Source organism: Micromys minutus (assembly GCF_963924665.1).
Source record: "Micromys minutus genome assembly, chromosome: 6".
Taxonomy (NCBI): domain Eukaryota; kingdom Metazoa; phylum Chordata; class Mammalia; order Rodentia; family Muridae; genus Micromys; species Micromys minutus.
This window is the reverse complement of record NC_137975.1, coordinates 24,808,356-24,862,508: the sequence shown is the minus strand read 5'-3', so window position 1 is coordinate 24,862,508 and position 54,153 is coordinate 24,808,356. Positions and strand designations below refer to the sequence as shown.

Here is a 54,153-nt window from a genome sequence, read left to right as displayed (position 1 = left end):
AATGATTGGGGCGTTTGTTTTGCTTTTTAATTACAGAATCTTAGTTAATCCAAGGCCTGGAATTAGCTTGGGACCAGCTTGGGTTCAGTGGTTAAGAGTGCATACTGCTCTAAGAGTGGACCGGAGTTCAGTCCCACACACCTCCTGTGAGCTGCGACTGCTAGTAAGTCTAGCACTAGGCTGACTTACTACGCACCTGTGCTCATAGGTACATACAGAAAGCTACGTATACATATGCATAATTTAAAACAATGAAAAAATTCATTATCTCAGCTGGAGAGACGGCCCAGTAGTTAAGGGCCCTGGTTGCTCTTCCTGAGGACCTTGGTTTGTATTCCCGGCACCTACATGGCAGCACGTGACTGTAACTCTAGTCCAAGAGAATCTAATGCCCTTTTCTGGCTTTTGCAGGCGCCAAGCTCGAGGTGTACAGACATACGTTCCCCCACATACATACAAATAAATTTGAAAATTATACCTCTCTTACAGCGCCTTCGATGTTTATGTTAAATAGGAAGGTCAAGAACTGCCGACTCGCATTCAGTTAGTAGACTCGGTGAGGGGGCCATGACAGTTATTTTCCACACTGAAATAACAAGATTGAATTGCTATGCAGCAGCTAACACAGAAACCAGTTCTGAACAGGCCCATGACCTTAAATGTGAAAAGCATTTGTTTGTTTGTTTAATGTATGAGTGCTCTGCTGCTTGAACACCAGCATGCCTGAAGAGGCCACCAAATCCCTTTACAGATGGCCCTGAGCCACCATGTGTTAATCATTGAGCCATCTCTCCAGTCCCACAAATTTTCTATAATTACCAACCCCCTCCAATAAAACAACCAACCAAACAAAACAAAACAAACAAAAAAAAAAGACCCAATGGCACATGCCTTTAATCCCAGCACCCAGGAAATAGGCAGTTCGATCTCTGTTAGTTCAAGGCCAGATTGGTGTACAAAGTGAGTTCCAAAATTTTTTTTTTTTAGATAAAATAAAACGAAAGCACAGACAACACACAGGCTGAAGAATGACCCCATGAGCAGGTAGCCAACTGCAAGCCAAGGAAAGAAAAATCAGAAAGAAAGGAACCTGTGACCCCCGATCTTGTGGCCCAAGCCTCCAGAACCGATGAGAAAGTAATTGCAGGTGTGTAAGCCCCCAGTAGTATCTTGTTATGGTCTCCCTGGAAAACAAACACAGGTGCTACATAACAATTCTACCTGTGTACACTAATAGAAGTGTATAGCAATGAAAATAAGCCAATCATAATTATACATTTACTGTCACTGAGCTTGAGAGTGATGACTAAGAAGGTAAGCTGTGGGGCTGGAGAGATGCCTCAGTGGTGAGGAGCACTCCCTGCTCTTGAAGATGACCTGAGTTCAATTCCCAGCACCATATCAAATACGACTTTAGCTCACAACTGCCTATGACTCTGACCCAAGGAGGCAGATGCCATACACAGTGCATACTCTTACCTGTGTGGGAACATTCACACACACACACACACACACACACACACACACACACACTCATACTAGAACACTTAGTGCTCAATGCAACTTCCAAAAATGTAAACTATGTGCCCTGGCACTTCAGAGCAGGGGCAAAAGGACCTTTGTGTCTTTGGGGCCGGCCTGGTCTACATAAGTGCATTCACAGTGCATAGCTCAGGCTGATCCAGGACCACGCAGTAAAATAGCAGCACCTGACTATAATTTGCTTCATACTCTAGCAGAAGCTAACTTATTCCAGCTGCAGATAATTTCTGCAATTTTGTGGCATTTGGAATTCTGAGAGCTTTTTAGAGGATACATAAATGATAGGGCTCTGAGAGGTAGGTGGGTTATTGTTGATTGTTTAAGGCAGTAATGGTCAAAGAAAAAAACAAAAGGAAAGAAATTATTTTTAGGGATTTTCCTAATTCCTTTCTCCCCTCTATCATTGTTTTGTTCCTATCTAGTGTTTGGGGGTCAAAGTGTGTGTGTGTGTGTGTGTGTGTGTGTGTGTGAAAGGTGGCAAAAAGAACCCACAAAGTAGCAAAGACCTGCTACAATAACCTAACTAAGCAAAAAGTTTGAATTTTTTTTTTTAGTATAGAATAGAGATTATTTGGGATCATGGGAAGGGGAGATGGTAAGGGGGAAGAGGCAGAGAAAGGAGAGAAAGAGGGAGAGATAGAGAAAGGCCAACCAGGAACATGTGGAGAGAAGGGGGAAAGGGGAGAGAGGGAGAAAGGGGTCAGAGAAAGAAAGGGGTCAGAGAGCAGTTCAAACCATTTTAAAGGGATGTTTACGAAATTAGTCCCTAAGGTTGGTCAAACAGGATGGTTCAGTGTGTAAAGGCACTTGTTGCTAAACCGAAGGACCTGAGTTTGACTCCTGGGACCCACATTGTGGGAAGAAAAAATCAGCTCTGATCTCCACACACATACTTGCCTCTTATACACAAATAAAATTTTTACAAATCCTACATATGTAAAGAAATGCATTGTGCAGGTAAATACAAGATTCAGGAAAATGATTCTCTCTGAATTTGAACCTGGAGATGTTAGAGAGGACATTTCTTTGTGTAGTTAAGTATTATTTCATCAGAAGAATGGTAGGGAAAAATTATATTCATCTTCATATCCTTTCATATGAATGAGGGAGTTACCATTGTAGCTTTGTTTCAGAAAGGATATATTTCAGAAATATAATCTGCCAATTCTTTTAAAATTAAAAGGGTCATAAAGACATTTAATTTGTTAGTTTTTTTTAATATATATATATATGACTTGAGACACTGAAAGTTATAAAACTTGGTACTGTTCTGGTTTCAAGAAACAGATGAGAATTAGGTTTCCTGTTGATTTATGTCACAGTCTTCCTAAGGAAGGAAGTGGTGAACACCAAGGTCAGCTTTGAACTTTTAAGCCAATTTATTTTCCGTTAAGTTTATTTGATTGGTAGATATAGGAAACGGTACAGTTATAGTTTGCTTTTTGTTTTGTTTCGAGACAGAGTCTCTCTTGCCACGAAGATCAGGCTGGCCTGGAACTCAGAGATCCTCCTGGCTTCTGCCTCTGGACTGCTGGACCTGCCTGGCCTTAGTTTACTCCAGTATATCAATAAAGTCTCACAGAAAGCATAGAGAGGATGGAGATGTACCGCTGAAGCTAAACACTGCTGGGCAAGTTCATTGGCAGCTTAAGAACCATGCTAGGAGCCCATCAAGATGGTTCCATGGGTAAAGACATTGCAAAGAAGTCTAATGGTTTGAGTTTAACTTCTGGAACCTATGTGGTAGGAGAGAATAGACTTACCCACATTGTCTTCTGACCTTAACATGTGGAGTATGTCAATTATGATGGGTAAGGCTCCATGCCTTTTTGTTTGTTTTTTTCAAGACAGCGTCTTGAATGATCTTCCTGTTTTAGTCCTCCACATGCTGGTAATGCTCTATTTTCTCAGCCATGTTCTGTTTGGCATATTTATATTAACTAAGGCTTTGTTTTAAAACGTTATTATGGCTTGGCATAGTGGCACACACCTTTAATCTACCTGACTCATGAAGCAAAGGCGGGTGGAACTTTGTGAGTCTAGGCCAGCCTGGTCTACATAGTGAGTTCCAGCACAACCAGAACTATAAGACTCTGTCTTTTTTTTTTTTTTAACCATGTGAGAGAGGTTTATTGTAGGGAAGGGGGTGACAGAGACAAGCTGGGGGGGGGGGAAGAGGAAGAAGAAGGGATGATTGGGTCTTGAAAAAACAAAATTATTTATGTATAGGTGTTTTGTGTTTGGTTTTGGGACACGAGACTGAGGTACATATTTTACATATCAAAGCGACCTGGTGTTAAGGTTCTCTTGGTTTCCCTCAGTCTCTACCTGGCATTCCCTGTCCTACTTCCCCCTGAGGCTCTTCCCTATACAATCCAGACAATTGTCTTCTCTCTCTCTCTCTCTCTCTCTCTCTCTCTCTCTCACACACACACACACACACACACACACACACCAGTAAACTTGATGGAAAGCCTTTTCTCAAGGAGCCTCTTTTTTTTTTTTTTTAATTTTTATTTATATGAGTACACTGTAGCCTTCTTCATACACACCAGAAGAGGTACCAGATCTCATCACAGATGGTTGTGAGCCACCATGTGGGTGCTGGGGTGCTGGGAATTGAACTCAGGACCTCTGGAAGAGCAGTCGGTGCTCCTAACAGCTGAGCCATCTCTCCAGCCCGCCTGTTTTTAATATAATCTAATCTGGTTTGGATTAGCTCATTTCACCGTCAGCAGAGAAATAACTATCATTTTTGCCTGTGTTTATGTCTGGGTATCACTTGTGTGCCCTTGGAGACTAGAAGAGAGTGCTGGATTACTTGGAATTGGAGTTACAGATAGGTGTGAGCCACCATGCAAATGCTAGGAATCAAATCTGGGTCCTCTGAAAGAGCAGCTAATGCTTATTGTCACTGAATTGCCTCCACAGCCTCCTTATTGAGGCTTCAGATGAAGACAAAATTATACTGATAAACATTTTGAAAAATAAAAAATGAAAAGGGCTAACCTTTTGGCCTGCAGCAAGGATGACAGCAGCTCATGCATAATTGAACTTACTACATTTTCTTTACCTGGACAATCAGACTCCTAGACCAGTTTCCGGGTCTTACTTTTTCTTTCTTCTTTTTTTTGAAGCCTTTAGATCAATGCTTCTCAATTTGTGGGTTGAGACCTGTTTGAGGGGGGTCAAATAACCCTTTCACAGGGGTCCCATGTCAGATATCCTGCATATCAACTATTTGCATTATGATTCATAACAGTAGCAAAATTAGTTATGAGGTAGCAATGAAATAATTTTATAGTTGGGACTCACCACAGTATAAGGAACTGTCTTAAAGGGTCACAGCTTTAGAAAGGCTGAGAACCACTGCTCTAGATTGCTCATTTTTGAAATATCAGAATTGCACAAGGGGATTATAAATCCAAGATCCCAGGAGACAGTAGCAAGGAATCTAAGTATGCCAGATACTTTTAAAAGATAGAAAGTAAATTCTTGTTGGGAAATTAATTATTTTGAGAGTGGATCTCAGGATTTAGCTCCTTGTGGGCCTGGAAGTTGCTATGTCAGTCATGGTGGCTCAGGCTTGTATTCCCGGAATTTGGCAGGCAGAGGACTGACTTTAATTCCAGACTAGCTTACATTATACCATACATTACAGGTCATCTGGACTGGAAAATGTGACCCTGTCTCCAGAACAGAAGAAAACCAAAGCAAATCAACCAAAACAAAAAGTAGGTGCAAAAAGAGAGAAGGGGGAGTACTTGACTTAGGATTTGCCTAAAAGTGCCTCTCCCCCTCTTCTGAGAAAACTGTGTTGGCTTCAAGCTCATGGCCAGCAACTGTAGAAAGAGAAGCACCTCTTCATCTCCTTCAAAGAACTCGGAATCTTCCAACGGGGAAAGGTTATAAGGAGGAGTCAGAAGCAGTGGCAAAAGCCTTTATGCCCAGCAGTTGGGATGCAGAAACGGCAGATTTCTGAGTTTCCAAGCCAGCCTACTCTACATATCGGGTTTCAGGCCAGCCAGAGCTAGATAGTAAGACCTTGTCTAGAAAAAAACAAAACAAAACAAAACAAACAGGGTAACGTTTAGGTTGGAAATAATGAATTCGTAGGGTCCTCCAAAACGCCCGACTAAATAATTTGCCCAACCAATAAATTCATAGTAGGAACGTGCAATGTGTACACGGGATATCAAGCTTGCATTTTCTTTGCATCTGTTTCTGGGATCCACAGATTATCACAAACAAATTCTTGTCCAGAAAATAAGGACCAGGGTAGTTCATTGACATGTCAAAAAAGAAACAGTCAAAAAAGTACCAGGAAGGTTTAGCTTGTAGGAAAATGAGAGGACTAGGGATGGGATATGAAAATTGTCAAAGAACGGAAGTAGTAGAGGCACATCTTTAATCCTAGCAGTCTGAATGAAGGCAGAGGACAACCAGGGATAAACAGAGAGACCCTGTCTCAAAAAACAAATGGCACGTACAGAGGATGAAGAAAATCCCTATTCTTTTCCAAAACCTCTTTATGCAAGGCTTGGTGTGGCAGGCCTTACATCTCAGCACTCAGAAGGCAGCCTGGTTTACATGGTGAGTTCCAGGATAGCCAGAGCTACCCAGAGAACTCCTGTCTCAAAAGCAAAATAAAAAAGAAAACTATCTCTGGCGGACAGTCTATGACGGGAGGTTCTCTTCTCGGACTAGCATGTACTCTATGGTAGACTATTCAGCCTTTCTAGCTCTCTAGTCCTCCACGGTCCCCTCTATGGTTTCGCCGGCCTCCCCGGAAGCTCTTGCGAGCGCTGGGTTAGAGAGGCCGGAAGTCGGGCTGCCGTTGCTCGCAGTTTTAAAATGCTGTGCAGGCCTTAGGATCTATACAACTGCCACCCCTCCCCCAGCTAGGAGGGGGGGAGAGAGACTCATGGAGCGGCCGTAAGGTGTGGCGGTGGGGTCTGGTCCGCGGGGTGCGGGGCGGGGGGGTGAGCGGACGGAAGGCCCGGAGGCCTCAGAGCTGGGAACCGGGCGGGAGGAGCCTGGGGCACGGAGGGCGCCGTGGGCCGCGGGAGCGCGGAAGAAGCTGTGGGGGAAGGGTGGCGTTTTGACCCCGCGGTTGAGAAAAGTGGAGTGTGATGAAACGGAGGCTATAGTTACACCGGCTGAAAGAAAGTGAAAGGGTTGATGTTTATTTGCACCTCCCCTTTGAGGGGGCATTGAGGCACTCTGAAGGAAAGGAGTCTGAGAAAGGGGAGACCTGGAGAGTGACATTGACGAGACTAGATTTAAATAAGTTTTAGGGCTGCAGACTGTCCGCTTTAGTGTGTGAAAGATACTTGTTTTCGGTCTTCAGACGGACCTCGGATATTTTTTAAAAAATTTAATATCCTCCAAGAATATGAAGTAATAATAAAAATTTAATATTCTCAGCAAATATGAAATAATAATAATAATTATTATTTTGAGACAGAACAGGATCTCGCTGTGGCCAGCCCTGGCTAACCTGGAGCTTGCTGTATAGACCAGTCTGGCTTTGAACTCACAAATAGTCATCTGCCTCTGCCTCAAAAAAAGCCTGCTCCTCTACCTCACCGGGACCACGAATATGAACTTTATTAGCACACCTCCCAACGATTCTTGTACATCCCAGATTTTGACACCACTTTACTAAGCTACACCTGGATAAAACAATGCCTTTCTAGTCTTAAGAAAGGTCTTTGTGGATTAGGAAGCTCCACCTAATGACAGGCATGGAATGTTTAATAATACTAAGTGTCAGTTGCTGCATATCCAAGTTTAGTCTCCTTCATATATTTCTGCTAGGTTTCAAAGTATTGCTTACAGTATTTTTTCACTGTGCTGGTCAAGACCACAACACAACTACTGTTTGAAAACAGTGTGACTGTAAAGTTGATGACCGGTGTCCCTAAGCCTTCAGGCTTTGGAATGTTCTAGTCGCTGGGGTCTCAGCTTTCCTGACTTGAGCTCTACATATTCTCAGATTTAAACCACACAGGAATCATTTCAGGTATTACTATGCATCTTAAACTTTTGAGATAGCAGCAGCTTTCTCTAAGATATACTTTGTTTAGCTGGGTTCTCATTGGTTGTACTTTTAGGTTATTCTCTGGACAATCTGAAGCAGCCCCATATCCTGGTTCACCTTAAACCTTCAAGTATAAGGGTAAATACCACAGTCATTAATACACACTGAGGTGGTTTTAATAATGGATCATATGTTTGGATTATTGATCCCTAGCTGGTGGAACTATTTTGGGAAGGATTAAGAAATATGGTCTTAAAGAAAAAAAAATATGGTCTTGTTGAAGGAGGTGTGCTCTTGGGGGTGGTCTGCAGTGAGCTTTTGTTTTTTCTTTAGAAACAAAAATGTTATGTGAATATGTTTTTGTTTGATTTTTACTAGACTTTATTTTTGGGACAGAATCTAGTGATTCTGGGCTGGCCTTGAACTTAAAAGAGAACCAGTCTATCTTATCTCCCAAGTGCTGAGATTAAAGGCATGTGCTGTCCTTACTATATTTTTTTTTATGAGACAGGGTTTCATTCTGTAGTCCTGGCTGGCCCTGAACTCAGAGATCTGTCTGTCTCTACTACCCGAGTGCTGGGATCAAAAGTCTTCCATATTTTTATAACACTTTATTATATTTTTGTTTTGCATGTGCTTGTAGTGGTTAAGAGGGTGACTGGGAAATTAGTTCTTTCCTTCCTACTTCTGGGTCCTAGGGATTGTCAGGTTTGACTGAAAGACTAATTATTAGCTGACACATTTCCCTGGGGCTCTTTCTGGTAACAAGTCTGGTCTTTCAAACATGTATAAGGTCATTGCAGAAACCCATGCTTGGGAGGACTTGAGAAAAAAACCCTCACAGTCAGTGAGGTGACAGTGATAGTCTCCTCTGTGTTTCTTACCTCTTACTCTTTAGGTCTTGCCAAATCCCTACCTTCCCTGGGAATAAAGTGTAATACCCACCCAGATCTGAGTAGAGACAGTGACTGGTTGGGCTTTTTTTTTTTTTTTTTTTTTTTTTAATTTTAAAGGTAGGTTTGTTTGTTTATTTATTTATGTCAGTATATTTTGCCTAAATGCTTGTATGCCCTGTGTGTACCTAGTATCCTTAGAGGCCATAAGAGGTTGTTGGGTCCCCGGCACTGGATTTACAGAGGGCTGTTAGCTGCTGCCATGTAGGTGCTGGGAACCAAACCTAGGACCGCTCTAAGAACAGCAAATGTTCTAAACTGCTGAGCCATCTTTCTGACCTCTTGCATTTTAAAATTAATTTTATTTTGAGACAGACTCGATAAACAGTTCTGATGACCTGCTTCTGGTAGATCAAGTTAGGCTTGAGTTCACAGTTTCTCCTCCTACCTCTGCTTCTGGAGTGCTAGCAGTAAGGTTTTATGCACATCTCTGATGTGTTTTTTAAAAAATACCAAAGTCATATATATGCAAGAGGGATACTGAAAGTTTCTAGTACATGCAAACATTGGAAGTAAACGGTCGAGAAAAGATGTGCCTGGGAATAGTAACAAAAAGCAAGTTGGTATGATCGTATCAATATATGATTAAATATACTTTAAGATAGAATTCCTTAAGATGGAAGGATCCTTATATCATAACCACTGAAAAGACAGATGTCAAGCCAATACAGTAAAAGCATACAATCCTTAAAATGAATAATCAGGCTGAAACTACACTAGGGTAAGCAAACACATCTAGTAGCATCATAGTTGGAAATTTCATTGTATCTCTTGCTACAAGCAATAAGAGTGTGAAAGATAATCTTCAAAAGAGCCTGGCCTAAGGAATATGAATTTTACAAGGATTTTTTAGACACAAATGGTCTGGAGGTCTGAACTTCAGTCCTTGTGCAAGGGTTTCTCGCCCCTTTCTTCTTCAGGGAACTTACCAACAGATGGGAGTTTCTCTGTGTAGCCCAGGCTGTCCTCAAACTTAACAGGGATCTGTTTACCTCTGTCTCCTGATTAAAGGTGTGTGGCACTACCACCTGGCTCAGGAAACAATTTTATTTCACATAACTTATTTTTTTCTAGCTTATTTTATTGAACATACATTCTTTTCATAACTCAAAACCACCTGTCAAACACTGAATTTTCAATTTTTTGTTTCTAGTTTTTTATTTTATTCTATATATTTTATTTAATATTTTCTTGCTATCACAAGTAGACTTTTAAAAAAGATTTGTTTTTCTTGTGTGTGTATGGGAGTTTTGCCTGCATGTACTGTGTGTATGTGAGTATAAGCAGTGTGTACTGTGTATAAGCAGTGCTCACAGAGGCCAGAAGAGGACATCAGGTCCTCTGGAACTGGAGTTACAGATGGTTAGCTACTGTGTGGGTGCTGGCAACTGAGCTTAGGTCCTTTGCAAGAGCAGCAAGTGCTCTTAATTTTTGAACCATCTCTCCAGCTTCTCAAATGGGCTTTTTAGAAGTCTGGCTATCTAGATGGCTAAGTCCTTTCCTTCTTGTTCTTTTGGAAGTGAATTGCTATTCTTAGCCTCTTAACTCTTCCATATAAATTTTTAGCATTATGAGGTTCTATAAAAAAAATCCCAAAGCCAGGAGAGGTGATACATTCCTGAAATTTTAACCCATAGGAAGTGGAGGCAGGAGAATCTTAAGTTCCTGGTGGTCAAGCTGACTTTGTAGTCAGTTCAGAGATATAAGCTTCAGAGTTAGGATCCCTATCCCTCTGCCTGAAGACAGAAACAAATAAAAAACAAGTGAACAAGAAAAGAAAACATTTAGAAATTCTTGTTTTGTTTTTGAATAAAATTATATTGAAAGCAGATCAAGAACTGGAGATATGGCTGAGAGGTTTAGAGTGCTTACTGCTTTTAACCTTTGAGAGGACCAGAATTTAAGTCTGCAGCCATGTGGGATACCTCACAATTGCCTGCAACTCCAGGAGAGTGGACACTTAGTCTTCTGAAGAAATGCAGCTCTTATAAAGGACATTTACTTGGGGATTGGAGGGGAGCAGGAGAAGTAACTTCAGAGAGCTTCAGAGCCTGCCCCTTAGGTCTGGCCTTGGCCTTGACCCTGGCTTAGGAAACCTTAAAGCCCACTCCCACTGATACCTCTCTCCAACAAGGCTATCAGGGGTGGCATATGCCTTAAATTCCAGCACGTGGGAGTCAGAGTCAGGTGGAAAACCCTGTGTTAAAAAGAAGAAAAGGAGGAGAAAAATTGAGCAAAATCTAGGCTCTGTGAGTACAGTGCCTGATCTGAATTCAGTCCTAGGACCAATATGGTGGAAGAGGCGAACCACTCCACTAAGTTGTACTATGACTCCCATATGCACACTATGGCACAGATATTTCTCCTCAGCTCCATACATAAAATAAATGTAATAAAAATTAAAAGGTGGGCTGGAGAGATGGCTCAGTGGTTAAGACTGTTCTTCCAGAGGTTCTGAGTTCAGTTCTTAGCAAATACATGGTGGTTCACAACCATCTGAGGGATCCAATGCTCTCTTCTCGTGTGTCCAATGACATGTATATTGTACTCATATATAAAACAAATCTTAAAAGTTAACTAGAGATTTTGTAAGAGTCCATGATTCACTGAAGAATGATACTTTGGACTCAAATAGTTTGTAAATGCAAAGTGTTTTATTCTAAAGAAGTCCAGCATGCTGGGGTCTTCCCATTACCAAGATAGACCCCAATGTCTATCGCAGGCCCAACTTAAAGTACGTTAGGGGAATTCTTGGGTAGGTGACCACTTTCTTAAGCTGTTAGGTCCATCTCTACAGAAATTCTAGTAGCATTACTGGAGTGTGGGGCTGGAAACTATTGCTGACCCATTGTCCTTGCCTCAGAAGCTGTAAGTTGGGGCAGTTTCTGACTAGCTGCCTGAAGCTTTTTTTCAGTAACTGACTTGTCTGGGCTTGTCTGGACCTGTCCAGTTCTTAGAAACAGATTTAGGCTTAGTCTCCTTAACTTTCAATTTGAAGCCTGTCATGGAATCAGCCTTTTTCATCCCTCCCAGTATGAGAAGAATTAAGTGATTGCAGTGAAGCTGTTATCTTCCAATTACATACAATGTTCTTTTTCATTTTTGTTAAAGCAAGCTAGCCAATTATATATTTATTAGGACTCTACTTTGAAGAAGTGAACAAAACTGTATTTGGGATGATAAGATCCTCGGAGCTGAATTAGAGGCCATTGTGACCATCCCAGCCTTCATGGGTCCTGGGAATCAAACTCTGGTCCTATGCAGTAGCAGTGGTCACTCTTTGCTCATTTTGATACATTAAAAAGTTCTTGTATGTGATATTAGAAATTATTTTTAAGGACTTTTTTTTTTTTTTAATTTTGAGAGGGGCTTACTGTGAACTTTAGGCTGGCCTTGAACTCAAACAAGCCTCCTCCTAGGTGCTGAGATTGCTAGTGTGTCCTACCACGATTACCTGGCAAACTCTTGACACTCACTTTCCTGTGGTTTCTTGTCCAGGCATGTTGGACTGTGGTATTGGAAATTCCTGGATTTTCCAGCTGTGTGTGTCTACTAGCTCTTATCTTAATCACTACACTCTAGTGTCCTGTCTACCTGACAGCCAGTAGAAAGCGGTGATTTAAATTTGACTTGCTCCTAGGAACAATGTACTCATTAGCATCAGCATTGAAGGTGGAACATGTCCAAACCTGTCTCTCTTTCAGGACTCACCTGAGGGAGACATGGGTGGTTTAGTCTCTAGCTTTTGTGCTGGATTTGGTTATTGAGAATTTCAGTTCAGTGTATTTTCTGTTTATGCAGGTGTGTGTGTGTGTGTATGCATATGCGTATGTGTATATGCATGTGTATCAGATTTTTAAAAAATGTTGCTGGCAGTTTTGTCTTTCTTTTTTTGTTCTGTTTAGGAGACAGGCTCTCTATATAGGCCCTGAGTATCCTTGAATTTGCTGTGTAGAACAGGCTGTTCTTGAACTCATAAAGATCCATTTGCCTCTGCCTCCTGGGTGTTGGTATTCAAGGTGTGTGTCACTATGCCCAGCTTAGTCCTTGTTTTATTTTATGTGCATTGGTGTTTTGCCTGTATGTGTGAGGGTGTCAGATCCCTAGAACCTGGGATTACAGAGAATTATGAGCTGCAGTGTGGGTGCTGGGAATTGAATTTAGGTTCTCTAGAAGAATAGCCAGTACTCTTAACTGATGAACCATCTCTCTAGCCCCCAGCTTATTTCTTAGTAAATGCTAATGACAGAATGTTCCACTTTACAATTTTATATATGTTTTCCCCTTGTAGTTGCTCACTAACTTCGGAGTCTTCACTGCCAAAATGACATCACATTCCACCTCTGCCCATTGTTCAGCATCTGACAGTGCTTGCCGAATATCTTCGGAACAGATCAGTCAGGTAATCACTACCAGACATTTCCTTTTCTTTAAATATTTTAAACTGAATTGTATATAGCTGAGTTCACTGATTAGGGTTTGTTTAAAGCTGAAGTGGTGATATAGATCTTGTTACCCATCTGAAAGTTACAGACAGCTTGAAATGGTCAAGGTTGATCTCGGTTTTCACTGCTTATGCCCCTCTGCCTGCTAGTTCTTTTATTTTTATTTTTATTATTTATTTTATGCACATTGGTGTTCTGCCTGCTTGGATCCTGTGTGTGAGGGTGTCAGATTCCATGGAACTGAATGTGAGCTAGGAATTGAGCCCCAGTCCTTTGGAAGAACGGCCCATGCTCTTAACTGCTGAGCCGCCTCTCCTGTCCCCTCTGCTTGTTAATTCTTACATTTTGTTAGACTAGGCACGTTTTAGGTTGGATGTAGGCAGTAGAGAATTTGGGGCCAGGTTATCTAAGTTCTTTTTTTGTTCTCATCTGGTTGTAGTTAGTTGATTTTTTTTTTTTTTTTTCTTTTTGTGTGTGCAGTTTACTGTGGAACTATGAGAAAGAGACACAGACAGTCTGTTAATCCTAGCTGACCTGGAACTTCCTTTGTAGACCAGGCAGATGTGAACTTGCTTGATCCTCTTGCCTGGCTTCCAGGTGCTGGGATTCTAGGCATGTGCCACCAGGTCAGGCTAGTTTGTTTTCTTTCTCCCCCTATCCCCCCGAAATTTTTATTTTATTTTTTTGGAAATTCTCTGCATTTACATTTCAGATGTTATCCCTTTCCCACAATCTCATCCCTCCCATTTGTTTTTTTTTTAAAAAGACTGTCTTAAATGGTGAATATAGTAAATATATTCTTACAATTCCATAGCTTATCCTTAGGCATTTGTGGATGCAGACTTGACAGTCTCCTCTCAGATTTGGTGAGACAGACTTTTTTTAAAAATTATTTTTATTTTTATTTTATTTTTTAAAAATATTTATTTATTTAATGTGAGTACACTGTAGCTGTTTTCAGACACACCAGAAGAGGGCATCAGATCCCATTACAGATGGTTGTGAGCCACCATGTGGTTGCTGGGAATTGAACTCAGGATCTCTGGAAGAGCAGTCAGTGCTCTTAACCGCTGAGCCATCTCTCCAGCCCAGGACAGCATGTCTCCCCGTCGGGGAATCGAACCCTGGTCTCCCGCGTGACAGACTGGGATACTCACCACTATACTAACAAGGACAACTATTTTTATTTTTTAAGATTTATTTTTATTATATGTGTATGCATGTCTGTATGTTTTGTCTGCATGCATTGTCTGTGAATTACATGCATGTGGTACCCTTGGAAGCCAGAAGAGGGCATTGGATACCCTGGGATTGGAATTACAGATGATAGTGAGTCATTGCGTGGTTGCTGGAATTCAAACCCAGGTCCTATGGAAGAGCAACAAGTGCTATAACCATTGAGCTATCTCTCCAGCTCCAGAATTTTTCCTTTAATAGAGTTTTTAAACAATTATTTCTGTGTTTCAGAAACATTTCTTAATGTTTATTCCTTAATAAATATGTTGAAAGTAGGATTTGGAATTGATGAGGAAAAGATGCATTATAAATTAATTTTATAACATAATTTTGTGATAATCACGTCTCTGGAAATCACAAATTCATGTAGAATAAGGATTTAAATGTAAAAAGGCAAGGCATTGTAAGAAAATATAAGAAGTATTTCTGAAGCTTTAGAATGAAGGAGTTCTTAACGTTGAGGAAGCTCTAAAAGGAAACGATACAAACTTGATAATATACAATATAATGACAAAACTGTGCAATATGGACTTGGTATATGCAAGTCTTTATAATTCTAGCACTTAGCATGCAGAGGCAGGTAAAGTTCTGTGAGTTTGAGGCCAGCCTGAGCTACATAATAGAGACTCTGTCTTAACTAAAACAAAAATAAATAAATAACAAAATTGTATATGCTGGGCATGCTATAGGGGCCAGTTTATCGGAGAATAGTAGCTCACAGTCTGGGCCTCCTGAGTGTCTGGGAATGATAGAGTGATTGGTATAGAAATTAGTACAGCATGAGGTAAACTGTGGGGTTAGAAAAGCTCATCTATCTTGTTGATAGTGAGACAGGGAAAGGGAGGCATATCCCAGTGCCTGCTTCCTGTGTAACAGAATGAGGAGGGTTTCAAAGCTATTTTAAGAGTAGCTTTCCAGTTTATAATATACATATGATGTGTTACAAAGTTATGACGCTGCCAAGATCTCAGACTGGTTCCTCTAGAAGATGACATCACTTTTCCTAGTGTTTATTCTGTCCATGCAAATTTGTATCCAAGACATCCTGCTTTCTGTCAGAGATAGGGTTAATTTAAACTGGTCCCATTCCTTAACTTTGTTTCTGTCTTTTTGCCTATCTATGCTTGGGATTGAATTTAGACCTCATGCATGCTAGGCAGGTGCTCTACCACAGAGCTATATCCCCAGCCACCCAATTTTTTTTTTGTAACAATAAGTTTCCCTATATAGAAGAATCTTTATTACTCAGAAATGTAGGCAGTTGCTGTAGAGCTTTCTCATCTAGAGGCAGCTTAGTTGCTGTTGGAATTAGGCATGTGCCCAGGATGTGTTCTGAGGAGTGGAGTCCCTGTGCTGTCATTCTATGGTCATAGCATCTCTGTTCATTTCTTCTACCCACTGCTAGCTCATGGCTGAGATGGCTACTTTCCCTTCTGGCCAGGACAGATAGACTGAAATGGAATCTTAGTTTCTTATCCACCTGAAGAGTTTAATTACATATCTAAATTAATAGGAAGTACAGAATTGCTAAAGAAGACTGGGTCTTTTTTTATTTTTACAAACATCCTTATCGACAAAGCATTAGGGGAGCTGGGAGGTAGTAGTTTAGATGTCTTTACTGAGGGATCTGATTTTAAAATCCTATATTCCCAACTACTTGGTTGGTTCAAGCAGGAGAATCAAAAGTTCAAAGCTTGCTTGGGCTACAGAGTGAATTTAAGGACAACCTTGGCAGCCGAGATTCTAATATATATATAAAATATATGGATTAACTATACTCCGCTACTTGACACCCCCCTCCTGCATGTGTATGAGTGATATAATTGTTCATGTGTCTGTGAGGACCAGAAATTAAAATTGCTTGTCTTCCTCAGTTGTGCTTTACCTTACTTTTGAGACACAGGGTCTGTTATTAAATTTATACATTGTACATTGCTATTTATTTTTATATTATGTATTATAATTATTATTTTATAAATTACAAATTACATATTATAATTATATATTATTTAAAGCTCACTGATTGAGCTAGACTGGCCAGTGAGTTCCAGGAGGGTCCTTTTGCCACAGCCTTTCCAGTGCTGGGTCTGTAGATTTCTGCTATCACATGTGGCTTTCTCTGTGCCTGCTGTAAATCTGAATGAACTCAGGTCTTCACACTTTACAGCAAACACCTTATTAACTGAGCCATCTCCCCACCTCCCAGCTGTCCCACTTTCTTTAATATTCCAGGTAGCTTGTTCAAAGGAAGAAAAAATATATGCATACTGGTTCTTCAAGTAGGATACTTTTTTTTTTTTTGAAGTCAGCCCGGTCTACATAGCAAGTTCTAGATGAACTTGGCTTTTCCAAATGATACCCAGTTTTCAAGTAGCATTACTTTTTTTTCTTTACAACTTTATTTAAAAAAAGAGAGATACATGTACAGATTTTTAAGAGCATTTTGGAATAAAACTATATGAATATATTTCTGTCAGTACTTGATTTTTTTAAAGGTTTGATAATATGCATTGAAATCTTACTAGTTACCATAGGCATAAAATACATGTAAAACAAAACATAACATGGAAATAGTCAAAGTTTTCTTGGTGTGAATAGACTGAACATAATGATTTTTAAATACCAAAAATTGCCACAAGGCTATCTTCTTAGTTCTTGGGTTAGTAATGATTTAAGGTCTAGATTTACCCCACTCTGAGTGGGTGCTATACACTTGTTGCTTTTTATTTTTCTAAGAAGGACTGAGGTTTCCACTTTTTTGGTTTTTCTTTTTTTTTTGAGCTTCATATGATCTATGAGTTGTTTTCTGGGGCTAGTATCCAATTATCAATGACTGTATGTCTGTTCTTTTGTGACTGGGTTACCTCAGGATGATATTCTGTAGTTGCATCCATTTGCCTAGGAATTTTGTAAAGTCATTGTTTCTAAGGCTGAGTAGTAGTACTTCATTGTGTAAACGTACCACAATTTCTGTATCCATTCATCTACTGAAGGACATCTGGGTTCTTTCCAGCTTCTGGCTATTATAAATAAGGCTGTTATAAACATGGTGGAGCATGTTTCGTTATTATATGTGGGAGCATCTTTGTGGTATATGCCCAGAAGTGGAATAACTGGGTCTTCAGGTAGGACTATGTTCAATTTTCTGAGGAACTTCTAGACTGATTTCCAGTGTGGTACCACCTTACAACCCCACCAACAGTGGAGGAGTGTTCCTCTTTCTCCACATCCTCACCAGCATGTGCTGTCATCTAAGTTTTTGATTTTAGCCATTCTTACTGGTGTGAGGTGGAATCTCAGGGTTGTTTTGATTTGCATTTCCCTGATGACTAGGCAAGCATTACTTTTACTAACACAAATTATGAATGACTTGAAGTTTAGGGTAGGAGTCAACAGACTTTCTGTATAGGGCCAGAAAACAGATGTTAGGTTTTGCAGGGCATAAAGTTTGTGTCTTAACCCTTCAGTACTGTAGCCCTAAAAATAATGTAAACTTATGGGCGTGGTCATATTCTAGTATAACCGTCTATAGCAGTAGTAGGGGTTAGCTGAACTCCAGAGTACTCAGTTGCTTTGGATGTACAGGGCTCAGGAATACCGTAGAGCTGCCAAAACAATCTAGTTGAATGTAAATAGTGGCTTTATGCTGGGTTTGTGCAGGAGGATCCAGAGTTGACCTTTACTACACCGTAAGTCCAGGTCTTTCAGGTACATGAAAATTCTGTCTTAATGTTTTATGTTTACACCAGGTACGACCAAAACTTCAGCTTCTGAAGATTTTGCAGGCAGCTGGTGCTCAGGGGGAAGTATTCACCATGAAAGAGGTAAGCCATCAGGAAGTTTCCAGTTTTAAGAAGAGTTGAATAGAGGCTGTCATAGCACGGTTCTGAAGTCAGGGCCAAGAAAGGAAGTGCTACTGAAGGAACAATTTTCATATTATAAGGACTGCCTTGTTAATCTTGCTAATTTCCTGTTTTTCCACACTTCCTTTTGAAGTGCATATATATGTGGTCATCCACAAATTCATTGACTTGGGAGTAATAAAGTAAAATGTGTGGGTTAAAAAAAAGCCACAGCTTATTCAGCTTATAAGACTTGCAGCAGGTAGGAACTGATGCAGTGATGCTTGTCAGGTATTCTGGGAGCACTGAGTCATTTTGAATGTTTAAGAATCTAAATAGCATCTGGGAACTTTTTTTTTTTTTTTTTAAACCAGCACATTGAATTTTTTAAAGTGGTATACATTATTCAAATGTTAATGTACTAAATTTGCATTTAGTATGGTAGAACCTTTCACCTTTCCTAAGCAAAAAACAAAATTATAGACCTTTTTTCTCCTTCAAAGTGCCACATCTATCAGTAATACTGTTATATTATATATTATATTATATTGTTAGATTATAGATATCTTTGTCTTGCTTTTGATATTTAACAAGAACTTTATTATTGAGTAAGAAGTTTGGTGCTTTTTAGCCCACTTTTAAAAACCATTCCAGGGTCAGGGTCAGGTAGAAGGGAGATAAAGAGTAAAGCGTGAAGCATTAGACATTTATCAGTAGATGAATCTCCCCATTGCCTTTCCTTTTTTTTTCCATTTTCTACATTTGTTATAAAATTTATCCAGGTCCATTGTCACACAATGTATCCATCAGCCTAGAGGATTTAATAAAGGTTCTGTGACATGTTTCATCTATGTGTAAAAGAGCACTTTTCATGTTTAGAATCATGAGTTTTTGAAACCTGAAAGGAAAAGTCAGGTAGCCTACATTATTTGTGAAAGATCTAGGTTCTGGTTTCTGTTAGGACTAATGGGCCATTAAACATTGGACACTGCAGTAGAATACTAAGTTGCTGCCTTTTTTCATTGTCAGATCAGGCTCTATTGAGTGGATGAACCTACTGTAGGAAACATCTGTCCTGTTTGGGGATTACTTACATTCTGTCAGCATTCAAATACTGGTGGTCTTGTATGCCTGTCTCTAGCAAAATGTCTCAGCCACTTGTGTGTAGCTGTGGCTTTGGCAGTCAGACATCATTTTCCGGTGTTTTACTCTCATGTAGGTGATGCACTACCTAGGCCAGTACATAATGGTGAAGCAGCTCTACGATCAACAGGAGCAACACATGGTGTACTGTGCTGGAGATCTTTTGGGAGATCTACTTGGATGTCAGAGCTTTTCTGTGAAAGACCCAAGGTAAAAAGGGTGAGGGTTTATGTATCTTTGAGTGCTTATACCTGCTCACTCAGTCTGTCTAGGCTATTTTTCTTTAGTCAGTAAGTGTTTTAAGAGCTACGTATGCTGTATGGCCAGTGAGATCTATGCACAGTGCAGTGGTTTGCAGTGTGGACAGTCTGATTTGATGGCACATACAGAATAGTAATCATCTTCATACATGGTCAGTAACACTAGAGACAGTAAGAGCTGTAGAGAAGTACATGAAATGAGGAATGGCAGGGACTTATCTTGTCAAAGGTTCTTTGAGGAAGCAGAATGTGAACTGAGATGTGACATTTTTTTGTTTGTTTGTTTGTTTATTGTATATAAATACATTGTCACTGTCCTCAGACATCAAATTCCATTACAGATGGTTGTGAGCCACCATGTGGTTGCTGGAATTTGAACTCAGGACCTCTGGAAGAGCAGCCAGTGCTCTTAACCACTGAGCCATCCCTCCAGCCCCAAGATGTGACAGTTTTTAAAAGACTAATGGGTGGGGAGTGTCTGATTGACCATCTTGCATGAAGGTTGACTAGGAAGAAGTCCTGTTACTAGGTCACAAGTTGGTCTTCTTTAAAATTTTCTTTAAACTTTTCATTTATGCGTGTGAGTGTTTTGCCTGCATGCATATGTCTTCTGTTCACGTACATGCTTGGTGCCCAAAAAGGCCAGAAGAGGGTGTTAGATCTGGAGCTGAAGTTACCCGTGGTCATGAACCACCACATGGGTGTGTTGGTTGTTTCCCTGTTAGAGCAGTCAGTGCTCTTTAGTTGAGTCATTTTTCACCCCACCCGTAACCTCTGCTGTTCCCCACGCTTAATAGTGATTGCTTTTCTTCTGAGTTTATTTTCTCTTAACATTGATAAAACTTCTTTTCACACTTCCATTTTTTCAATCAAAAATGTAAAACATGGCATCTAGAAGAAAAGAATAATCTTCAAAGAAAATCTTCCCAGTTGGGTTATCAGTAGTTAATGAAATAAAATTTGATCAAATTTTTATTGAGGACAAAATAGCAGGAGCTGGACATTCTTTTTTTTTTTTTTTTGAGACAGGGCTTCTTGGTATAATCAGCCCTGGCTGTCCTGGACTCAATCTGTAGACCAGGCTGGCATCCTAGTCAGAGATCGCCTGCCTTCACACCGCCACACCTGTCTTTCCTTTCGTTTTTCTTTTTGTTTTTAAATAGGCCCACATTTGAACCTAAGATCGGCTCTAAATCTGTTAGTTGCTAAGAATAACCTTGAACTTGATCTTCTGGCCTGAACTTCTCAAATGGTGGGGTGTCCGCCAAGCTTCTTCTTAATATTTAAGTTATTTTAAAAAATTGTGGGAAAAAGATTCTGTCTGTATATATAAGAGAAAGTAGGAAAGTAACATACTACAGGTGTATTTAATATATAATGGAAAGCCACAAATATTTATATATTTTTTCTTTTACAGCCCTCTCTATGACATGCTAAGAAAGAATCTTGTTACGTCAGCTTCTGTTAACACAGGTATGTCACATGTTTCTTCAGTTTGTGTTGAAGCTTTGAGTTTAAGGAAGCAAATGATGAGAACCAGGGACAAGATGAAATGGAGTGCTGTCTGTGACATGACTGGAGGGATGTTGGTAGGACTGTCTGTCATACAGCATGGTATTACTGTTAAGTAAGTCCTCACTGATAAACTCAGTCACTGAAGCTAGAGAGGAGGGGTGTCTATATCCTACCTGGAATGTATTTTCTTTATGCAGCATAAGGGATTGAACCTAGGGCTTTGTATTTATGTACTCTACCACTGACCGATGTTTATAGCTCTGCTTACTATTTTGAGAGATTATCTTCCTAAGTTGCCCATGCTGGCCTTGAACTCACTCTGTAGCAAAGGCAGGCCTTGAATTTGTGGGCTCTCCTGCGACTGTCTTTCTAGTAGGTAGGTTTTCTTAATCTGTGGAGGCAGGTAGGCCCAGCTTAAACTTAGTAATTGTAAATGTTGTATTATATATTTGCTTCATCTTGATATATTTAAAAATCTCTTAGATATGGACATTTTCCCTTCAAACAAAACCACATCAATACTGTACTCATAAGTAATAATACTTTTTATTTTTGGTTTGCTCAGGTGATGATCCAAACAAAGTCCACACATTGCATTGGGTTTATTGCAAAAACCAAAAAACTTACCTGTTGTGTGTGTGTGTGTGTGTGTGTGTGTGTGTGTGTGTGTGTGTGTGTGTGTGAGAGAGAGAGAGAGAGGGGGGGGGGGGCAGATTTTGTTACATACAGAATCTTCAATCTTCAGTGAACAAATTAGGGTAAACTAACATACTTGTCATCTCAAGTTTAGCTTTTTTATGTGTTGGAAGCATTCAAAATCTCTAAGATATTAAAATATTCAGTGAATTACTGTGGCCACTGTCCTGTGGTTGGCTTTCATCATATTTATTGAAGATTTGTAATTGTAATTTGTCCTGTAGGATTGCCTGTGTTCCAGAATTGACAGATTATATCTTTGTGGTTGTTTCTTAGTGATTAGATTTAAGTTTAAATGTCTTTGCTGACAGATCTTCATTGATGTTGCTTTGGACTCCCCGCTGCCCTCTTTGTATATCTCACATAGTTATGTAAGCCTGTCCCTCTTACATATGAGATGATGTGGGTTCTTGGTAGTATTGCTCTGATCCATCAATTATAAAGATTCTCCCAAGACATTTTCACTTCAGTAACTTTTGTAATTTGCATACATAAACACACTTCAGTGTGCTTATTTATGACATACATTGTAATTCAGTTTGGCTTGGAACTTGCCATGTACTCTAGGCTAGCTTCAAACTTGGCAGTACCTGCCTTTCCCAACTTTCTGAATGTTGGGATCTCAGGCATGAGTCACCACACTTGGCTCAATAAACTGGATCTGTAAGCCAATTTGACCCTTCCCAGACCTTTTAAATACTGCCTTGCATTTCTTAGTTATAAGGAGGAAACTAGCTGTTTGGAGTCTGGTTTCCAAAGTGGTAGTAGAGATGGCACTGAAGTGTGTGTAACAATCTTTCTCCGTCTGATGAAGCTGTCCTCTTCTGTTCACTTCAGTTAGATTTGAGGAACTTTCCAAATGGTACTGCCTTGCTAGGCTTTGGTCATGCTCATGGAAGTAAGCAGACTGCAAAGACTCTTCTGGAATCTCTTTCCATGTCACTGAAAGACATTGAAGCAGAGAGCTTTGTAAATGAGAGGCAGCTTTATTGAAATTCAGTCACTTGTGAGTTAAAATTTTCTTTGGAAAGTCACTGATGGTGTGAAATACATGAAGGACTTCATAATTTTGCATATTGTTAAATTTGTTTTCTGATCGATCCTCTGAATATTTAGAGTGAGCATAGCTAGTTCTTACATTTTTCTTTCTTATTTTCTTAATTGTACTTTTTCTGCAAATACCGTTTTCTATGGTGTATTATAAAGAACAGTTGAGTCCACTTCTTCAGACACCATCTGAGGAGGACCTAGAGGTAAAGAAGCAGAGGGTTTTAGTGGTATTTTCCAGTCTAGCCAGTGGTTTGCCCAGTACAAGACTCCTGGTCATAGGCTGTTACTGCACTGGCCATCCTGCCACCTGTGTCCTTAACTTCTCTTGACTCAACACAAGATGCTCACCCTCCCAAGTTTCTGGACACACATTTTCCCTCTCAGTATTAAGTTCTTACAACATTTTAATTTTTATTTAACTTGTCATTCTGAAGAAATTTTGTACTTAAAAGCCACAGAATCCTGACATGATGGTGAACACCTGCAGTTCCTTTACTTGGGAGGCAGAGACGGGGCTCTAAAGTTTCAGGCTAGTGTAGGCTACTTAGTGCCTCCATATCAGGGAAAAGGAAGAAGTATTAAGTGTTTTAGAATGTTCTTTACTTAGATTCTCTCACTGACAACATGTAACATAATCACAGGGCCTCAAGAAATTGCTGCAAAGAACTTTTAAAGAATTTTAAAAAGTGTATTGTTATACAAGAATTTACAGGGAATTTTGCAAGGAGTTTGGACTGTCTGCTCTGACTTGCTCTCAGAGTTAGTGTTTATAGTTGGATGTCTCTGTTGACCAAAAAAAAAAAAAAAAATTGATTGCATGTGCTTTATTTGAAAGGACAAGTTAAAAAACTTTTGGACCCTTTAAAGTGGGTTTAGATCTTTATCTGTTTTGATTGTTGAAGAAAATGGTCATTAATTAAAATGAAGGTGGTTCTTCCTAAATATATTAATAAAATAAAATCGATATAACAAGCTTTGTAGTTTTAAATTTCTTTTTATATTGTAGCTTTTTGGATGATTTCCTTTTAAGTAGTTTAGCCTCAATAAAGTAATAAGGCTTTTTAGTGATAACCACAGGTTACTTTAAAAAAAAAAAAAAAAAAAACCAAAAAACTCCCAAACAAAAACCGCTTCATCTGCATTGTATTAGCTTGATTTTGTTTCTTGTTTTGAAGATGACTTTTGCCAGAAGATGCTATTTTTGAATTTATACTCAGCTATTAAAATGCTTCTAGAAATGGTATAACAATTTTGAAAAACAACTGAACTGTCAGAATAGTTATAGTCTGAATCTGAGTTCTTGGTGGTCCATTAGATGCTCCTGTTTTCATGAATGGCTTTTCTCTGTCTCTGCTAGTACCTGGTGAATCTAGTCTTTAGCAGGCACACTTGAATATATCTCAGTTATATGAAGCTTATAGTGATGGTGTAGGTCAGGTTAGTGTCTTGATAGCTTGTTTTTTTTTGTAGTGATGTTTTTAGGTTTTGTTTCACTTGAGACTTTTCTAAGTCCTTGGGATACATTTCCTGCTTCAGCTAATGCAATATAGGAATGTCTGTCTGACCAGTGTGATGGCTCAGTGGGTTAAAGGACTTGTTATACAATCTCGAGGACCTGAGTTTTTGATCCACAGAACACTGTGGAAGGAGAGGACTGACTTCTGTCTCATACTTTACAGTGCAAGTGTGACATGTTCGTTACACACAATAGTAAAATAAGAACAATCTAAAAACAAAGAGTTTCTCTCTATTCTGCCTTCTTTTCTGCTTCTGTTGATTGTTGGGGGAGAAACATTCAGTACTTTTTGGAAAATGTAGTTGCTGAGAAGAATAAGACTTATAGATCATAAATCTGCATAGATCATGGAATCACCATGGCATTTAAGAATGCAGGTTTGTTTGAAGATGGAGTTGTTTTCTGAGACAAGTCTGGCAAATTCCTTGTTTTCAGTCTTGTAATATAACATTTAAAAATACAAACTTTAATAGACAGGTAATGTTTGTTGTTTATGAGGTAGGCAGTCTATCGAAATAGGAAGAGGTGAACACCATATTGTTTGCTGCTTAATCACTTTTTGCATACAGATCTGAACACCTACTGCAGACGAGCATACTCAGCCACTTCTTCCTCTAGGGTGCTCTGGTGTTGTCTTTTAACATGGCTTTCTCGGGTTTGTCATTTTTAGAAGTTTTGCTTTTTTCCCCATTTGGGATGAGACTCTTTTTTCCAGGCAGAAGTCCATCTCTAGAGAACAAGCCTGCTTCAGGGCTGTGTGCTGAGGTCTTTGTGGAAAGAATGGTTATTACCAGGGAAGGTTTTTCTTTTGTTTTACTTGCTATCCAGATGCTGCTCAGACTCTCGCTCTCGCACAGGATCACACTATGGATATTCCAAGTCAAGACCGACTGAAGGTAAAATCACCGCACGGTGACTCCTTTTCTTGTACAGAGTGGCCCCTTCTCTGTACCTGTGGATCTTGGGCTCCCAAGGCCTTTTCATGAATGTGGTAAGGATTTAATAAGAAAAGCCCTTGGGAGTTCACAGACCAGGGACAGAGTGAACCTTCTCTGTTCTGCCCTTAACAGAGTTCCAGTCTCTGAATGTGTCTTTGGGATGTAGCACTTCTGATTTTCACTCCTTCCAGTTGTTCTCTCTCTCTTTCTCTCTTTCTCTGTGTGTATGAGTGTGTGCAGGCATTCATGTGTTTAAGATGGTATATATTTGAGAGTTTGAGACATTGCTGTATTAGACTATAGCAGGCTCGTTGTAGTTAAGTCATGGCATTTCCTAAAGTTTCCTTAAATATGATGAGAGTGTCACTTGCTTTCTGAATTATGCCTAATAGGAAGTAGGCTATACAGAGAACCTGTTTTTCAAGAGTGTATTTTGTCCTTTGTACAGAAGTTATTCCCTTTCCCCAAGTTTGGGATTCTGCTAGTTCTGCTGGTGGTGTTGAGAGGTGTGTGTTGCTTTTCTTGAGGACTCTTGTCAGCTGCAGAGCTCTCTTTCTTGTGCATAACCCATTGTGTTGCACACTAACTGGTGAGCCAGAATGGAACTGCTACATCCCCTGGTCTTAGTCATCTCAGCTGTATTAACAGATACCCTTCCCTTTCAGCATGGTGCAACAGAGTACTCCAGTCCCAGAAAAGGAACTGAAGAAGATGATACTCACACACTGCCTACCTCACGACATAAATGCAGAGATTCTAGAGCAGGTAAGCTTTGGATTAAGACTTCTCCCTCCATTCCTTCTTCCTTTCTTCTCTCCTTTATTTGTACTTCTAGAAATGGCATTCATCTAGATAGGTATTTGGCAGCTTCTGTACAGTGACCTTTATGAGCCAGTCAGCTTAAGAGGATGCTATCTGTTCAAGTTTGCTCTCGGCCTCTGTAGACTTCATGTTTTGACTTGGCTTTTATCTTTTGAGGTGGAAGCTAATTTTTTTAAAGATTGAAAGTTTGCAAAAATGGCAATATATAGATAGTAGCTCAGTCTATGTAATAGCACAGAGGCAGACATTAGACAGCACGTTGAGAACTCCTGCTGCCTTGATGGAACCTTTCATCCTGCTAGGCACATGCTCAGGGTGAGTGAGGAAACTGGTATTTTGGAAGTTTCTCTTAAAATATTATAACATAATCTTGGAAATTATGTATGGAGTTTGGCTTTTGTTTTGTTTTATGTACAAAATGATAAATTTCCTGAAGATCCTTAGTTTATAGAATAATGTTTTCTAGTAACTCCTTCCTGGTTCATAATTGGGTTAAAGGCAGGTTATATTTTTGATTATAGCTCAGAAAGTTATGTTACTAAAGTTGTTTTATATGTTTAAATTAAATTTGAATTAGTTTATCATGCTGGATTGTTTTCTCACTATATTTGGACATAAATTGATTTGTAATCTATGTGTACATTGAAGTTATTTCAGTTCTTTAAATGTGTGATTTCATTTAACTGCAAATTCTTCTTGTTTTCTACTCAGAAAAATTACTCATAGCTGGACAGTCTTTGTAATTTGTGATAGAAATTTAGGAATGAGTAGTTCTAGACTTTCCAGAAAGATCTGTAGGTAGAAAGGACATTTTACTTGTGGAAATACATAATTATTCGTATTCCTTTTATAATAAATTGTAGAGCTTGAATACGTGAGGATAACTATCTTAGTTAGGGTTTTATTGCTGTGAACAGACACCATGACCAAGGCAAGTTTTATAAAAGACAACATTTAATTGGGGCAGGCTGACAGGTTCAGAGGTCCAGTCCAGTATCAAGGCAGGAGCATGGCAGCATCCAGGCAGGCATGGTGCAGGGGGAGCTGAGAGTTCTACATCTTCATCCAAAGGAAACCAGGAACAGAGAGCATCCTCAGGCAGCTAGGAGGAGTGTCTCCAAGCCCACCCTTAGAGTGACACACTTTAAGGCACTTCTAATAGTGCCACTCCCTGGGCCAAGCATAGGCAAATCACCACAATAACTTTAATGATTCTGTCTTGGGAATTTGTTTCTGAGCATTACAGTAATGAATGGATAAAATGTAATTGAAGTCTTTTGGCCACAAATATGTCTATGATTATAGCAGGATGTACTTAGTTAAGCTGTGCTCTGGCAGGAACCAGTTGGTTGTAGAAATCTTTGAATCATACATGCCTGGGCATATTTATGCTTCTGTGATCGCCATCACTAGGTCCGGTGCTATAAAAAGACTAGCAAATGCGAAGGGAAAGATTACACATGACAGCAAGAGGAGCTTAGGAACTGTCCGAGTCTTTTACTTAAAAGACAGGGGCCTTGTTCTCTAAGGTACTTGTAGGTACTGATTTCTCAAGAAGCCCTTGATCCAGAAAAGACACATACATGTGTTTATTTGTTCTCTATTGATAGTGGTTGTTACCTAACAAAACATGCATTATTGATAACTATCCCAACTATGTGGCACCAGTTAGACTTTTTGAACCTTTGACTCCCAAATGGGATCTGTACCTCCTGCTTTGACCTCAGGGTTTGGGCTATTATGTTATTGCCATTTGCAGTCCAGTGGCTAAGGCATTATCAAAACAGAGTAAGTCATTGTAATGATACTTGTTTTTGTTTGTTTTTGAGATGAGGTCTCACCTATGTAGCCCTGGCTAACTTGGGATGTGCTATGTGTGCTGGAATTAAAGGCAGGTGTATACTACTATGCCTAGCTGTAAGTCATCATCATTATTTACTACAGGGTTGGGAATGTTTAAATGTCAGAAAATGGCCATTTTGAAATCCTTTTAGAACAGCACATTCAGATGTTAGAGTTTTGTGTCCTGAAGCAATCTTCTGTTCATAATGTTCCTGCTTGCTAATGAAACCAAAATGGGAGGTTTGAGCCATGCCACTAAGGTATTTGATTTTAGTTTTCTTAAAGTATTCTGAGAAAAATCTTGTTTTTTCTGTATTACCTGGTTATTTTCATTTGATTCCTGTAGATGAAGACTTCATAGAACATTTATCTCAAGATGAGACATCTAGGCTTGACCTTGATTTTGAGGAGTGGGATGTTGCTGGCCTACCTTGGTGGTTTCTAGGGAATTTGAGAAACAACTATATACCAAGAAGTAATGGCTCGACTGATTTACAGACAAATCAGGTAAAAGTCACAAAATTTTTTTTTATTCTGACTGATTTGCATTCTTACCTAAGAGTTCTTACTGTTTTGTTTCATCAATGTTTGACACTCAGATGTAATCCTGATGGCTCTAAATTCCACAGACCCCCCCCTCAAAAGTTTTGTTCACTGTTACAGAATCTGACCTTGAACATGAAATTGGTGGTTTTTTTAAACCAACACTCCTTCTCTATCTTTTCCTTCTACTTAGTAATTCTAGCCAAACTACAGGAGATGCTGACTTCCTTCTCTGTCATATATACTCAGACCAGGCTGGTGTGGAGCTCAGAGATCTACTTGTCTCTGCCTCTCCAGTGCTGGGATTAAAGGTGTGTACCACCACTGCCTGGTACCATTGCCTTTTTTTCATTTAGGTGGCTGAGCACCACTACTACACTTCTAATATTTTTTTAAATTATTTTTAGTGTGTGAGTGTACACATGAGCATATGAATATATGTATGTGTACTGCCTGTGCAGATATCCTCAGAAGCTAGAAAGAGGATCTCTTAGAGTCACAGGACCATCTGTGAACTAAACCTGATATTCCTAACTGCTGAGCCATTTCTCAGTCTTGGGTTTCAGAACTAGGCAAGAATTCCCTCCTGTGGAATGGTCATTATTTTAATCAGGAAGTGGTTGGTACCCCCACAACAGACCATTATTGCACCTGTGGGCACATCTTGTCTGCTAAGTTGGTATTATACAGTTGTTTTAGGTAACACCACTGATGAATTTCTCCCCAGAAGTACATTTTGTTGTTGTTGGTCTGTTGGTCTCTACATAGGCCTGTCTGCTTCTGTCCTAGAACTTACTACGTAGGTTCCAGGCCTGGCCTCAAACTCAGGGAGCTTTGCCTGCCTTTGCATCCTGAGTGCTGGGCCAGAGTTTTTTTTTTTTTTTTTTTTTAATTAATTTTTTTTATGTATATGAGGCTCTATCTTCATGTACACCTGCATGTAGAGGACATCAAATCCCATTACAGATGGTTGTGAGCCACTATGTGGTTGCTGGGATTTGAACTCAGGACCTCTGGAAGAGTAGTCAGTGCTCTTAACCACTGAGCCATCTCTCCAGCCCCCAACAGTACATTTTTTTAAATGGTTAACTTGCATTATTGCCATGTTTATAATTTTTCAGAGGGCTCAAAAAACAAGTAGAATAAGATCTAGACTCCTTAATAGCGGTAGCTTGTCTGTAGTTTGTCTTTATCAGTCTTCATTGTCCACTGCCTGTGGTCCAGGCACACAAGGCTTTCTAATTCTGTAGTTCAGAATTCCTTTCTTCCTGAGGCAACTTAAAGTTGTTTTCTCCTTTGTGAAACATCCCCTCAAATCTGTTTCTTTCCTTTTTTGATTTAGAATGTGAATGTAACTTCTTTTTAGATGTCATCATAACTGGTTCCAATGTTACTATGTTGCGTGGTTCCATAGGGTTCATTTTCTACTTCTCAGATGTCCACTTCTAAGTAGTAACCCTGTAAGACCCCACCTACAAAATTTCCTCCTCTCCAGCTATCCTGTTCTTTTGACTTTTTTTTCTTAAGTCTTTTAGAAATCTTTTAAAGTTAGTGTATAAAGAGGACTAGAGAGATGGCTCAGTGGTTAAGAGCACTGACTGCTTTTCAAAGGACCTGTGTTCATTTCCCACTACCCACGTGGTAGCTCACAACCCTCTGTAATTCCAATTCCCAGGGATCTGACACCTTCACACAGATGTACATTCAGGCAGAACACCAATGTAAATAAAGACAAACCATTAAAAAATTCCTAGGTAGAGATATGATTCACTGGTTAAGAGCACTGACTATTCTTCCAGAGGTCCTGAGTTCAATTCCCAGCATCCATATGGGTGCTCACAACCATCTGTAATGGGATCCGATGCCCTCTTCTGGGGTGTCTGAAGATTTGCAACAGTTTCTTGATACTCCCCTAACAAGTGGAGTGGGGTGGAGGCTGTCTCAGTCTCTGTTCCCTGCTATTAGGCCAGGTTGTGACTCAGTGGGAGAGGATGTGCTTAGTCCTCATAAACCCAGATATAAACAAAAATGCTTTTAATAAAAAAAGCAAGCTGGGGCTGGAGAGATGGCTCAGTGGTTAAGAGCACTGACTGCTCTTTCAGAGGTCCCAAATTGCTTCAATTCCCAGCAACCACATGGTGGCTCACAACCATCTGTAATGGGATGCCCTCTTCTGTGTCTGAAGACAGCTATAGTGTTCTTATATGCATTAAATAAGTAATATTCTTTTAGAAAGCTGGACACTGAGACTGAATCAACTTTTTAAATTTTATTTTTATTTTATGTGCACTGGTGTTTTGCCTGCTTGTCTAAGTGGGGGTGTCAGAAGTAGCCAGTAATTTTATTTATATATATTTTGCTTGTTTGTTTGTTTTGTTTTGTTTTTTTTTCCAGGACATAGTGTAGCCTTGGAACTTATTCTGTAGACCAGGCTGATCTCGAACTTACGAGATGCACCTGCTTCTGCTTCCCAAGTGCTAGGATTAAAGGCATGTGCTGCCACTGCCTGAGTTATTTACATTGTTTTTTTTTTTTTTTTTTTTTTTTTTTTTTAGTAAAATATAGTAAGATAGAAATCATCACATTGAAGTTAGGCAGGGCAAACCAGCAGAAGGAAAAGAGCCCAAGAACACAAGAACTAGAGGCCTTTTTGTTCACACACTCAGGAATTTCATAAAAACTATATATATGGAAGACCTGGTATAGACCTGTGCAAGCCTTGTGCTTGCATTTGTGCTCCTGTCTCTGAATTCTATGGACTTTACTCAGTTGATTTGGAGGGTTGGATGGTTTATATATCATTCTTAGTGGTCCTTCATCTCTACTCCCCCCTCTTAGTAGCCACCCCCCCATTTGCTTTCATGCCACATGTATTTAATGACTATCTCTTTTTCCTTGGTAGTTTCATGAGAGTGCCTCCCCACCCACTCACCCACACCCACACACACCATTCAGTATATGTCTTTCTGAGCCTGGCTTATTTCACTTACCCAGTGCCTCAAAATGCCATTTGTTTCTTATGGTTGACTAAGATTCTGTTGTCTCTATGTACCATACTTTCTTAATCCATTCCTCTGTTGATGAACATCTAAGGTAGGTCCATTTCTTGGCTTTTGGGAGAAGTACAGCAGTAAGCATAGATGTGCGAGTGTGTGTGTGTGGTAGGGCCTAGAGTTCTTTGAGTGTGTACTGGAATGGAAAAGTTTTCTGTGAAACCTTCATAATGATGTCCATAGTAACTACATTAGTGGTGTGTGTCCCATCAGCAGTGTATAAACATTCCTTTCATCATTTGTTGTTTCTTTTCTTGCCTTTATCTTAATTGATAGTCTCAATTGTACTCGCCACTTTAGGTTTTATATTTGTATTTATTATTTGTTTACTCTCAATGAAATGTAACATTAGAGCTTTTTCATTGATTACTTACTATACCTAGAACAGTAACTGGTACTAGCAGTATCTGGTAATAACTGGTAGTGGCAGAGCAGGGTTCCAGAGATCGCTCAGTGGTTAAGACCATATAGGCTATTCTTCCAGAGGTCCGGAGTTCAATTTCCAGCAACCACATGGTATCTCACAGCTGTCTATAGTGGGATTTGATGTCTCTTCAGACGTATGTAGGTATACATGCAGATAGAATACTCATATACAATAAATCTTAAAATAGCAGAGTACAAAGTTCTCTAAAATATTATATGGATAATGGGATGGTTCAGAGGCTAAGAATGCAAACTTTTCTTGCAGAGGACCTAGCTAGGTTCACTTCTCAGCATCCACTTGGCTTACAGCTGGTTAAAGCTCAGTTCCAGAGGATGCCCCTTTTTGGCCTTGGTGGGCTCTGCATATAGCAAAACACCTGTACAAATAGAATTAAAATAAATCTTTTTAAAAAGTATACAGATGAATTTTGTAAGTTAAGTTGTATATGTTGGATGTTGTTGAAAGCTTCAGAAGGTAGCTGTGTGTGGTGCATGTGTATAGACTGCACTTAGAGGCTGGGGGCAGGAGGGTGGTGCATTTGAACCTGGTATTGACATAGTGAATTCCAGGCTCACTGGGACTGTATAATGAAACCATTTTTCAAAAAGAAACACCAATTTCAAAAGTGTCATGTTCAAAGAATGGGATTCCCATCAGTGTTTCTCTGGAAAGCCGTCATTGATATTAAATTAGGAAGGATGTCAGAAAGAACAGAACTTCTCTAGGTTTTCACCTACGGAGATGAGTGTAGAATGCATTCTGTTTAGTAGAACAACCGTTAAGTTCTTTTAAGCTCCTTTTATACTATTTTTTTGTATTTTGTATCTCATTTACTCTTAAAAAGTTGCTTGTCAGGTACCCTTACTTCTATCCATTTTGTGGTGATCTGCTGAATGAAGACATGTCTGTTGAGGAGAGGCACGGTGCTCTCTGGATGACATTAAGCTGATTCAGCATCTCTGATATGTCACTGATTACAAAGCTCACTTTTGTTTTTCTCTGTTAGGATATAGGTACTGTCATTGTTTCAGACACTACGGACGATTTGTGGTTTTTAAATGAGACAGTGTCAGAGCAATTAGGTGTTGGAATAAAAGTTGAAGCTGCTAATTCTGAGCAAGCAAGTGAAATAGGGAAAACAACTGACAAAAAGGTATGTTCCAGCGTCCTCACCCCATCTGTGTTCTAGAGTCATCTTCAGGTGTTGAGTATTTCTCTATACCTAGTTTTAAGATTTAATTGTTAGACAAGGCTGCCTCAGAAATGAGCCAAGATTCATGTAGAAGTTGTTATATGTTAGGGGCATGCTGTCCCTCCATTTTAGTGGACTCATTGTGGAGTGGTTCTTTTAGAAACTTCTGCTTGTAAGGCAAAACTCTAAATGACCCTAGCAGTTTCTGTTACAGGAGAAAAGAATTCTTGTGTTTAGAGAACTTTGGTAGCTTTATTACCACTTTATAATAAAATTGGAAAAAGCTAACTTTTAAAACCTATTTTAAAGTTAGCATGATTTTTCCCTATATTAAGAAGGGGGTTGGGGTTAGGGGGTAGGGGTTGGAGCTTTTGGTTTCTTATTCCTATGCCTGGTGGTTCACTGCCTCTTACTCTAGATCCAGAGGGTCTGATGCTCTCTTTTGTTCTCCTTGGGCACTATTCACATGACTAAAGCCACATGCACACACATAATTTAAAATAAGGAATTAGAGCTGGTTGTGGTGGTACACACCATTAATTCCAGCACGGGGGGGGGGGGGGGCAGAGGCAGGTGGGTGGGTCTCTTGAGTTTTTGGACAGCTTGTTCTACAGAGCTAGTTCCAGGACAGCCAGGGTTACACAGAGAAACCTTGTCATGAAAAAAACATAAAACAGTATCATGGTCTGAGCATACAATTAAAGTAGCAGCTTGGGTGTCAGAATGATTGGGCAGCAGAGCTAGTGCTTAGCACATAGACAGGCTTCAGTAATATTCATTATCATGTGTGAAACGTCATACACGACCCATTATTTTTGTGCACTAACTGAAGAAAGATCTTTAAAAAATGACACCGAGGGGCTAGAGAGCTGGTTTAGTGGTTAAGAACATTAGTTGCTCTTTCAGAGGGCACAGATTCAAATCCCATCTCACAACTGTCAGTAACTCTAGGATCTGACACCACACAGACACACATGCAGGCAAAACACTAATACACATACCAATAAACTACTGTAAGAAAAGCCACTGAATAAATGTAGCAGTAGATAAAGGTAGCCACAAAGAACAAATTTCTGGCTTAAATTGGACCGTCTCATTTATACAGGTTTTTATAGGCTTTTGTATTGCTTGCTATAAATATGTGTTGCACTCTCTAAACCAGTTATAAAGAACATTGGCAGGAATGTTAGTGACAAATATGAAGATGACAGTTCGGACATTTTTATATAAAAGAGTGGGTCTTAAAATACTTGAACTTTTGAGAGAAAATCAGAGTTTCTCTATTCAGCCCTGGCTAGCCCAGAACTCACAAAGATTCTCCTGCCTTTCACAAATTACAGGCCTGCACTATCATGCCTAGTTATTAACTATTTCTTGAGAAAGGAATGTTCTGTATCTTTATTTGATCTGGAACCCAATATGCAGACTAAGTAAGTAGGCCCTGCATTAATGGCAGTTTCTTGCCTTTCCCTACAACGTGTTGAGATTATGGGTCTGCACCACTATGCCTGAGTCTGTGTTCAAGACCATCCACATTTCTTTCTTTTTCCCCTCCTTTTCCTTTCCCTCCCCTCCTCTCCTCTTCTCCTCTCCTCTTCCCTCCCTTCCCCACTCTCTTTTTCTTTCCTTCTTCTGAGGCAGGATCTCACTGTTAGACCAGACTGGTCTGGAACTCGGGAATCTGTTTGCTTCTGCCTCCCACCTGCTGGGATTAAAGGTGTGCACTAGCACACTTGGCCAGCCTGTCACATAGCTTTCTTCTTGAATGTAAAGCTTCTTAGTGCTCCATTTCATTCCCTGTGGCCACTGTGCACAAGATAAAATTGCCTGTGTAGGAATTGCTGCTTTTACTTCTGGCAGTTATTTTCTCTGAAGCTATGAGTTTAGTTACCTCTTCCTGAATACAGAAGGTACTTGATAACCCTGTGGTTGCTTTTTGGTCATTTGTGCTACTATGTCAGCCATATGTGTATAGGATCAAGGTCTCACATTGCTGTTCTCTCCTTCAGTGGTAGTGTTGTGGGATGGAGTAGGTTGTATTGAAACTATTCATCACTTTTGCTCTCAGAGAAGCAGTGTCCTGTAAAGCTTGTTAGCATTTCTAATGAGGCCTCTGTTCCTTCACAGATGGTTGAAGTGGGAAAAGATGATGATCTTGAGGACTCCAAGTCCTTAAGTGATGATACTGATGTGGAAGTTACTTCTGAGGTAAAAGCTATTTTGCTGTGGCCATTTTTTAGCTGAATCCTAGTTCCTGTGCATCGCAAACTGCAATTTTTTACTGTTTCTGTCTGTTTTTCCTACTTATTAAGATGTATTGGGTTCTTTACATTTCATCTTCAGAAGTTTTTAATTGGAATTTGAGAAGATAAAAGAATAATTTGATCTAATATTTTTTCTACTTTGGAAAAAGATGATCAGTATCTCTGTTCCTGCTAACAACACTCTGGACAGGGCATGTGGGGATGGTTTGGTCTGGAAACACTTGATGTGAAGCATGAGGAGTTTCTTTTGAATCCCCAGAACCCATGGAGAGCAGGCTTGGGAATACATGTCTAAAATCCTGGTGCTCCTGTAGTAACAAAGAAGGTGGAGACAGAAGAATTCCTGGAGCTTACAGGCCAATTAGCCTGGCATATGCAGTAGCAAATGACAGGAACTTTGTCCCAAACAGGGCAGAAAAAAGGTGAAAAAACATACTTGAAGTTCCCCCTCTGACCTCCATGAGCATGCTGTGGCACACTTGTGGCTCAGTAGGCAAAGGTGCTTCCTGCCAAACCCTAACTTAACCACTTGAGTTTGCTCCTTGGACCCACAATGTACACACAAGCACAAATATACGCAAAAGACGCACAGTGTAGTAACAACACAAATTCTTTGGTTATCCAGCAGGATTGATGCAGAGTTGTTCAGAGTCGTCCTCCATTACTTATCCTACTTGAACAACTTTCTTATCTGAGGACAGATCTATAAGTTAATGTAGAAAAACAATTTATTAGCATCTGTTAAAAAGATGCAAATGATCGGGCCAGTGGTGGTGTACTCAGGAAGCAGAAGGAGGTGGATCTCTTTGAGTTCTAGGTCAGCCTGTTCCACAGAGCAAGTTCTAGGATCACCAGAGCTACACTGAAAGACTGTAGAAATCACAAACACCTACATCAAAAATCCACTCAAGTGAAACAGCTTAGTTTCCATAAAGTTAATATAAATGGAGGGTTGTTACTAAAGAAGAATTGATAATTCAGCTTTTAAGATCTTAAGTTTGTTACCAAGTGACAAATCTAAACCCAAGTGTATACTTTTCAGTTTTTTCTTCGTTTTTTAAATCAAGTTTTTTCTGTAGATTACTCACTGTGGGAATAGATGATAGTTCAACAAAAAGGTTATTTCACCATTTGCTGCTTGTGATAAAACTCTAGATTGTCCCTGGTGCTGATTTTCACCCTCTGTCCATCCCTACTGCTACTGACTATTGTGGTAATTCTTTGCAAAGATAAGTGGTAATAAAGTGGACTATAATTGGTCTGATAAATGTTCTTGACCATGATACAAATAGATAAATGTTCTCATCTTAACCAGCCTTCTTTGGCACTTGGGCACAGAAAAGCTATTAAGTAGATAGATGGTATGTCATCAAAAAGATGCCATTAGACTTAATAAGTCCTGTTATGTACTATAAAAAAGCGATGGCACTTAAACTTGTAAACTATCAATTATGACTTCCAAATCATTATAATGGTCTTTTGAGTATTTATATAGTATTTCAGACAAAATTGAAGGGTCCTAAACTGGTGAGTGTTGTAGTTTAACAAATGCTGTATGTCTTTTGCTTCTCTTTCTAGACACTTGAGTTATGACCTTTGACTTGCAGTGCTTGACCTTTGTCCTGTGCATCTACTATTTTTCTATTATTCTGATTAAACACCATGACCAAGACAACTTAGAAAGAAAGTAATTATACCTACAGTTCTGGATGGTTAGGTTAGAGCCTGTGATAGCAGAATGCGGGCACTCTGGCTTTCTTATGTAATATACTCAAGCAAGAAGCTGAGAGCTCACTGGGGAGGCAGGGAGGCTTTTGAAACCTCAGGCTGGCTCCCAGTTATACCTCTTCCAATAAGGCTATGTCTTAGTCACTGTTCTATTGTTCTGAAGAGACACCATGACCAAGGAACTCTTATCAAAGAAAACATTGAGGCTTGCTATAGTTTGAAAGGTTTAGTCCATTCTCAGTATAGTAGGGAGCAGAGTGGCATGCAGGCAGATATGCTGGAGAAGTAATTGAGAGTTTTTTTAAAAAAGATTTATTTATTATATATAAATACACTGTATCTGTCTTCAGACACACCAGAAGATTAGATCTCATTACAGATGTCTGTGAGCCACCAGGTATGTGGTTACTGGGATTTGAACTTAGGACCTCTGGAAGAGGAGTCAGTGCTCCTAACTGCTGAGCCATCTCTCCAGCCCCATAATTGAGAGTTCTAGATCTGGATCCTCAGGGTCAGAAAGAGGGACACTGAATCTGGCTTGGGCTTTTGAAAACCTCAAAGCCCACCTACAGTGATACACTTCCTCCAACAAGGCTACACCTTCTAATTCTTTCAAATAGTACCTTTCCCTGGTAACCAAACATTCAAATCTATGAGCCTTTGGGGCCATTCTCACTCAGCTCAGACTAACATAGGCTGTAACTCCTAATTGTTCCCAATAGTTCACTAACTGGGGACTAAGTATTTAAATGCTAGAGACTTACTTGTAGGGGATATTCATTCAGACTACCACATCCTGAAAGAAATGCAGTCTGCGTGTTACCAAATCATTGATTCTGTCAAAATTAGGTAATTTCAGATAACTACTTTGTAATTAAGCAAGGCATTTAAATTTCATTAAGTTGTAGTGTCATCTTTACCTTTTTTGTCTGTTTATTGATTGTGTATGAGGGTATGTGTATCTGCATGTGTATAATTGTGTATGTATATTTGCATGTACACCTGCATGCCAGAAGAGGGCATCAGATTCCATTGCAGATGGTTGTGAGCCACTATGTGGTTGCTGGGAATTGAACTCAGACCTCTGGAAGAGCAGCCAGTGTTCTCAGCTGCCACCCAGTGGTTAAGCGCATATAGGCTGCTCTTGCAAAGATTTTCTTCCTTGTGACTGTGAAATTTGTTCAGGTTTCAGGTTTGATCACTGGTATGGGGTGTCTTGACAAACACTTAGTGAAATGCAAATTTGGCCTGTCTTTTAAAAATTATTGTTTTGTCGTTGTTATTGTGGGGGATAGGGAACACACATTTGTCTCAGCATCTTCTTTACTATAATACTGACTGACTTCACTTAACCTCACTTAATCATTGTAGGATGAGTGGCAGTGTACGGAATGTAAGAAGTTTAATTCTCCAAGCAAGAGGTACTGTTTTCGTTGCTGGGCCTTGAGGAAGGATTGGTATTCGGATTGTTCTAAATTAACTCACTCTCTCTCTACATCTAATATCACTGCCATGCCTGAGAAGAAGGACAATGAAGGAATTGATGTCCCCGATTGTCGGAGAACCATTTCAGCTCCTGTTGTTAGGCCTAAAGATGGATATTTAAAGGAGGAAAAGCCCAGGTTCGACCCTTGCAACTCAGTGGAATTTTTGGATTTGGCTCATAGTTCTGAAAGCCAAGAGATCATCTCAAGCACAGGAGAACAAGCAGATATTTTTTCTGAGCAGAAAACGGAAACAGAAAGTATGGAAGATTTTCAGAATGTCTTGAAGCCATGTAGCTTATGTGAAAAAAGGCCTCGGGATGGGAACATTATTCATGGGAAGACGAGCCATCTGACGACCTGTTTCCACTGTGCCAGAAAACTGAAGAAGTCTGGGGCTTTGTGTCCTGCTTGTAAGAAAGAGATTCAGTTGGTTATTAAAGTTTTTATAGCATAGTTGAATCAGTTGCATAAAAATACTAGGAGGACCAGGTCATTTATCAAAAGATCAGTATTCTTAGAGGCAGGAGAAGAATAGCATCAATTTTGATGCTAGTCTGGGTCATATAATAAGACCTTGGTCTTTAAAGGTTCAGTATTGAGCATCTTTTATAAATGTGACCCATTGTATGTATTTATTTATATAAGCATATCTGGTATTTTAGATCAGTTTTGAGGGTTTCATTAATGAGAAGAACATAAATCACTTTGTTCTTCCAAATTATAAAACTGAGAGGGAATAATACCAGTACAAACATAATAATACATTCTTCTATTTACTTCCAAATTATTGCAAGAATAATACTTTAGTTGATTTATTCTCTACCCTGGTGTTATGTAATGTTCTTGAAGCATCAAAGTCTAAGGTAGTTGTTATTAAAAAATACTAGGGCTAACACTGAAGAGAACACATCTGATCAGTCACTCATGTAGTCAAGGATGACTTTAAGCTCCTGATCCCCTTGTCTACCACCCATGCACCTCTGCTTATGGGCTGTTCCATCATGCCCATCTGAAATCTTAGTTTTAGATCAAATAATGCAGGTGTACATCTCTTCACAGCCTTATTAGTTATCAGTTCTAAAAAAGAAAAGGCACAGACTTTGTAGCCAACACTTTGCATTTGTCTCTCAGAAGCTGGCTAGGTGTTTTGTATTTTGTGCTCCGGAGTTCACATTCTAAGGCATATAATAGAGCTTAAGCAAGTGGAGAGGAGGAGTGTAGCAGCTGTGGAAGGGAGGGAAACAAATTGATCTCTTCAGTTCTGCTTTGCCATTTTAGACCACATCAATTTAGTATAATGCCAATATATGAACTGAAGATCTTCAAACTGAATCCCTTATACCTGTTCTGTGATGTTTCCCCAGGGATATGAACACATCATTTTAAAGACCAAGTTCCTAGAAATATTGAACTTGAGGACAGTCTAGCTGTCTTGGCCTTCCTATGGCTCCTTCTGTTAGAAAGAGGGAGATACATGGTATCCAGTCCTGTTGTGTCATTATGTCCCTGCTGGCCCAGGACCACTGGGGCTCTTATGATTACTAAGGGAAGCTATGTTAGCCATGTTCTTGCATTAATTCCATGTTCTCTGTTTCATGTTCGACTAGTAGACCCAGCTTTATTAGATTCCCACGGGATTAGTTATCATAGTTACTCTTTAGTTGCTGTGACAAAGCACCAATGCAAAATATAAGAAAGCATTTAATTGGGATTGCTTTTGAGAGGGTTGGAACCCATGATGCCAGGAACAGCTGAGAGCTCACCTCTTGTTCTGCAAGTAGGCAGAGAAGAACCCTGGGAAACCCCAGGGCCTGCCCCTAGTGTCGGACTTGGTCTACTGTTTCCACCAGCTGGGGGCCAAGTATTCAAACTTATGAGCCTATGGTTTATATATTCTCATGTAAACCACCACATTCCACTCCCTAGTTACCATATTACAATGCAAAATGAATTTAGCCCAACCTCAAAACTCCTCATAGTCTATTTTTACTCTTGATGTAATTTAAAAGTCAAGTCAGTCTTTTCTGAACTTGTAGGCAGTCTCATAATGTAACCCCCTGAAAAAGCCAAAAAGAAAAAAGAAAGACCTAAATGATATGTTCCTAACATACAGTGGCACAGAATATACATTATTATTCCAAAAAGTTATATTTCAGAACTAGTGAGAAAATCCTGGACCAAAGCTAAACTGAAACCCAGCAGGGCAATTACAAGTCCTGTAACTCCATGTCTGGCGTCAGAAGGGTTAGAACTAACTTTTTGGATTTGTTGACTGCTACATATTTTGTCTGATTTCATTTCTTGTATACAGCTCTCCCTGGGAGATAACACATGGGTCTGATACCTCTAACATTCACATGCCCAGTGCAGCTCAGGTTTTACTTTCACAGCTTCATGTAGTGGCCTCTAGGGGCTGCTTCTTGCCCTCTCAGGGCCTTCATGCAGAAACTCCCCTACAACCCGTGTGTGACAGTAGTGACTCCTTAACTATGGAGGAAGATTCCATTCTGCTGCCTGCTTGGGATGGAGCCTGACCCTGAGTCTCCCAGCAGTATTCATGTATCCTTGCCTTTTAGGAGCAGAGAATTATTTAGGCCTCTTCCTTTTATAAGTTGGGAGCTTAACTGGGCAGGGTTTTTTTTTTCCTGGGTATCCCTCTCTTTATCTGGCCTTTCCTTGATGGAGATCTCTTTGAGAACAAGCCTTGGCTCCACCATTAACTTCCACCATTAACTTTCCTGTGCTCTTCTCTTCAAGTTTTTTTTTTTTTTTTTATTGTAGTCCTGCATAAAAAGAATTATTAATTACTGTGTTGCGGAGCCAGTATTAGGCTTTCTGGAAATCTCTGTCAAAGAAATTAGACTATTTTTACTTCAGGCTTTGGCAAATTCTTAGGACCAGGGGTAGAAGGCAGCCACATTCTTGGCCAAAAGATAACAAGAATAAGTCTTTAGCCAGTTGCTAATCATTGCTATACCCTGCAGCCTTGTGCTCTGGGCTTCCACAGATCATACTCTCAGCACTACTGTCTTCTAGGCTCCTACTGGGTCCATTAAGCTCTGCTTATGGCCTTGAACTCTTTCTTAGTCCAAAGTCTTCCTTATTCCTCCAAAAAAACCCCCATGGTCAGGTCTTTCACAGCAAAGGTCCACGTCCTGGTACCAGCTTCTGTGTCTTGGCTACATTCTTCAATTGCTGTGACAGAGCACCCTGACTAAGGCAAAGTATACAAGAAAGCATTTACTGGGTTCATGGTTTTCTAGGGTTTTAGTTCATGGTAGAAGAACAGTTGAGAGTTTACACTTTGATCTGCAAGTAGGAAGCAGAGAGAAAACTTCAAAGCCTTCACCTTATAACACCCCTCCCCAACAAAACCACATCTCCTAATCCTTTCCAAATAGTTCCTCCAACTGGGGACCAAATATTCCAACACGAGGGTAGGGGAGCATTCTCATTCAGACCACCAGTTTGCCAAGGAGCTCCTAGCCATGGCTTGTCATTGCCCCCTGTTGATAACTTTACTAGTTGTAGCACACTTAATACGATTTGCCTTTCCTCAGTGGCCAGGTTCTTGCTATTACAGATCTTCTGCTTTTATTGAAAATTCTGCAGCTCCTGTTGGGCTTGATATGCATTTTCTTTGAGGGACTGATAACAGACGTGCATATCCACATCTTCATCGTAGTGAGAAAAAGTAGCTCAGAGCAATCCTAACTGTCACCAGTCACAATCCCTACTTGAGAATAGACTATGATATCTGTAGCCCTGGACTCTAGTCATTTCCCACACATGGGTCTCCTGGTAAAACTGGGTCATGAGGATGTTTAATGCCAAGCACTACATTCAAAATAGGATACATTAATAGTATACCAGTTTCATTCTAATGCTTTTCTAAATCTTTTGGGGTAGAGTCTTGCTGTTTAGCCATGACTGGCCTGGGTCTTACCCTATGTCTCAGACTGGCCTCAGCTTTGCAGTGAACACTCTGCTTTTGCCTGGAGTGCTAGAATTCTAGGCATGTGATGACTAAATTTCTCAAATTTGCTTGTCATTTAAGTTTTTGTTATGCTATCTTGGACAAACAGTGCATAGCAGAGATGATAGATTGTTAGGGAAGTCTCTAGGCCCTCACTGTTGGTGCGTTCCTTACAGGGGCTTCATGGTCGTCGATGTGCTTCTGTTTACTACTGTGTCAGACAAGAAACTCAGAGCAAGGTGTTACTGCCTCCCTAGCCCATTTAGGATGTAGTAGATTGATGGTTGAGGGCTGGAACTGGTGGATTAGAGCTGCCAGACCGGCCTCTTACCTGCCACAAAATTGTATAATAGAACATTGTACTGCCAAGCATTTGTGACTATGTGAATATGTATTCATTATTTATGTATATTTAGATATATGTGATATTTTGCATGGTTTGAAAGAGTTTATTCTGAAAGCCAGGATCATTTGTAACCTTTGTGTGTCAGTTCAATGTAATGTTGGGGCCTTGAAAAGTTGATTGAGAAATTGGGGAACACTCCCAGTTCCCTAATGTTACCTGCTTAGTTCTCTTTAGAAAGGAAGACACTTTTGGATCAGCTGTTTGGCTGTTTTGTTCTGCTTCCATGATATTCTGTGAACCTCCATGGCTTTGGATACTGTGACTGTTATTTTCCCTTTAGCCCAAATTGTTGATTCATTCTATAGAATACTATTTTTTGATGCCTCTTAACATTTATGCATGTGCACGCTATCTAGATTGATGCTACCTTTGCTAAAAATGTCTTAAGATAAAGAGCTAGCTGTTTAGAACCTGCACTTCGAAGATAAAGAAACCTGGAAGCTGTCCTCAGTGCCAAAAGTAAAGTGTACAATGTTTACAGATGGTGGAAGTTTGCACTGCCATAGGGAATGGTGAGCTTGTGTCACCAGATTCCTTAGACTTATGAGTAGATAGTTACTGTTAAACCTGTGAGAAGAACTGTTGAGCTCTCTAAGGCTAAGCTGGTAATGAGCATATGAGATAGGTGGTTGGTTAAAGTGACTCTAGACCTAGTTTGGGTCTTTCTGTTGACAATTCTTCATGGTTTGCAGATACTATATGCTTTCTTTAGAGGAGCTGCCAGCCCTCCCCTCCTGTGAGAGTGTTTCGTAGACATTTTGAAAACTTTCGATGTAATGTGCAATCCCAAGTAATGCCATTATTGGTGAATGTAGCATTGTTAAACTCTTACTGTAAATTATTTCTGATCTTCCCTTGATAGCTTTAGTTTTTTTTGTTTTTGTTTTGTTTTTAGAGACATAGTCTCACTATTTGGTTGACCTAGAACTTGCTTTATGACTAGGCTGTCCCCAAACTCACGGAGATCTGCTTGTCTCTGCCTTTTTGCTGCAAGGCCCATCCTCAGTAATCTTCGGATGACTGATGTTACAGAAAGGGATCTCACATCCGTGGTGCTGCTTTCCCTGCTTATGTGTCTGCATAGGTGCCTCCTTCAGTCCCTGTAGGAGCACAGCACAGTAGAACTCCATTTCCTAAGCTGGAGGAGTCAGATATGCTAAGAGGACAAGTAGTTCTTTAGTGGTTTTTGAGCTCGACAGATGCTTTACTGATCAGCATTGTCTTGTGACTCTTGAGGGCCAATACAAGCATTTACTTTATTACCCAAAGGCGCTTTGTATTTTTAAACAGCAAGTACTTTGATGTGTGTAGACATTTCCCTTCCTTTTCCCTCCCTCCCTCCCTGTTGCTTTTATGTTATCCTAATTCTGAGTTAGCTGTGTTTGGACATTGCTTTTATGCCAGAGGCCATGTGTCACTTTTGGTGTTTAGAAGTGCAGTGTATTTAAATATGGTCCTTCTTCAAGCCTGTCCTGAGCAGTGTTGTGGGTACAGAGTGGACCATGAGCTCTGTTGGAGGAGGAAGCTGTGAGGGCACAGCTGTGGCCTGGCTTCCTTTGTGGAGGTGTTGGTTTGTTTGAGCACTAAAGAATTTGAGGTCTGTCTTCCCCTTCTTCCTGCCTATAGTTTTCACTTTTCCTTTCAGTAAGAACCACTCCCTTAAGAGAAAACAGGAGATGCTATGCTCTTGGCCTTCTTAGCCAGCAGCTTTTGTCCTACTCTGGAAGTGTAGGCTACAGTTTTTCTCACCTGGAAAGCCAACACACACACACCTACCCATTTCTACCTCAGTTTGTTGTGGAGACTATGGAGGAGCAACTCTTAAGTTCTGACTGCCTTGAAGATGGAGGAACTAGTTAGTGGTCTTGGCCAACTATGCTCTGAGGTTTATGTTGAGAATCCTTTATGTTCTGGAAGTGAGTGCAGTTCTCCTTGCTGCCTGCTGAGTAGAACCTGTGTCTCTTGCTTTAAGTCTGTGCCCATCTGCCTATCCTTTCCTTGACACTAGGCTCTTGATTAGGAAGTTATCTCCAGATGCTCTGAGAAGCACATGTAAATTTAGATAGCACATTCTACCCTGATGAAACTTCCTTGCTGTGGTCTGGCTGTATAGGAATTCATTCTGTGTACCCTTGAGTAGGTGGCATAAGATGCTCTGCTGGTGTGCAGAGAGGCAGTTTCCTGACATTCCCAGTCTGGTACTTGCCAGTGCAGTAGATTGGGTAGTAAACCGAGAAGAATGGCAGCTTACTAATGAGGCCAGAGAAATGATTCTGTGTGTCTTTGTGTAACTTTTTACGGTGCCCCTTAATAGCCCTATACCCGGTGTTTGCACTATGTAATGCTTCTGATGCCTTTTTATTGTGTTTTGTGTGATTAAACAGTTTTTATTTCATTGTGTGTTGTCATTATTGGAAATAAGTGATTTTGTTTATGTACAGCTAACCCATTTTCTGTTATGTTTGGCATGATTTGGGGAAGTGATTAAAGTCAGTGGCAACTTTTCCTCAAGTTGCCTATTAGAGTAATTGTATTCATTTCTGCTTCCCATGTCTGAAAGAAACTAAACATCTGCAGCGTAATATTAAAAGCGGAGCTTACTGTATTTTCAAGTCAGGATTAGTGCAAAGTGTTTGTCATGAAACATACTGATCATGTATGTCCCCCGTGTCTCCTGAAGTGTCCAGCAGTGAGTGACTCATGAAGCTTAGGAGAGTAGAGTTCTTGGAAAGTTAATGAAATGTATGGAAGCTCTTTATAAATAGTGTGTTTGTTTGTTTGTAGGCAAGGTCTCACTCTATAGCCTTGGTTGGCCCAGAACTTGATATGTATCTGGTCTCCAGTTCACAGAGATCTGCCTGCCTCTGTCTCTGTCTCTCAAGTGCTGGAATGAAAGGTATGTGCCATCCCATCTGGTGTAAATGATTTATATTGAATTTCAGGGCCTTCATCCCATGGTCCTTGGATCCTGTTCTTTGGAGGGATAGCTTGATTGTGCGTATGCCATTCAAGAGGCAGTTCACCTAAACAGCACCAAAATCACTTCTCCAACCTTTGGTGGGCATGGGCTGCCATATGATTGATACTCATGGTCATGTATGGTACACCTTTGGGCACTGTTCACAGACTGTCAAATGAATACTGTCATCTGAGTGTGTGCAGTTCTACCTGTGTGAACCGAGCTCACCTGTGTGAGCCTGCTGCTGGACACAGTGGGGGTGGCACTTTAAAGTGGGACCTGAGCCAGAGGAGCAATAGACTGACATCAGTTCCGATGCTTTCATTTTGGCAACCTTTTCACATTTTGTGACCTCATCAAGGTGCTTTTGGTTTTGGAGTAGAAAGGTCTGCTTATGTAGCCCAGGCTAACCCTAGCCTTACATAACTTTTTATTACATAGTTACATAACTTGTGATCCTCCTGCCTCAGCCTCAGGTCCTTTGATTACAGGTATGCACCACCATTCCCAGCTCTTTTTTAAGTTACTTTGTAATTTGAGAGCTTTGCCTAACATTTTATTTACTGAGGTTTACACTCTGCTCTGTCTGAGCTGACAGTGCCAAAGGTTGAAGAGTCATGTTTGTGATGCTAGAGGGAGAGTAAGCTGAGTCTAGTACCAGACTTGCATAATTTGTTAGATTCTAAGTCAGTGTCCCCCCCATCTGTAAAACACAATGAATGCATAAATAGGAATATTTAATGGTACTGTAGTTTGAGGATATGGGAATAATTTTAACTGTCATATTCTCAGTCCCATATTCATGATTAGTTGAATTCAAAATAAATTTATCCAGTAAATATTAAACTTAGTGGGGACACCTCAATGACTGTGGAAGCTGCCTTCAAGCTAGCTGCCATTTAAGGATGGAACTAGGATGAAAGCTAAACTTGTCATTGACCAAGGAGGTGGTAGTGAGAGAGTGACGAAGGTGGGAATGCTTGTTTGGTGAATGTGCACGAGGATGGAGCCAGGGAGCTGGAGAGCTGAGGCGGAGGGTTGGATGCCAGGCTAGTACGTGAATCCACATGCTGATCCATGTTTGCACTTATGAGGACATTGTGTTGCTCTGCAGACGAATGCTGTAGAGCAGAAAAGACCATATGGCTGTGAAAGGCTGGAGCCGGAAATAACTGTCATTCCCAAGCTGATGGCCTGGAGAGACCAACTTGGTGTCTGTTATCCACGAGATGTTAAAGGTGTGAAGACATTAGATATGTGTCCAAGGCACCAAGAAATGCAGTCAGTGACTTGACTTGGTATGTTTGAGACGGTTGAGTTTGGGAAAAGATACGGTGGAGAACACAGCCAATTTAGGAATGGGTATGGAGTGAGCAAAAGGAATGCCAGCTGCTGGGATGACTGGTTCCCACTCATCAGAATTAGGAGTGAAGCCAGCTGTGGTGGGACATGCCTTTAGTTTTAGTTATTGGGAAGCACAAGCAGGCAGAATTCTGAGTACCAGGCTAGTGAGGGTTACACAGTAAAACTCTGTCTCAAAAATAACTTTTAAAAAAGATGAATAAAAACCTACATCCACCCCTGGTGTGCACCTTTAACCTCTCCGCCCTGGGGAAGCAAAGGTAGGACTGAAAGTTGAAGGCCAGTGTTGGCTACATGGGGAGACCAACAATAAGTAGAGAGAAGAGATTGTGGTGGTGTTGAGAGAGGGGAAAAGTGGGGCTTATAAAGAGATGGCTCAGTGGTTAACACTGTATACTTCCCTTCAGAGGCCCTGTGTTTGGGTCTCAGCCCCCATGTAAGGTGACTCACCTCACTGATACTCTGGGCTCCAATGCCTCTGGCCTCAGTAACACTTGCACATGATTAAAAATTCCTTTTAGCTGGGTTGTGGTGATGCATACCTTTAATCCATCTGGGAGGCAGAAGCTGCCCTTTGTGAGTTCAAGGCCAGCCTGATATACAGGCAGAGTTCCAGGACACCAGGGCTTCCCAGAGAATCTATCTCAGGAACAACAACAATTAACCCACAGAGAACATGTCAGCAGAGCAACTACTTGTTTTAGGTTTAGGGTACAGTTTGTAAAAAGATGTCTTTTAGGCTAACATGACCTTGTCATAACTTGATCATCTTCATTTTGCAAAGACAGGAAAGGATACCTGACCTATGACCTTGTCTGACCTCATTCTGGGGCTTTATCCTTCAACCTTTGGGGGAAAAAATCATTAGTGGGCATTAAACCAAGCATTTGAGTTGTAGAGGCTTTAAACTTCTGCCCTAATTGGGAGTCTAAGTTCTTGCAAAATGGGCATGCACCCGTGGTGTTGCGGAATGCACATTACATTGGTAAATTGCCATATACTGTTTAAGCTTCAGTGGGAGTAAGGAGACCCTCCCTTGTTTCCTCTAAAATCCTTGTCCTGGCAGAATTGGCCCCTAACTTGTAACAAAGAGGGTGGAACAGCTGAGCATGCTTGCAGCTAACCATCAGTCTGAACTCAGGGATCCCAATGAGGTTGCTAAAGAAAGGACCCAAGGAGCTGAAAGGGGTTGCAGCCTCATGGGAAGATAACATTATCAACCAACCAAACCCTTCAAAACTCCCATGGAGTAAAACACCAACCTCTGTGCGCACTTTGAGAGATCTATTAATCCAGTTGCATATGTAGCTGAAGATAACAGTGTCTGACATCAATGTGAGAAGAGGCTTTTGTTCCAGAGAGGGCACGTTGTCCCTGTGCAGGGGCATGACAAGGCAGTGTGTGGAGAGGGGGATCAGAAGGGAGTGCACCTTTGTGAAGGCAGCTGGAGGGGGAGAGGAGCAGGGCAGGGCAAAGGGATAACATCTCAAATGTAAATACAGAGTATCTAATAAAAAAAAAAGAAAACAAAAACAGGATGGAAAACTGTAAGCACCTAAGAGTCGTAATTATTATGCTGGGCTAGAGAGTTGTCTCAGGTGTTAGGAACACTTGATGCTCTTCTCCAGAGTCTGATTTCAGTTCCCAGGACTCAGGGCTGGCAGCCTGGTAGCCCACAACTGCCTGTAACTCTTGCTCCAGGGCATCTAGCATCTCTGGCTTCCTCAGGCACCTCACTCACATGCACATGCACACCACCCCTGCATGATTAGCCTTTTTTTTTTTTTTTTTTTTTTTTTTGAGATGGTTTCTTTGTGTAGTCTTTGCTGTCCTGTAGATCAGGCTGAGCTCGAACTCCTTGATCTACCTGCCTCTGCCTCCCAAGTGCTGGGATCAAAGGCCTGCACCACTACACTTGGTCATACAATTAGCTCTTAAAATGAGCATTGCCTGTGTCCTTGAGAATAGCTAGAAAATAAATTATTTCCAATCAAGGTTATTTTTATCCCATAATGGAAAGCTTCCTACAGGAGCAAGAAGAAGACATATGCTCATCTGAGGAGAGGACAACTCCTGTCTCTCTCTCTCTCTGCCTCCTCTGCTCCTGTGGGCTCTCTCTCTCTCTCTCTCTCTCTCTCTCTCTCTCTCTCTCTCTCTCTCCACTGCACTTGGATTTGATCATGGTTCATTCTCTGTCTTCTCTTTGCTACTGGCTGTTTTGTAATACGTGTGTGTGTGTGTGTGTGTGTGTGTGTGTGTGTGTGTGTGTGTGTGGTATGTATGTGCATGTCTGTACCACTTGCATACATTGCTCATAGGAGCCGGAAGAGGGAGTTGGATCTCCTGGAACTGGATTTATGGACAGTTGCAAGCTGTCATGTAAGTGCTGAAATTTGAAAATTGAACCCAGGTCCTCTAAAAGAGCAGCCAGTATGCTTAACCCCTTAACCCCCGAGCATCTCTCCAGCCCCATTGCTTTGTACTTGTGTGTGTGTGTGTGTGTGTGTGTGTGTGTGTGTGTGAGAGAGAGAGAGAGAGAGGGAGGGAGGGAGAGAGAGAGAGGGAGGGAGAGAGGGAGAGAGAGGACAAGGTCTTTCTACATAGTTCTGGCCATCCTGGAGCTCACCTGTATACACCATGATGGCCTTAACCTCAAAGATTTATCTGTCCCTGCCTCCTGAGTGCCTGGTCATCACCAAGCCTGGCAGAACTTTGTACTTTTGTTGGCTGGTGTGTACTTAATAAATATCAGAATCTAAGACATGGGTGTTGTGATCATTTTCTGGATTGTATAAAACAGTTTGAAATACTATCTACCACTTTGTGAAAACTTTGACATGAAGTCTGACTTGCCAGTTTACTGGGTGACCTGAGGCAAATCATTTAATGTCTAACCTGCAGCTCCTGGTTTATACAGTAGGCACACTGGACAAATGAGGTACTTGCTGAGATGCTTGGCTGTGGTCTTCACCGGCGGGCATAGCCTTGGTCTTCCACTAGAGGGCACTAGTAACCTGAAAATTTTAGGAAGTTCCTTCTCTCAATAGAGTTGTAGATAGATAATCCTAGGTTCAAGTCTTTAAATATCGACGGTCATGGTGTTTGAGGGATCTTGGTAAGATTCTTCTAAAGTCCACCAACATAGCCTTAAGTAAAAAAACACGTGATACAAAGAACATTGCATTTTTATTTTGTCAGCATTTACTGTTTCCTCTCTATCTCAAGCCTGCCCTAACCCACCTACAAATGTCTTCTCTCAGTGATAACCTATAACAGTTCTTTGTTCCCAGCTTATCCAGATGCTCTTTCCATCCTCTGATGTATATTCCCCTTTGTCTCCCCACAGTGGCAGCTTTTATCCCAGCAGGCAAAGGGGCAACATTCTGTTCCTAAACTCTGTAAAGCCTTAGATGTCTCCTGAACTGCTCTGGGAGGTCTAGTAATCCACAAATGTTCACCACAGAAAGCCTTGTCCCCCTGAAAAAACTTTCCCATGAGTTGGGTGACACCTAAAAGTTGAGACTAACACCACCAACCACCATAGCCTCCCCCAAATATCACAGACTGCAGGAGAACAGTGTGTGACAGACTTTGGTGTGCATCATATATGACTGCTCTTTCAGAGGACCTGGGTTCAGTTCCTAGCACCCACATGGCAGCTCACAACTATGTACATAATTTCTGTTCCAGGGGACCTGACACTAACAAAGACACAAGCAGTCAAATCACCAATGTACATAAAAATAAAATAAAAAATTGAAATCTATCTTAGGTTAATCTGGTGGGAAGGAAATGCAGCTCTAGGTTAGCTCACCACTGTCCCAGAGAAGTGCCCTAAAGTAAGCCAGAAGGAAGTGCCAAGCACATTCTAGGACCATGGAACCACAGGATACTTAGGTGAGATGGCTCTGCAGAAAGCAGTACCAATCCCTTATTGTTTAGAGGACAGAAGTGGCACCGCCAGAACAAAAGCTTCATTAATATCAGATTTATCTCATATTTAAAGATGTATTTTTATGTGTATGGCTGTTTTGCCTGTTCCATATGCTTGCAGTGACAGTAGAGGCCAAAAGAGGGCAGTGGAGCCCTCATAACTGGAGTTACAGAGTGTTGTTAGCTACTCTGTGTGTGTGTGTGTGTGTGTGTGTCCCTGAGCTCATGAGCATGCACCAGAAACTGAATCTGGGAACCCTGTAAGAGCAACGGGTGCTCTTAGCCGCTGGGCCTTGTCTGTAGCCCCACGTCAATCATTCTAGCAGCATTAAGATTCAGGTCTGTGGGCAAGCATGCCACATCTCCCTTTTACTGTCCTCATGGTTTCTAAGGCTTGTGTGTTAGTGCATGTCAAGTGTCTGCTTTGCACTTGGGGGTATAGCACAGTGGTAGAACACTTGCTTAGCACTGTGTATGGCCTTGGGTTCTATCTCCAACACCAGAAAGACGATATATCATAATTATCTCATGACCATAACAATTCTGAAAGAAACAGTGTTAGAGAAACGAGGCATTATTCTCATTTTACATAGGAATGGGGCAGTTAAATAAGTGGTGTGCAATGGCCTGGGGTTATACATACCGGATAGAGGGTTTGCCTGGCTTTCATGAAGCATGGCTCCACTCCTCAAAAGCCAGTATGCCAGGTTCAGTATGTCTTACATATGATCTCAGCCCTCAGAAGGTGTAGCCAGAATCAGCTCAAGTTATCCTTGGCTGTTCTGGAGTATGGGATAAATGAGATCTTGTTTCAAAAGAGGAGAGAGAAAAGTTACCACCGTTTCATTTAAATCAGTGTTTTACCAGGAGTGCTAGTGGGATTTTGAATGGAATAAATTGTTAAATTGTGTGCATATGAATGGGGGGGGAAGCAGAGAGAGGGGGAGGGAGGGAGACAGGAAGGGAAAGAGAGAAAGAAGGAGGGAGGGAGGAGGGGGGAAAGAGTGGGAGAGAGAGAGAGAATGAGAGAATCTCTACTGAAGCATCTTTGGGCCCTCACAGCAACCTTTTTCCAGATGCCCCCAGGGTCAGGTAGTAGTGGCCTAGTGGCCTTTCTCTGCTGAGTGTCACTGATGTAGGTGTTTGGACATGCTGGAGACTAGCATGTAAACTCGCTTTCCTGGCTTGGGTACTTTTATATTAGTAAAGGCCACGGATGGACACAGGAGCAAGATGAGGAAGAAGAACCCAGAATCGAGCATGATCCCAGAAGGGGTTGGACTCTAGGACTATCCTGGCCATGTCACTGGTAAAACCTGGAGCATGGTACAGGAGGGACTGGCGTAAGCTAGACAGCCACGCCTATATCAAGAATACCTCTTACCTAACTCCAGCCAGGAATGTTACTGGTGCTGATGGAGGGCCTTGTTGCCTGCTTGTCTCATGTTCAAGAGAATATGCAAAGACAGATTTTCCTAGGAAACCTCTGTTCTTAATAATAATAATATATAATATAAAAGATCTAAAAACCAAAAGGCAGACCAATACAAAAATGGCTGTCAGAATCTGTGGACTATCCTGTGACCTGTGGGTCAGGTGAGGGCTAGGCCCATCTCAATGTGCCCACTGTTCTGGTAGCAGAAGGGAAGCGATGCTTTTGGTGTCTTGCATTCCCTACAACCCTGCAAGGCAGATTGCAATGTATACCAGAAGGAACTGGAGGACACCGTCTACACTGGCTGCTGGTCAGAGGAGAGACCCTCAACCACAAGATTATTTTCCTTGCTACTTCATAACTGCAATTTTCTACTGTTATGAATCATGATATACATATCCGATATGTGTCAGGGTCGTGACCCACAGGTTGAGAACCAGCGCTCCAGCGCTTGTCTTTGATTGTGGTACAAACAGCTCAAGCCCTGGCAACAGACCCTTAGCCAAATCCAGTCATTCTATCCTGGAGTGTAGGAACCCAGAAAGAAGTCATCCAGGTCCATGTTCCCCAGGGGCCTTTGCCTTGATTCATAACATCGACAGTTTATGAGATAAAGCAGCTTTTATTCTCTCAGCCAGAGTCCCTGCACCAAAAAGCTTACCAGAGCACAAGCTCTGAGACCACACACAGCCATAGAACACAGGATGTAGAATGGTTCTGGAAGCCAGCACCGGGAAAGCACCAGGAAAGGAGCTTGGCTGACTTCCCTTCATCCCCATTCTGGCGTCCCCAGGAGTTCAGTGTGTAGTCCAGCTGACCTCCAGCTCTGCCTGCCTCTGGCTGCCTCTGCCTCCCAAGTGCTGGGATCAAAGGCATGGCCACTACATCCATCTTTCTATACTGTGGCCACCACCACGTCACACAACAGCAGTGGGCGGTGGCAGGGTGTGTGTGTGTGTGTGTGTGTGTGTGTAGGGTGGGGGTATCTGTTAGACTGTCCCTTGATCGTCTGCTACACAGAGATGAAATTTGGTCTCCTGTATTGTTAGGTCAGTTGTTGATAGCTCTGATTGAAAAACTCGGGTGAACCCAGGATTTCATACCAGACGACACACCATGTCCCTACTTTGAACACCACAAGGGCTTACATTTTTTAGACTTATTCCTTTTGTTTTTTGTGTGTGTTTGCCTGCTGTGAATGAATGTGCATCCTGTGCATGCCTGGTGCCCTCACAGCTCACAGAGGGCATTAGACCCCCTGAAACTGTAAGCCTCTGTGGGGGCTGGGAACTTGATATGGGTCCTCTACAAGTGCTCTTAACCACCGAGCCAACTCTCTAGCCCCTGGCTTGTTAGTTTGTTTTTAGTGTGAAGCTTTACCAAATTCAGGCTCTCATGGTTCTGTGACAAGCACTTTAACGACTGACTTCTTTCCTCGGCCCGCACAAGCATAATTTCCAGTGAGGTCAGATTCTCTGAAGATCACTTAGCGTATAGGCAACTCTTTTTTTTTTTTTTTTTTTTTTTTTTTTTTATAAAGATTTT

General features: G+C 40.8%; 1 protein-coding gene across 3 annotated transcripts; it reads left to right on the top strand.

Annotated features, from left to right (window-relative positions):
* Window positions 1-6,366: 6,366 nt before the first annotated feature.
* MDM4 (MDM4 regulator of p53) lies at window positions 6,367-45,314 on the top strand. Of its 3 annotated transcripts, XR_013975067.1 has the most exons (12): window positions 6,367-6,482; window positions 12,830-12,940; window positions 17,969-18,043; window positions 19,281-19,414; window positions 20,882-20,937; window positions 25,070-25,137; window positions 25,845-25,944; window positions 28,190-28,350; window positions 32,873-33,019; window positions 35,186-35,266; window positions 35,582-35,744; window positions 38,422-38,437. XR_013975067.1 is itself a non-coding variant. In XM_080918570.1 (11 exons), exons 2-11 carry the CDS (start codon window positions 12,863-12,865, stop codon window positions 38,989-38,991), a joined length of 1,470 nt encoding a protein of 489 aa, XP_080774696.1. In that variant the 5' UTR covers window positions 6,367-6,482; window positions 12,830-12,862; the 3' UTR covers window positions 38,992-45,314. The 3 variants fall into 3 exon arrangements, 1 of the variants encoding a protein (XP_080774696.1); XM_080918570.1 differs by lacking the exon at window positions 35,582-35,744 and having other exon boundaries at window positions 38,422-45,314; XR_013975068.1 differs by lacking the exons at window positions 25,070-25,137; window positions 32,873-33,019; window positions 35,186-35,266; window positions 35,582-35,744; window positions 38,422-38,437 and having other exon boundaries at window positions 28,190-28,327.
* The last annotated feature ends 8,839 nt before the right edge of the window (window positions 45,315-54,153 follow it).

Coding starts and splice junctions, on each gene's coding strand:
- MDM4 (XM_080918570.1), top strand. CDS start 12,863: ATGACATCACATTCCACCTCTGCCCATTGTTCAGCATCTGACAGTGCT. Junction 12,941..17,968: donor CTTCGGAACAGATCAGTCAG/GTAATCACTACC, acceptor TGTTTACACCAG/GTACGACCAAAACTTCAGCT. Junction 25,945..28,189: donor ATGCAGAGATTCTAGAGCAG/GTAAGCTTTGGA, acceptor TGATTCCTGTAG/ATGAAGACTTCATAGAACAT.